General features: G+C 32.5%; 1 protein-coding gene and 1 pseudogene across 1 annotated transcript; both read left to right on the top strand.

Annotated features, from left to right (window-relative positions):
- The first annotated feature begins 20,002 nt into the window (after positions 1-20,002).
- Positions 20,003-25,572, top strand: LOC120123664 (cation/H(+) antiporter 18-like). Its single transcript, XM_039142505.1, has 4 exons — positions 20,003-20,089; positions 22,129-22,346; positions 23,088-24,089; positions 24,266-25,572. Exons 2-4 carry the CDS (start codon positions 22,155-22,157, stop codon positions 25,460-25,462), a joined length of 2,391 nt encoding a protein of 796 aa, XP_038998436.1. The 5' UTR covers positions 20,003-20,089; positions 22,129-22,154; the 3' UTR covers positions 25,463-25,572.
- Positions 25,573-29,005: 3,433 nt separating this feature from the next.
- On the top strand, positions 29,006-55,819 carry LOC120123725 (annotated as a pseudogene).
- The last annotated feature ends 16,270 nt before the right edge of the window (positions 55,820-72,089 follow it).

The following is a 72,089-nucleotide window of genomic DNA, read 5'->3' as shown; positions in this document are numbered from 1 at the left end:
GCAACAACAGTAAATGTGAGATTTTTCACAATTTTAAGATGGGTTATAAAAGAACCCCGAAGAGATTGTAACAAGGGGGCTCTCCAGATTCGAAAGAAAAAAAAGAAAGAAAGGAGGACTCCCCCTCTCTCTGGCCAATTCCTCTAAGAAAAATGAGAGCATTGTAACATTTTTTCTCCCCATATTCGAATACAAGCGTACTAAAGGTTTCTTTCTTCATTTCTATATTTTTTTGCAGCATCTTCTTGCCATATTCGAAATAAAACTAAGTAGAAAGGAAAGGAGGGGTTGGTTACCTTGGGTGTTCGAGCTCCTCGTCGGAGTTTCTTCCATCACCGGGGTTGGTTCAGATTTGTAGGAGAGAGAGGTAAACGGTTTATGGCCATGGGAGGGGGCCTTGAGCTCTCGGTCGAGAAAGGAAAGGGAGAGGGGAGAAGAAGAGAGTTTAATGGCTTGGGGGAGTTTGGTTCTGAAAAAAATGAAAGAAAAAGTGGAATTTGTTTTTTTGGATTTTCACAGGCTTAGGAAGGAATAAAAGGAGAGGGTTTTGTTTTTAAACTTTTGGGTAAATTAGGCACTAGTTCCCCTATTTCTAGCGTATTTCATGATTTTGTCCCCAAAGATAAAGGTTAATTAGGATTAGGTCCTCATACTTTAGGCGTATATTTACGTTTTGGTCACCCTTCTTAGGAATAAATCAAGCTAGGGTCCCTGGACCTTTAGCTTGTTTTTACATTTAGGTCATTATTTCATTGGTTAATCACCCATAGATCCTCAGAACTTTGCCTTGTTTTTATATTTTAGTCATTAAGTGCCTATTTTGTTTATTTATTGCGATTTTAACATCCTATTGCATTTTATTTTAATTGTCATTAATCTATGTTTTTTCTTTATTTTAAATTAATTGTTGCCTTTTATTTTCTTCCATTTTTAATTTCAGCACCTTAGTTCTGTTTATTTACATTTGAGTAACTTTTATTTATTGTAATTTACTTTTATCTCTTTATTATTTAAATTTTATTATGTAGCACTTTAATTTTTGTAATGTTCATTTTAGTATTTATATTTTGTTTGCCTATTTAATGTATATTTATATTTTAAGTATTCACTTGTTAATTATTCAGTTTTACTTCCAGCATTGAATTGCATTTAATTTCCATTTATTTGTTCCTAATTGGTATTTTATTTTTTTAGCCTTTTCTATGTAAATTTGTTTGTGCACATATATCCAAACATTTAGAATGTATATGAAAGTCTCATAAACATAACTCAACTAATTTCATAATTGGATTAAAGGTATTATTTATTTATTTATTTTAAAATATTAAGAAAGGAATGTCTTAAAGTAACTAGATGTCCTATTTTGATATTTTAAAATAAATAAATACCCTACTATAAGAACTTAAAAAATTGAGTATGTTTAAATTAATCAAGATTAAAGGGAAAAGGAAATGTTCTTTTATTTAAACTTGTCGAGATAATTTGTCTAATTTTTATTAGGGATTTGGTCTTGATATTTTTAAATAATTGAACATCCCTTATCTTTTCTAATTAAATATATAATTTGGATAAATTGACTTAATTTCTTTCTTTGGTTGAATAAAATTATTTTAATCTTGAATTCTTGGGAGAAATTATTGTATTCCTTTTATTTCAGTTGGAAAGAGAAATATTTGTCCTAAAGTATTTTAAGGATTATTTTCTCTTCGATTGAAAATATTATAATATTTTCTATTTCTCCTTAGAATTTTCGTTAAATAAAAATTGTATAGTTGAATTTGGAATAATAGGATCGTAACTTAAATTTATATTCGAATTTTTAGATTTCTACTATTAAAGACAATTTATAATCGATGGGGTACCAATTTTGGGCGTTGTGGGAGTATTTATCCTTCCCACACGTAATCAACCCCCAAACCCTTTTTTATTACAAAAAAGAATTAATTTATGGTTACACATAGATCGATACATCTTTTAAAATGATATTTTCTTAAAAAATATTTTAAAAGGTGGTTTATGGGTATTCGACCTACCTAACCCAAAAGGTCGATGGTGACTCCAAAACATTTCAAAACATTTTCAAAGAAAAACCCCCAAGTCATACTAAGTTATCCCCGCCTGGACGAAAAACGGTGTTGATAGCTTGGCGACTCTGTGGGGACCTAGTGGATCAAGCCCTAAATCGATTATATATTATCTTTATAGTTGGAAATTGAGAACTCGGTTTTATTTAATTCACGATTCTTTTTATTTCTTTCAATTTTTTATTTTTATTTTATATCCTTGTATACTAATGTGTGTATTTGATTGATTTTCTGATATTGAAATTTTAGATTCGTTTTAGCTCGATTTTAGTATGGTTATTTTTCAAAGGTTTGAGAATTTCTCCTCACACATGACATTTGTTTTTCATAACATAAGCTCTATACTCAAGCTCTTTTCCCTTGAAGTGGAGTGAAAGTGACGACTTCGTGAGAATTTATTCTCCGTGTCAGACCTATCAAGTAGCTTTCGGGGTTCATATGACCTATATCTTCGTGAGGATTTATTCTCCATGTCAGTCATAGGGAAATATGCCCTCTAAAATTGAACTCGATCCACTTAAGCCTATAATGGGTGAGGATTGAGGGTCTGGCTCACCCAAGGGGGTACCGACAAGGATAATTCGAGTACCTTTACTCCTAGAACCAAAACTATGCATATAGTAAACTGTAGAAACCCACTCGATCTAAGACCATGCTGAAACTCTGTCCATAGGTACCCAAATTAGTGTACATAAAGGAGAAATGAATTCTAACATTCATCTTTTAATATATATTATTTTTTTGAATAAATGCATGTGAACTAGAAATTATGCGGTTAGGGTTTTAATTTCATTTGTGTGTTTTATTCACAATATTTTATGGTTCATTTACCAGTTGAATTGTCTTTTCATATTTTACTAACATACATTTCCTCTCTTTGATTATTTTTGCTAACATTTTTTCCTTGTCCTGTTGCTTTATTTTGTGCATAAACATGTTGTTAATACCCGATTTATTTACCAAAATTAGAAGGCTTTTAAAACGACAACTCCACACGAAGCATAAATATTTTATCTGCTTTGACATGTTGGGACATTGTGAGTTCTTTGAAAGTTGTTCTAGGATAATTACCTTGGAATTAACACAAGTTTCATACATGTCATGTCATAGAAGGTAATGATTCCCGAGTTAATAGTTATATTAGAAGGCTTTCAATACGACAATGTCACTAGAAGAGGTAGAATAAAAATGAAAAAAATGCATCAATGGTTCATAAGGGTGCTCCAGGAAACAACTGAAGAGGTACATCAAGTTGGAACACATGAAGCTCAAATGATGTAGTAAAACAAGCTTTTCAAGGGTGCTACGACGATGTTAATACAACTAGCCGAAAAGAAATAATATGTTTTGAAGTCATTAAGCAACAATGATAGCCAACACGAGACAATGGATGATGTCAGTCGTATATGGTCACTCAGCAAATGTATTTTTGAGACATTGTCCATCTAGCCGAGAAATAGAAGAATGATGTTTCCTTGCACATTCGATGAAAATGTATGAAATCGAGTAATATGAAGTGATTTGTAATTTCCATCTACCTCGGTGTATTGAGACAATGTGTGTTCTTTGGAAGTTGTTTTATGACAATTACTTTGGGATCAATTCCTTTGTTACATTTACATTTTGCTTTTTGCATTCCCATTTTTGCATCTTTGCATTTGTATGTGCATCTTTGCATGAGAACCTATACATCATACATTTCATGATATACATTGCATCTCAATATGCATTAGTAACTCTCAGAATCTTTTGAGGTAAATTGAAATCACCGCTTCGTACTTAGAAAAGAATTGAGAGGTAAAGACATGATGTTAGCATCGTCTGAAGTTTGAGGCACATCATTGAGATCTGTTGGGCACAGAAGAGCAAGGTCCAGAATCATTTGACCCAAAGATATTGACCTTTAATGTGTCATGAGACATTTTGGTGCTGATCTGGAAAAAGTTCTTCCATTCACCGTGAAACCATATTGCACTGGCATTGTTCTATTTGAACGTGTTTTTGTTCTTTCTTTGTATACTCAATAAATATATTTTATTGATTGAACTTATGTCATTTTCCAAGGTTATGAGCAATAAATCAAATTTTAATCTCGTAATTCTTTAAATATCGAATGAATTAAAGATTTTTTTACTACTCTATTAATTATATACTTTTTACAAGTGGCAAGAGTGGACCTCCCATACCCCATCCAAAGCCGAAATAATCATTACTTGGTTTATTACCTGAAATAGCATAGATAGAAACTTGACATCATTTCTCTCTGAAACAATAAATTCATGCCCTTATCCTCCTCGAGATACCAAAATCTGTACTTTTACCTTCCCAGAAAGAGTTGATCCCTCTTTAACACTACATTTTCCAAGATAGATGGCTTCAGATTCACTTATTTCCCTTCCTAGACAAAAAACCATCATTCATTTCCCAATCTCAATAAAACCTGGAGGCATAAAGTACAAGATGTATGCGTGTACGAGGACTAGGCCTATAAAGGAACTGAACGTTCGGTGAACCGTACAACAAGAAGTTCGTTTATTTATTAAATGAACGAACATGAACAAGATTTTGCGTTCGTTTAATTAAATGAACAAACACGAACAAAGGGCTTGTTCATTCATTTACGTTTGTGAACGTTCGATTATATGTTCGTTCATTTATGTTCATTTATGATCATTTATGTTCGAACAGAGGGAAAGTTGAATATGTTACGAAGATTATTGAAGTTGTTTGGATTTCAAGAAGATTGTTTTGTTGAACAATTAACTTTAAGACTTCATTATGTTCATATAGCTTATTTATGATTTATGTATGTTTTTGTCGTATTCGAACAAATTAACTCTAAAGTTGTAGGTTATATTAATGAATTTTAAGTTCTTATTCTTATTGTTTACTTTTTTTTACATTCATTTGTTGTGTTCGAATAAGTTTTTTTTGTGTTTGTGTTATTCATTTATGTTCATTTATTGTGTTTGTTTATGTTTGTTTATGTTCATTTATTATGTTCGTTTGTTTGTGTTTGTTTACATTCGTTTATGTTTATTTATCATTTAAATGAACGAAGATGAATGAACATGAACAAGCTATATTCCTTAACGAACGAACATGAACAAAAAAAATTTGTTCATTTATGTTCGTTTATTTATTAAATGAATGAACATGAACATACCTCCGTTTGTGTGTGTTCGGTTCGTTTATAGGCCTAACAAGGAGCATTCTATCAAGAAAGACAAGATGGAGTGTTACATATCAAGTTTTTGAAGAGAATTTGAATAATTGGGGCATACTGGGAGCAGAGTGAAGTATAAATAAAGGAAATCATTGAAATAATTCTACCATGCATTAATTACATTGTTTTCATGGAAATAAGGTTAATCCTAAACATTCATCCCCCTGGGGATACCTCTTTTACAAGAACTTCCGTGTATGAGATGATGAACGACTTTGTTTCATTTATCCCTTCAAAAAGAAAAAATATCCCTTGTTGTCCCTGTTTGAGCATATAGTATTTTTCTTCTAATTCAACCTTAATCAAGGATCACCCTCCACATTGGGAGGCAAGGTAAAGGAAATCTGCCTGCAAGGATGAAAGCCATCAATCCATATTTCGTTACAGAGGCAAGTCATGGCAAGATAAAGTAATAAATAAAAAGATACCGCAAGGTGGGCCAAATATGAAGCGCTCGAAGATCAAATAGAGTTGACAACACATAGAGAAAAAAGAACAGATATAGAAAAAATAAGAAAAACATAAAATAAAATAGAGATAAGAAAGAAGGAAGAAAAGAAAAAAGTAAAAAAAAAAGAGAAAAAAATAAACAGATCAAACACTTCAAAACGAGTGATAAGGTTGATCAAGTACAACTGGTTCAAAGATCTAGAATCAATTCGCCAGAAGAACATGGAACACCAAAGGAAAATAAAAGAAAATATAAGACAGACAAGTAGATTCAAATCGAGCAAGACAAGACTGAAGACATCAGAACAAATTGATCATTGGTTCGATAACCCTTAAACACTTATTTGGGCCTATTTATCCTTTTCTTTCATAACCGTGAACCCTAGCCTACATTACGTGCCTGAAAAGTTCCTTCTAATCATAGATGAATTTCTAAGTGGAGACACTATCTTCATATTTCATTTCGCCCTTCAGGGTTACTTTTATTTGCAAAAAAATAGTTTTATAAAATATTTAATGCATGATAGGGAAAAATAATAAAAGGAAGGTTAAGATGTAAACTTTTAGATTACGTCTTGAAACCAAAGGAAAATTCGAGTTGAAAACCTAAAAAGGTGGCTCGAATATGAAAATTGTTAACTACTACAAAAAGACGGTCTTATACATCTCTTGATGAAGAACTGCACAACCCAAAGGTGCTCACGAGGGATTGGAACCAATTAACATTTCTGAAAGATAAGCATAAAGGCTACCGCATCATATCAATAAACACCAGAATCAAGGACACAAGATGTCAGCCTGAAACACATTACCTCCCCAAATTAGCCTGAAACACATTACCTCCCCAAATTAACCTGAAACACATTACTTCCCCAAATTAACCTGAAACACATTACCTTCCCTAGTCAACCTAAGCCTTATATCAGCATTAATCTTTACATTGGTCAAATATTTCTGATTTTTGAAGGATTAAAAGAGAAGTTGATTTATTTGATATTCAATGAAATCTTGTTTTACAACTTGTTTTGATTGTGAGCCTGAAGAAAATTGCAGCATTTTTTAAATTTATTCATCAATTTTTTCACATTTCTAAAATTGAAAGAAGAATAAAAACATTTTCAAATAGGATAATCTCAAGTGAAAAAGGTCCTTGAAGCTGGTGAGGCTCATTTTGCCTCAATCATAGAAAATAACAAACGATACCAGAGTAATGAATACATTTCACATAGTCTGAGAGATCAAAAAGACTGGAGGATAGAACTTCTAACACTTCTTTGTGACGTTGTCAGTAACCCGTCAAGAAATGGATGATCGCATTCGTTGAAAAGGGGCACATATCTCAGTGCATAGCAAAGATTCAAGAGTGAGACCATTCGAGATTAAGATCTTGGTACGAAGAGATCCATGAGTACACACATTGAGGCATTACCAAAACCAGATCTCGCTGAGATAACAAGATTCAAATCAAACAGACATGGTGAATGAGCTTCGCCGTTTGGGAGTGCCAAGGGAAGAAGAAGGACAATAAGAGTTTACCTCACTGTTTCTGATAGAACCATTGAATTAGAGCTAGAAAAAGGCATCAAGACCATATGCATGACCGCATGAGATCACTTCTTCTAAGGCTATAACAAAAAACCAAAGATAGAAGATAAAAAAGACACGATTGCACAAGATAATCAGATTACTACCAAAAGATTGCAAGCTTATGTTGATAAGTTGCCATTGTGGCAGAATCCATTCAAAGATGATCAAGTGAAGGAAGATTGAGTTCTCCACTTTGATCCAGAAGAAGAATTAATGATCTATATTTTTGTATTCAAGAGCCTCATGCAGTACATATAGATACATATTGCATTCATTTCATACATCAAGGCATATTTTATAGAATTTTTCAGGGAAATAAAAGAAATAAAAGAAAAGTAAAAATTCAAGCCTCAAATGGAGGGAATTGCATTAACAGTGGAAGAAACTCAAGAATCGAGGAACTCAATATACAGAACAATAATCATTTTTTGGTCATGTTGCTCGATTAACACGATTTTTTTAGAAAGTAAGTATAATTTTCAGAAGTTTCTTGATGATTTTCAACAACAACAACAAAACCCTATTCCCATATATAATGGGGTAAAGGGGATATAGGGTAGTAGGTTGTCCCCAACTCCAGATTGAGAGCAACTTCCGTGGAAGACCTCCGGCAGTTAGAAAATTAAAATAAAGATAAAATGCAATGCATGTATAAATAAATAAATAAATAAATACACAGTTGAACAGTCTTCATAATGCGCGTCTGTAATGGGAAGTAATCCCTGCAAATAAATCCTTGCGTAAAAATCTCTGCATATAGACAGAAACGTAAGACCCGACTAAATTTAAAAAGAGGAAACATGAAGAGAAGAATACACATAAGTCAATGATAGTAAGCTACGAGAAGGAATAAATTCAAATGGGTTAAAACCTAAAATAAGGCAACACTACTCCGCTTCCCTAGTTCTAAGCCTTCATAAATTCCAATAACAAAAATTTATAAAAAGTAAAAGTCATGGAAATTACTACAAAGGCATTAAAATAAGACAGAGATGATATACCCTATAGATGTATCATAGACCCTAGGTACTTGAAACAATCCTTTGAGGGGAGAACATGTCCTTCTATGCATACTTCTACATCTTCATCGTTTTGGTTTCCACTGAAGTTTGAACATAAATACTCTGTCTTTTTAATATTGATCCTTAGACATTTTTCTTCCAGAGCAGTCTTCTAGGTAGCCAGTCTACTATTCAACTCAGTTTTTGTTTCAACAACTAGGACAATGTCGTCAGTAAAAAGAATACACCATGGAACACCGTATGGTGTCGCACAATAGATGTCGTCCATAATCAAGGCGAAGATGTAAGGGCTAAGAGTTGACCCCTGGTGGAGTCTGATTTCCACCAGGAATGCCTCAGTGTCGCCAACTATAGTCTTGACGTATGTAGTAGATCTATAGTACATATCACGAATCGCCCGGATATAAGCAGTTGGGATCCGTCTTGTTTCCAAGGTCTTCCAGATCGTATTGCGGGGAACGCTATCATACGCCTTCCCAAGGTCAATGAACACCATGTGAAGATCTCTATTTTTTCCCTATATTTCTCCATAAGCCGTCGAAGTAGATGAATCACCTCTGTAGTAGACCTTCCTGGCATAAAGCCAAATTGGTTTTTTGAAACCCTAGTAACATGTCTAAACCTAGCCTCTATCATCTTTTTCCATAGCTTCATGGTATGGTTGAGTAGTTTAATACCTCTGTAGTTGCCACAACATTGTGGATCTCCTTTATTCTTATAGATTAGTAGCACCGTAGACTCTCTCCACTCCTCTGGCATCTTGGTAGTCTTTAGAATAATATTAAAGATGTTGATCAACCACTTAACTCCCTCTTCTCCTAGGGCCAACCACACAGTGATAGGAATTTGATATGGACCGACAGCTTTGTCCTTCCCCATCTTTTTAAGAGCCATTTTGACTTCCTCAAATCCAATTCTGCTTGTAGGGCAGTCATTTGTTGTAGTATGATGGTCGGCTAACCCATCACCGATACTATCTCTATAGGGAGAGGCACCTTCATTAAATAAGCTAAAGAAGTAACTACCCTAAACCCTCTTAATATCATGATCTTTCACTAAAAGAACATCATTATTGTCCTTAATAAATCTAATGCTATTGGGATCCTTTTTCCTATTCTCCCTGGATTTTGCTAGCCTAAAGATGTCGTTTTGTCCTTCCTTGGTGTCTAATCTCTTGTACATTTCCTCATATACCTTATCATTTGCTTTAGCAACCATTTTTTGGCTTCCCGTTTTGCCTCATTGTATCTTTGTTTAGCTCTCGATCTTTTTTCATCGTCATTGCATTGTAGATACTCCTTGAAGCAAGTTTGCTTTGTCTTCACCTTAGTTTGGACTTCGTCGTTCCACCACCACGATTCTTTATGCTCCCTAACATTCCCTGTCGACAACCCAAGGGTTTTTTTGCCTACATCTCTGATAGAATTTTCAATATTTTTTTATAACATATCTGCATTATTTGAGTTTGTAGTTCCAAAATATGTATTAGACAAAACCTTAAACCTAAAGTCATCAGCTGTCACTCCATGTAAGTTATTCCAAAGGATCCTAGGTTTACCAAGTTTAGACATCCTATGAGTGCTCCGCCTGCGACGTACGTGGAACACCAAAACCAACAATCTGTGTTGTGATGAGTATTCCTCTTCAGGGAACACCTTACAGTCAATGCAAGCCCATCGATCCCGATTTCAAACCAGGATGTAGTCGATTTGGGAACAATGTCCCCCTCTATGGAACATAATCAAGTTCACATCTCTCTTATTAAAGAAGGATTTAGTGACCACCATATCATGTGCAGTAGAAAATTCAAGCAACGTACGCCCCTCCTCATTCCTACTACCAAAATCGAAACCCCCATGAACAATGTCATACCCGTCGGTTGCACTACCTATATGGCCATTGAAGTCTCCCCTTATGAAAACTCTTTGGTCCTCCGGAATGCTCCTAAGTACATCATCTAACTAATCCCAGAAGCAACATTTCTCCCCCTCCCCTAGGCCAACGTGTAGGGTGTACACTGAAAGGACATTAACCATTTTCACTTCTATAATAACCTTAATCATCATGATCCTATCCCGGTATCTATAAACTTCAACTATATTTTCCTTGAGCCTAGAGGATAACAAGATACCCACCCCATTTCTAGCGTTATCTACGCATAACTTATACCCATTACACTCTCTGGCGTGATCCCTTTTCCACCTAGTCTCCTGAATACATGCAAAATCTATTTTCCTATTACTAAGTACGTCAGTCAGCTCCAGCAGCCTAGCATTTAATGTTCCTACATTCAACTAACAAACTCTAAGTCTAGTCTCCTTGACACCACTCTGTTGAGCCCTTCCCCTATACGCCCTATGGGATCTAAAAGAAGGACATGACCTCAAGTAATCATCTATAACCGAAGCTATGAGGAACTATGAAAAAGGAATCCAAATAAGACAGAAGATGCTCCAATAAAACACTAGAGAATTGAGGGGTACTAAGAAGCCTAGTTGGTTACTTAATAGGATTTTAAAACAAATTAACACTGTCTTAGTTAACTTAAGGCCAACAGCTATAAACCAATGATTGGATTTATAACTTACTTAAATATCGATAATGATATAATAAACTAGAAGTCTAGGACAATGTAAAAAATACAGATCCAGTAAATCCTACTCAAAGAAAAGTAAAAAAAAATATAGATCCAGTAAATCCTACTCAAAGCAAAACTGCTTTTCAAGTAAATAACAAATTCTATGGAAGTTTAATTTCTTCAAGGTTCCAACTTCCTTACCTCAAAGAAGATGTGAAATCTTCGAAATTTCAAAAAATAAATCAATGGAGCTCGCCTAATTTAACGACTAACGATATAAAAATATGAGAAAAAAAGGGTAAATCGAAATGGGGAATGGAAGGCAGAGAGATCTGTTTCTGATTTATTAATAAGTTTATTTAATGATTAGTAATACTAAGGAAAATCAGAGGAAATATTTACAGCCTTACAGGGAGATGCAAATCGAGTGTAAATCTGGGGAAATTTGGCAGATCAGATTCAGATTCAATTTTAAACAACGCAAGCATAAAATACATCTACAAATTACTATTACAAAAATACTAAAACTTAAATAATAAGTAATATGATGTAAAGTAATAAACATAAAAAATAGCAAACTCAATTTTAAAAGCTCAAGAATCATTCAAATCTACGGATAAATAATAAATAAATTAAACAAACTAACTATTGAGAACTCAAATCGAAACAAGACATAAGAAATCTAATGAATAAAATAAGCCTACGGTGAAATTTCAGACGGGGCGAAGAAGACGAATGAGAGAAGCTGAGTAGAACTATAAACCCTGATACAATCGGTGAATCTATACAAAAATAAATAATTAACAAAAGCATAAATTGAAAAAGGGGACAGATTTTGGATATGAAATAAGGGGTGTTAAAGAACCCAGAGATTTGTCTTAATCGGGGTGTACGGACGGATGAAAAATGGCAGATCCGCCGGCGGATGGTGGAGGTAGAAAAAATTATGAACATTAGAAGAGAGATCGAATTTCAAAATAAAAATAAAAAATAAAATAGGTATAGAATTGGCTACAACTACAATTCGAACACTTGAAGATGAACCAGAAGTTATTATAGAGTTCGCAAGGTTAGATGGTTATTGTATTATGGGGTTTCTTGATATTAGAAAAACTAAGTCTGATTTTTGGAAGTTTCTTGATTATTTTTAAATGAATTTTGAAAGAAGCTAAGTCTGATTTTCGGAGGTTTCTTGATATTTTTAAATGAATTTTTAAAGAAACTAACAAAATGTTAGAATCATGCACATGTTGTTTTGTGCATTTGGTCCCGATATCTATGAAGGTGTTTCTTCTTGTTCAAATGCCAAGGAGCTTTGGAATAAGCTCGAAGAACTTCATGGTGACAAGAAAGAAGAAACACCAAAGGTAGTGTGCTTAATGGCTCTTGAAGAGCCCAAGGTATCTTCTAACTCTAGCGAATTCAATTCATAATGAGCTACAAGATGCATACGATGAATTGTTTTTGGAGTTTGAGACCATGAACTCCAAATACAAGAAAATGATTTCAAAATTTAAAGTTGAAAATGATTTTCTTTTGAAAGAAAATTTGAATTTTGAAAAATGATTTAGAGCTTTCAAAGTAAAAATTGAAAATTTGAAAAGAATGCTTTGATTTAAAAGTTAAGCTTGAATGCTTAACAAAAGAAAAGGAAATCATTTTAAGTAATTCATCTAATTTCATAATGACAAAATAGTCACATTTTCATTATCATGGTCATTTGGAACATATTTGTCCTTTAAAGAAAGGAAAACTGTAATAACCCCGACCCGTACCCGACCTAGATACGAATTTGAGGTGTCACCTTGACTTTTCAATGCTTTGAATGTTTGGAAATCTGATTTAAAATTTGACTTTTTAATTTTAATTTTAGTGGCGAAGCCCTCATTAACACTAGTTAAAATCAAAATTTATATTAAATAATGAAAACAAATATTTAATATATTTACATAAACCTTAATTAGTATAGTTACAAAACAGATCAAAGTATCTGTTATTTAAACATTTGTAGTACATGCCAACAAAATTTCAAAATAACAAAATCACCTACTGTTTAAATTGATCTGATCTTCTCCAAATGTATGTTGTTTCAACGTAGCTTTACACTTCTGGCTTCTTTGAACCTACGTGTGAAAACGCTCACACGCTAAGTCTTTGACTTAGTGAGGCATAAATGAGTAAAATAAAACATTAAAACAGTTGCTTAAACAGTTCATGAGAAAGATTGAATACGGAAAATAATATTAATTTCATATAAATTACATATTCTATTATGAACTGTTCAATCCATATTAACTTGTTTAAATAGCCCAAATCATCTCACTGAGAACTCAGGGTATGTGAGTACTTTGAGGTTGTGCACTATAATTGCAGTCGAAACTACCGCGTGGAATTTTCACCGAAGTGCCACGTATAATATGCATCGAAGTGCCTCGTACATTTATCCTGAAGGACCGTGTAGAATTGTCCCGAAAGACATATAGAATTGTCCCGAAGGACCACATAGAACCCTTGACTCTTGGCATGCCAATTATACCTCTAATTCTCATAGTACATACTTTGGGCTTTAACCATATCAATATTCACATAGCATTATTCAAATAATCCTTTATTCACATAAAACAGATATACTCATAGTAACAAAGTCAAAATAGTGCATTTGCAATACAATTTAAGTAAAACATTATAAAAATATTGCATAAGATAATTCAAATTGTTTTTGAACGAAAAACTTTGAGGTTGGCTCATCGCAAGCCATCCTCATATCAAATATAAAATAAATAAGTTACACTCACCTTTTCCTCACTTAAGCCCTAAGCAAAATCGTTTTCTCTTTAGCTCGAACTCTTTACTACTTCAAGTCGTTCAATATTTGCTTTCGATCAAAATCTACACGTTAACATGACCGAAATGAATACCGAAGCTCAAATAATTATTAACCAATAAGAATTTACATAAACTAAATAAAACACCTAATTCACAATTTCAGGTTGAACAATATCGGTACTCTACACCCAGTACCGATACTTCCCTTCTATGGTACCAATACCTAACTTAGTATCGATACCCAAAATGCATTCTGGAATTTCCTTTTCAATTATAGTGTCGATACCTTACTATTTGTATCAATACCCCAATATCGATATTACCCCTTCAGTATCAATTCTGTTCATCTGATTCATGCAATATCGATATTGTTCTTCCAGTACCGATACCCTTGCCCAGAATTCAATTATTTCATTTTGAATTTAACCCAAAACTCACCTACATCTCATACTTCTAACTTCATTCATACCCTTAAACTCAATAACACTTATCACAACCAACTTATATCAATTAAATCCCCTTTAGTATCCAAACTTTTCACTAGAATACTTAAAACTAAAAATCACACCCATTTTTTCAAACATGTTTCCAATCCTTTCTAATACCTCAATCACCTTATTCAGACCTATTCCAAGTCAAATATATCTTTAAAATCCAAATACTAATCATTTTTCATTAACTCCCTTAAAAACTCATTTTACCAAATCACCATTAACTTATCAATTCCATAACCTGTAATCATATTTAAGCTTTTTTAAGCTTCTATACCACCCAAAGATTCAAAACCAATTCAAAAATGAAATGAACAACTAACTTAAAAATCACTCACCTTAGCATGGAAGTTCACGGTGGAAGAGGAGAAAAGAAGATGAAGAGAGAGCTTCTAGGTTTTTCTTTTCCTTCATTCTTTTTCATCACATGTTATATAACCTTAAAAATTAAATTTAAATTCATTTCACGCCAAAAGACCTTTTTTCCCTTCCATCCTTCAATCTTTTTTAATAAATCCTAAACAAAATTTTTTATATCAATCCTTGAACTTTTAAATTTATCAAAATCAAACCACTAATTTTGAATTCTTATATTTTAGTCAGTGACCCGATGTTTGAGGTATTACAAAAACGTTTTAAAATTAGACAAGTATGGGTTCCTAAAGGAACAAGGGGAATTAAAACTAATGTTCAAAGATCCAAAGCAATTTGGATACCAAAATCCAAATAAATATCTCTTGTAGGTGTGTGGGAACAATGGTGATAAAATTGAAGATACTCAATTGCTCTAGCCACACTTGATATGGAATGGGTAACCTCTAAGCTTATTTTGATTATCTTGCATAATTGGTTGCTCATTTAGTTTAAGCATGCATGAGTTTTGATTTTAAATAATTTATGTTTTCTATCTCGTGTATGTTAAAAAGTGTTGTGATGAACATTTTCTAAAGTTTTAATGATTTTTCATAAATGTTTGTTCATCATAATGAATTTTGGTCAAAATTGGTTTTAATGCTTTGTTTTTACAAATTTTAATTTTTGACCATAATTTAAATGTTTATGCATGTATTTTTTTTTTTTTTGCAAATGATATCTCTCTAACAATTGATATCAATTTTTCAAATGCATAATATTATTGGATAGCTTTATGCGTATGCACTTAAATATAACAATTGGTATTGAATAAAATATATTAGATCTGGATATATTGAATTTCTTGTGCTACTAACTTGTTGGTTCGTCTTTGCTGAAATTCAATCTCTTTTAAGTATCAAGCTTTTAAAGTCAAATTTTTGTTTGGAATGCTTTTGTTGAGGGGGAGCTTTTGATTTTTCAAATAATTTTAATGCTAAGATTCTCTACTTACTCTCCATTGTTATTTTTGAACCTAAAGTTTGAATTATTTTTTATATAACAAAAAGGGGGAAAAGTATAGGTTTGAAAAATTCAATCTCAATAATGAAAAAGGAGGAGCTTTAATATTTTCTAAAATATTTCTCTTTTTCATTAAATGTTTTGATAAGTGGGAGCTTTTGCCAAAAAAATTCAAAGCTTTTGTTATATCAAAAAGGGGGAGATTGTAGAACTAATATTTTGATAAATAAAATAAGGGATAAATGTTTTTAGACTAAATTGAATTTATTCAAAGTTTTCATCAAAATAATTCAAAGTCCAATCAAAACCTCAAAATATGTATTCTTACAAGAAGTTTTGAAATTTCTACAAGAGTTTCGAAACTTTCCAAGACAGTTTCCCGAAAAGTTTGATACTTTCCAATAGTTTCGAAACTATCTTAAGAGTTTAGAAACTTTCATTAAAGTTTCAATACTTTGGGTCCAACGGTCATATTTTTCAAACAACGCTTTCGAAGAGTTTTGAAACTTTATATGCAAAAAGTCTTCCAACAGCTCCAAACCTTCCCAAACGGTTAGAAACGACTAGTAACTCATTCCAACATATAAAAACAAGTTGAGGACACTTGAAGAAGGTGAACAACACATATCCAAGCAATCAAACACAAGAGAAGAGTTCTTCAATCTTATTTTTCTTTCTCTTGTAAATATTAGTGTTTTAGTGAGCTTAAACTTTGTAAACACCTTTTATGGGTTTTCTTGTTTACATCTCTTATCCTTTGTAAAGGGGTTTTGGTTCTAGTTTAGCCAAGTGAAAAACTAGGGAGTAGTAAATGTTACTCTTGATCCTTGAAAAAGAAAGAACAAATTAGTGGATTTGTTGGAAAATCCTAAGTGAGGAGCTTAGGTAGTAGATGTAGAGTTGTTTGATAAATTGAATCACTATAAATCATTGTGAAAATTTTTCTATCTTTATACTCCTTACTCCCTAAACTTCAAAAAGCCAATTCACCCCCTCTTGGCATATTTCGATTGATTAATCGAGCTTCATCGAACCCAACAGTAATAATTAAAAAGTTCCAACTTACATAAAAAAAATTATGAATTTAATATTTAATAAATGTAAATGTTGAAAATCTAACTTTTGAATTTTTAATATTAAGTTTAATAAGTATTGAATTTATATTAGAAAGTTATTTACTAAATTAGTAAAAGTTAATTATCGGATATTTAATAAAGCTACATCTTTTTTTTAAATGATTCATTTCTTAATTTTAGTATTATTAGTTCAATATTTTATATTATTTTTAAATAGCTTTGCATAAGGGTTAGATACAATAATCTAAATTTTTAGTAAAATAAGTTCGTGACTTAAATAATCATGTAATTAATAGATGAAAAATTATAATATAATTGTTGTTTTAACTTGAGTCATATAATTCAAATGGTCTATTCCTTAACCAGCCCGTTTATGAGATTTTAGTATATGAAGGTGAACATAGAAATTAAGTCTTTAATAATATATATTAAAAGTATAAATTATAAGAATAAGTAAAAATTAATTAATTTGCTTGTAAATTATATTTTTTATTATGTTCAATAAACTATCAAATAAAATACACTAAATTTTAAATAGAAAACAACAAAAAATATATATATTAAAAACTCAATTACTCACACAAAATAAGTATGACCCTCTTAAAGTTTGATTTCAACCATCTTCATTTTGTCAAAAAACAATAAAATAATGATTATGTGAAGATTGAAAAAATATTTAAAAAAAATATCACATCAACTTCATCGTTAATATTTTAGTGATAGATGATCAAAATAACAACCAAAACAAAAAATAATAAGTGAATAATTAAATAAATAAATAGCCATTTTTATTATATATTGCTCATAATTATAGATCTTGGGCTGGTGCCCCTCCTGCCTAGATTCACCTGAGCCTTCTCACTAGCTCATTGTAAGTCATAAATGGTATGCATGTTAAAATAATAAACATAAGAGTAAATTATAAATGAAAAATAAAAATGACTGAAAATTACTTATTTAAGCAATATCATTTTCTCATTAAAAAAACTAATTTAATTATTTTGGATATTTTCTCAGAAATACATGTAATGTGTACAAGAAAAATCGTTTGATTTAACACGGCAGAGAAGGTGAGAAAAATATTTTTATTTAAAAAGTCATTCTATCATGGGCTCACTTGATGAAACAAGTAGCTTTTTATATTATATTTAGTATAATTAACGTTTGTTTTTTTATTAAATTTTAATTTAAAATATCTATAAAATGAATGAACACAATTAAAGGTATCTATATGTTGGATCGAATCAAAAGTTGACTCTATTTTTTTAATAATATATAATATTATAATGTAGTATCTGTTTAGAATTTTATTAACTAATTAAAATGAGTCGATTATCTTATCAGTTGAAATATAAAAGAATTAAAATGAACATTAAGGTGGTGTTTGTTTTTGAAGAGGTAAAATGTCTGCAGTCTGCGGACCACATCTGCAGGCATCTGCAGCAGAAGAGGTGGACCAAAAGTCTGCAGTCTGCAAGAAAAAGACTGTTTGTTTTTTAACGTCTGCAAACTGCTAAAATAAACTGAAATATAAATAAACTGATTTTTTAAACGTAAAAGAGTTTTGTAATACTGATATTTAAATAATTTTAGTTTTACAATACTAAAATTTAAATAATTTATACAACTACAATAATAATTTTTTTAAAAAAACAAACACTACCTTATTAATTCTATTATACGTCTCACATAATCACATGTATTATTAGTTTTATAAGTTTTATATAATAAAATTTATAAATGATCATTAAATTATATGATTTTTTAAATATGTAATTTTGTAATACTTTTAATTTTTTTAAATATATATTCATAATTTTTTTATAATTATATGATATTTTTAGAAAATATTTTTTAATTTATCAAATTATTTTATGATTATTTTTTATTTAATTGTGATTATATTTTAAAATTTTAAAAACATAATTTATAATTTTTTATATTTTAAAATCTTAATTATCAAACAATGAAATCATTTTTTATTAAGCAATGTGGTTTAAATACTTAAATTTTGTATAAAAAGTTTAAATATAATTTAAAAATAACAAATCTAAAAAATATTATATTTAAACTTAAATCAAAATAATTAAAATAAATATAAAATTTAATAATATATAAAATAATTTTATATATAAAATTAAATATCTATAATATAATATTAAAAAATTAATATTTAATTTATTTAAAAAATTAATATTAAAATTAATATCTATAATAATATTAAAATATTAATATTTAATTTATTTAAAAAATTAATATTAAAATTAAAATCAAATATAATATAAAATTAAATAAAACCTCTTTGAAGAGGTTAGAAGACGTCTGAAGACATAAGACCACGTCTGCGCCGCGCAGACCACGCGCAGACGTTAGAAGGGCTTATGTCTTCTAAAAAACAAACGGTCTGCGAAGCCCAATGTCTGCGCGTGGTCTGCGCGACGCAGACATAAGAGCTTTGCAGACCTTACACAGTAAAAACAAATACCACCTAAGTTATTTTTGTGAATAGTTCGTAGTATAGGCTTTTAATGAGTTGAGCTGTTCGTGAGTTGTTCGAACTCGATTCAAGACCTTAACAAGTTGAGTTGAGTCGAGTAAGATCCAACTCGACTCGATAACTTAACGAGCAATTTGTTATTTTTTATAATTCTTTAATAATTATCTTAAAAAAGTATTTCATTAAAAAATCTAAATAATAATTACTATTTTTTTAATAAATAGTAAGAAAGATGATAAATTACTAATTAATAATGATTACTAATTTATTAATTTACTAGTTTGATGTATTTGTAGATTATTATTTCACTGTTTAGACTTTGAATTTGCTTCGTACATTATGTAATATTAGTATATTTTTCTTTTAGTTAAAAAAAACAAGGTAAAATTTTGGTGAGTTTAACGAACAACGAGTTGAGCAACAAGTTTTTTTTAACGAGAACTAATCGAGTAAAATTTTAGCGAGCGATGAATCGAATAATGCAACAAATTTCTTTAATGAGCATGAGTCCAACAATACCCAATTTACGATCGACTCGCTCCATAAGCGTGCCTAATAAAAGGGTAAGGCCACTCGCTAAATTCTGAATATAATTTTAATACTTAATGATTATAAGCTGAAAAATTAGATTTTACCATCTGTTGATCAATAGATGTAGTTATACCAAAAAATAAAATATTAGTTGAATTATCACCTCTTGATCATGAAAGGGCAAAATCGTGATTTACAATATCACCAGAGGGTCTATATAAGGATGCTGGGTTTGCTAGTCAGCTCTCATAATTTCCTATCGTATTTTTCTCATCATAAATGAGGAGAAAATGAATCTGCATTGAGTGAGAGATTCTTGCAGTGACAGTGCTCTATCAAAGTTTCAGGTGATTAATTCTTTCTTTTTCTCTTTCCTTTTTGTTCTCATTTATCTGAAGCAAAGGTTTCTGTTTGGCTAATAAGAAAATCATCAAATAACAGAAAAACGAAAAGAAAGAAAGGAAAAAAAGTATCATTTTTCTAGGAGTTTTGAGAACGTAAGCTTTCATTTTCATTATGAGACTCAAACGGATCATTCATACTTTCAGTTTCTGCTTCCCTAAATAATTAATTTTAAGTTTTTTTTTCTTGAAGTGGTTGAGATCGTAAATTTGAAGCGAGTTTGAGGGCATAGTAGGAACTATGAAATTCTGAATTGCGTCCAGTTACCGCTTTAGGGAAACACATTAATACCAAATTCAGGCAATTTCTTAGACTAGGCTTCTCGGAAAACTCAAAATGTTTAGTTCAACGCTCAACCACGTTGAAAAGGTAGTATTTTGTTCCGAAAAGACCATAATGCCCCCAAATATATGCCTTGACTTCAATAATTCTAAAATAAATGTTTTTATTTCTATGAAAAAGTAGTATTTGATTTTCTTGTAATTTAAGTATGAACGGTGGCGGAACATAAGCAGGGATAGTAGGGGTTATTACTTATGACTGCCTTAAAATTAAAAAAGTTATAATTAGACCCTTTAAACTTTAAAAAAATTTAAATTGATCTCCTCAAAAATTTAAAAAATTCAAATTAAATTTTAAATTGTTTTTAATGTTCTTAATTAAATATCCTCTCATAATTTTAAAAAATTCTTATCAAGTCTCTCTAAATTTTAGTTATACCTTAATAGTTTTGGAAAAAATATAAATTAAATCTTTCAAAATTTTTAATAATTTTAATTTAAACTTTCAAATTTTTAAAAGTTTTACGTTGCACCTCAAACTTTACCTTCAAGTTCCGCCACGGTTATGAATCTCATCTTTCTATTTCTTCAACAAACTATGAAGTTTAGTTTATTAAAACATTCAGTAACCAATTATTTGTAAGCACATAAAATAGTGTTGGTTCTTGTTAATTTATTGTATACAAGTTGTTAAATAACTAATTTTTACTAATTCATTGCTTATGAATTATTAAATTATTGATTTACAAATCAACGATTTTACCGTAAAGTTTGTATGATTTAGGCTTGTTAATATTATCTAATTACACTATTTTTTTTCTATTTTTCGTACAAGATTAAATTTCAATGAATTGAAATTGAAGATCAACTTCTTAATTTTCATACTGTAAGGATAGGATTCATAATTATAAATTTATACGGTATCGTTTACTAATACCGTTAGAATGATTTTAATAATATTTTCCCTTTTTAGTTAATTAACAATTATTATTATTCATGTATTTTAAGTAAATTTCATTATTATTGATATATCTGAAACGGATAATTTGATAAATAAGGAAAATATATACAAATTATCCAAAGTGATGTAATTGTTTTGTATTGCACCTGAATAAGATTGAGTAAATAATTTTTTAAATTTCTAGATTAATTTATAGTTTTTTTATTGTAATCCATACATATAGTTTTCATGCATGGGAAAGGAGGAAATCAGGGTCACGCAGATCATGGTTGAATTTAATGGATTTTTATGGTTTCTTGCTTTGACCAAGTTATCTTATTGCCCGTTTACCTTATTATTAGCCCTCACAAGCTTGATGCGTTAAATTATTATTATTATTATTATTAATGTCGATATTAGTTAGGCTTTAATTTAATCATGTTTAGTGAATACTAATAGAATTAGGGGAATTGTACTGATACTGTTAGATTAAAATTAGGACTTAGAAGTAACCCAAAAACAAAATAAATTGCCCCCATCTTATGTACCCGGAGAACTTGAAAAACTAGAGATTTTAGAGAGTAGATAACTTTTTTAATAGTTATCTTGTATAGTTATTGACAACGCACGTACTTAACTTTTTTAATTCAAGAGTTTTAAAAAAACGGTGAATATCAACATCACACTATGTGAAATTTTGCTTGGTACTAGTTTAATTTTACCTTGCTGAATGAATTGTTTTGTGCTGTGTACTGAATTTTAGAAATAGTAGCAATTAGGTTGGTGCAAATGGCTACGAATTCAAGCCACTGTCCTTCTCCGATGAAGGCGACGTCGAACGGGGTGTTCCAGGGAGATAACCCTCTTGATTTTGCACTGCCTCTCGCCATCCTTCAGATATGCATGGTGGTTGTACTGACTCGTATCCTCGCTTTTCTTCTTAAGCCTCTCCGGCAGCCTCGTGTCATCGCCGAGATCGTTGTAAGTTTCTCGCTTCTTCATTTATGCTTCGTAGATAGACGAGTATAAAATTTTATGTCAGGTATGTAAGTTTTAAATACTATATTATAAATTTAGTTTAAAGTAAAAAAAAAAATTAGTCTTCAAACTATGTCTCTTTTGCTTTAAGCCCTTAAACGATTTTTTATCAAAATAAATTCTTAAATTATTATATTTTATCACTTTAAATTCTAACATTTTTCTTGAGTTAGATACTTATTTTGATTAAAATATAAAATTTAGAGGTTTAAAGTAAACACAACACAGCTTAATGATTTATTTTAATTTGCAAATAATTTAGAGACTTAAATAAAACAGGGGTAGAGTAAGGGAATTTAGGCTTTTAGTTCTCTTTTGGTCAAAATAAGTTGAATTATTATATGCATCATTTTTCAGTTAAAATTCTTTTTATCAATAAGATGTTAGCATGTCACACAGTTATATAGTTATGTGATAAATAAATACTTAAAAAATCATAATTTAGTGGATAATGAAGGAACTAAAAAAACATAATTTATATATTCTTTTAGTTTAAGCCTAGAAATTTAACAGTAGAAAATCTTAAAATACGTAACTGAATCTTTACTAAAAAAATACAAAAAATTATAAACATCATATAAAAATTTAAAATTTTTAAATATAGAACCACATTACGGCATCCTCGGTTCATCTCTTCTTGGGATTATTACATAAGAATTAATGATATAAAATATGGTTTTGCAGGGAGGAATAATACTGGGTCCATCAGTTCTAGGCAGAAACGAAAAGTATCTGAACGCAATCTTCCCACATAGGAGTCTAACGGTGCTGGACACCTTAGCCAATCTCGGTCTCCTTTTCTTTCTATTCCTCGTCGGCCTAGAGTTGGATCCCAAATCACTCCGCCGCACCGGGAAGAAAGCTCTTTGCATAGCACTTGCCGGAATTAGTCTCCCTTTCATGCTAGGAATAGGAACATCGTTCGCCCTTCGAGCGACCATCTCAAAGGGCGTAAAAGAAGCCCCATTTCTCGTCTTCATGGGCGTTGCTCTTTCCATCACTGCCTTCCCCGTGTTAGCCCGTATTTTGGCTGAGCTCAAGCTTTTAACGACGGATATAGGCCGAATGGCTATGTCGGCTGCTGCAGTCAACGATGTCGCCGCGTGGATTCTGCTAGCTCTCGCCATTGCCTTATCAGGAACCGCCAGTTCTCCACTTGTAGCGTTGTGGGTTTTCTTATGTGGCTCTGCTTTTGTCATCGGATGTGCGCTCGTTTTCCCTCCTGTATTCAGATGGATGGTTCACCGTTGCCCCGAGGGTGAACCGGTGAAAGAGTTGTACGTATGTGCAACTTTGACGGCGGTTTTGGCGGCGGGTTTCGTTACTGATCTTATTGGAATCCATGCGCTCTTTGGTGCGTTTGTAGTAGGAGTTCTCGTACCCAAAGAAGGTCCATTTGCTGGTGCATTGGTGGAAAAGGTTGAAGACCTTGTTTCTGGCCTCTTTCTACCTTTATACTTTGTGTCAAGTGGATTGAAAACAAATGTTGCCACCATTCAAGGGCCTCAGTCTTGGGGCCTCCTCGTTCTAGTCATCGTCACCGCGTGTTTCGGCAAGATCGCCGGCACTGTCTCCGTTTCCCTTCTATGCAAGGTGCCTTTCGGGGAGGCTTTGGCACTAGGGTTCCTTATGAATACCAAAGGCTTGGTGGAGCTCATTGTTCTCAACATCGGTAAAGATAAAAAGGTAAATACTCTTAATCACTTGACAATAAACGCTCGTACCCTTATATACGTAGTGCTCGAGTCTAAAATCTTAAGAGATAATAACAAATCCTTAACTACTGAGGTTGCTTGCTTTGTGCACTAGTTAAATTTATATTTGCTTTACTGATGAATGTTTTTACAATGGACAATTTGCAGGTTTTGAACGACCAAACATTTGCAATCATGGTTTTAATGGCCATATTTACAACTTTTATAACTACCCCCCTTGTGATGGCAGTGTATAAGCCAGCTAAACGGAAGGGTAAAGGAGAACACAAGTACAAGACAATTGAGAGAAAAGACGCTAATTCTCAGCTTCGGATATTGGCTTGCTTCCACAGTTTGAGAAACATTCCCACTATGCTTAATCTTATTGAGGCTTCACGTGGAACTGAGAAAAAGGAAGGAGTTTGCGTGTATGCATTGCACCTCATGGAGCTCTCCGAAAGGTCATCCGCCATTCTTATGGTCCACAAGGCAAAAAAGAATGGGCTGCCCTTTTGGAATAAAGGGACGAACTCCGAGGGTGATCAATTTGTGGTCGCTTTCAAGACTTTTCGACAACTAAGCCAAGTGTTGGTCCGCCCGATGACGGCCATCTCGTCGTTGTTTAACATGAACGAGGACATCTGCAATAGCGCGGAAAGAAAAAGGGTGGCCATGATTATCCTCCCCTTCCACAAACACCAAACGGTGGACGGAATGTTCGAGACGACCCAAACCGAATATCAATTGGTCAATAAGCGAGTTCTAGAACAAGCGCCATGCTCCGTGGGCATCTTGGTCGATCGTGGTCTAGGTGGAACCACGCATATATCGTCAAGCAACGTTGATTCCGTCATAACGGTATTATTCTTCGGCGGACATGACGATCACGAAGCACTTGCTTACGGAGCTCGAATGGCAGAGCACCCTGGCATCAGTCTAACCATCGTTCGCTTCTTACCCGGACCTGAAGTGTCTGGCGAGATCGTCGCGGCTGAGACAAACACAAGCGACGAACGATTTCTGACGGAATTCAAGAACAAAATCTCGAACGACGGCTCAGTAAGTTATGAAGAAAGAGTGGTGAGGAACTCGATGGAAACCATCGAAGCAATCGGAGAATTCAGCTGGTGCAACCTTTTCGTGGTGGGGCGAACGCCGGAGTCTCGAACGACGGCAAAAATGAATGCAAAGACCGAGTGCCCTGAATTAGGACCAATAGGAAGTTTGTTGATTTCACCTGAATTGTCAACATCAGCATCAGTTTTGGTGGTGCAACAGTATAAAACCACGAAGCAATCACCTCCTCCTTCAGTTTCCTCTACAAAGGTTGCAGAGTTACCCGAAGGGCATGTGGGAAGTCCATGATCGTTGACTAAAATTTGGTTTGACTTGTAAATATTGTTGGAACTATTCATCATGTTGATAATACATGACCATGAATGTTAAATAGAATAATAGTAGTGTTTTATTTTTTTTACTATATTATCAGATTGCAACCAAGTTAATACCCTTTGTTATATAAAGAGTTGACCTGTAATTTTGGTGGAACCTTAAAAATTGAGTCTATCCATTTGAATTTAAATCCCTCTAACCTCCCTAATTATCATATTTTTTAATATATATATACCTCAATTAATGTATTAGTCTTATCTTAAATCACTTAATATATTGAAAGGATATATTTAAATATTTGAAAAAATCTCATACAATGTGGGATTTGAGAAGTTCATGTTTAAAAATATTAATTTTTGAGTTGTTAAAAATACGTTATGAACTTAATTAGACTCACGTCAATACAAGAGTAGAAGTAAATTTTTTATACTTGAAACCCAAACATTTTAGAAGACAACAACTAATAAAGTTTAAGACATGATCTAATTAAGTTCAAGACATGTTTTTAATAGCTCAAAGTACGAATGTTTGGTTATGAGCTTCTCAAACCCCTTATTATTTAGATATGAAGTTTTTTTAGTGTTAATTACATCATTTTAAACACATTCATTTAGTGATTGAAAATAACGTTAATACATGTGTGACACCGTCCCACATTCAATTAGTGCAAATACATGGTTTTAACATATACGTTGCACGTTTTTTTTATATTTTTGGCCCTATTTTTCTCTCTTTATTACATTTTAGTTCAATTTGCGCGGCATTTTTATCAAAATATCACACTCAGACCCATTAATTATCTGTCAGACACATTCTCTCCTAATATTACTGATCTAGCATCATTTCTAACAAAGTGACAATAAAATGCAAATCAACATCAATGACTTCGCGGGGTTTTGTCCGAGTTGACGCCACGTAAGGGAAGGAATGAATTGTCATACGCGCCTTCCATGAGAAATGTTGACATGGCACAACGTGAGAAAACACGTTTCAAGGGGTATGTCTTCCAAGGTCCACATCATCTCTCAAAGCATTTTAAAAAAATAAGCTTTAAAAAATTTTAAAAATAAAACTATAGGGACCAACATCATAATTTAAAACATATTAGTTCCATGAGTTGAAGAGCTTAATGGGGTTAGCTTATATAGGCATATTAGAGTGTTTAGGTTATGTTTTTTTGAATGTGAGATAAAGGTTAAAATGTGTATTCCTTAACTTTTTTATCTCTATATCTAATGAATCTACTTATACACTATTGTTAACTCCTTCAGGATCTCCCCTTTAAAATTGTTGAAGCTCATATGCCTAATCAATTTTTTGGTTAGTAGAAAGCAACAATCTTGATTATAATAACGTGAAAAAAATACTTCCAGGTGCTTCTTACATATGTGTTAGACTCTTAAGCTCGCCAATTTCAGAAGGAAGAACATCTTGTAGCTTATTCCATCTCAAATTACTACATAAAAAATATATAATTCAATAAATTACATGAGAATTACCCATTATCTCATAATCTAGATTTAAAACAAAAGAAAATACAATATTTTAAGGCGTTTGAACCGCCCAAATATAATTAATCTTATATTCGATCTTACATGAGTATATTGTTTCCCCTTTGATATATATCAGCTTCAAAATTTAATTTAGTATAACACTTAATAATAAATATGAACCTAATGTAATTATTTAAATATCTTAACATATAAGAAATATATAATCTTAATTAATATAAGCCTTAATAATAACAATAGTGTATAAGTAGATTCATTATATATAAAGATAAAAAAGTTAAGGAATACATCTTTTAGCTTTTATCCCACATTGTCAAGAAACATAACCTAAACACTCCAATATGCATATATAAGCTAACCTCATTAAGTTCTTCAACTCATAGAACTAATATGTATTAAATTATAATGTTAGTCCCTATAGTTTTATTTTTTAAAAATTTTTAAATCATATTTTTTAAATTCTTTGAGGGATAATGTAGACCTTCTGCTCCTTGAGATGCACCTTTGTTGAGTTAATTGATCGGATGAATCGGCCAAGAGGTGGTGAATTTGCAATAAAAAATCGGTGGAGGCTTTTGCAGAAAATTGAAAATATTTGCACAACGATTTAGAGTGGTTCGACTTTCTCAAACAAAGTCTACGTCTACTACATTAGCTATCCACACTAAGGATTTTTCATAATTCACTAATTTGTCTTTCTTTTGAGGACAATTCCAGAACAAAGAAAGAACACTCAAGAATAAATACAATTGAGAACAAATGGTGTTCTTGAAAGCAAAATGAATATTGAATGGAAAATAGACTTGAATTTCTCAAACTCGAGGTTTTATGCTTTCTATTTGATTCTATCTCAATTCTTGTTTCTTATTATTGATCAATAGCTCCTGAGCTTGTTTAAATACACCTTGGATTGATTCTGAACGTTGGGAGCGTAGGTGTATCGGTACACTATCAAGGTGTATCGGTACACTATCAAGGTGTACCGGTACACTCAGTGTAAAATTCAAATATTTCGACCGTTAGTTGACCTAGTGTATCGGTACATCCCAGGTGTATCTGTACACTAATTACATTCGAAATATGGGGTGTATCAGTACATACAGGAGTGTATCGGTACATACAGGAGTGTATCGGTACATCCCTTTTGTAAAAATTATTTTTGGCCTGATTAAGGTTCGAAATACTTTGTAAAAATTGTTTCAAAAATATTTTAAGATTAAAACATAATTTTACAGTTAAGTAAGGATTAAAATTGACATTTAAAAACTTGGAGTAATATTTTTTATATTCGAATAATTTAATCGAATATATAATTTTAAATCAAATATAAATTCTTAAAATTCAATATTACATTATTTGTTATATCAAAACATTAAAATATTTTCAACAATCTCCCGCTTTTTTGATATAACAAAACATTTTAGTAATTTTAAGATTTTCTTTGAAATTCATTTTTGAAATCAATTTTGAAAATTACTCCCTTTTACTTTATTCTCCCCCTTTTTGTTAAATCAAAAAGACCCTATAAAACGTTTAAACAAGGTTTTTAAGAAAATAGCCAATTGATTTAAATAGTTATAGCTTAAGCTGCTAAGATAACAATCAAGAGAAAGGCTCATAATTTAACAAAGACGTAAATGATGCAAAAATTAATAAAACCAATATAAACATGAAGTTCAAATTAACCATTCAAACCATTCAAATATATCCAAACATCCAAAGCACACAAATCCAAAACCTATCAAAATGTTTTAACAATAAGTTCTAATTCAACCTAAGAAAACTAAGCAAGAATAGGTTTAATCATCCATTGGTGGATCGGGATGAGGAACATGTGCTCGTAGAGCAGCCATTTCTAGTGTGAGCGCAATGATTCTTTCGTTCGCTATATCATTATTATCTCGTATATCCCATAGAATCTCCAATTGTTGAGCCCACATAGTGGTTAAGTGGGACTCTATGGATGCAAGTCTCAAATCGAATGTCTCCATAAGCGATCGAAAGTATGGAGGCATTGGACTTTCTTACTGGACCGGCTCATCCTCAGGTACGTGATCATCGATATCTCGCATATGTTCTTCAAGCTTTGGATTATCATCAGCAGTCGGTGCCGGTACCGGTGCCGGAGGTGCTCGTGAAGAGCTAGCACCTGGTGTTTTCTAGGTTGATCGAACCCACTGATCCTTATCCCCGGACCATCCCGATTTATGCAAGGTTGTGAAATTTATTTGGCTCTTAAGAGGGATGGCTACATCAAGATGGACCCTAATCCTGGATTTGATAAACAGATTACTAAGAAGACAATGTAAACTATGGTTTATATGTATTTAGAAGGAACGTTGTTTACGGTTTCTACTAGCTCAACAAAAATGATTTGTGGCAAATTTATTTTCTTATTATATTGGATACATTGTATCCACCATAAATATAAAGCTCTAAGGGTGGAGTATCTACTTCTGGATGGTCTAAACCACCAATAGATCATCAAGTGAAGAAAACGATCGTGGTGATCGACTAATGTACTCGCACTAGCCTTAGCTCTATAATTGGTAGCCACAATTTCTTTCTCGTTATCTAAACCTTCGTTATCAAAACCAAAAGTCCTAGCATTTGAGTTGGAGTCTATATGTATGTATTGGACTAAAAGGTAAGACCGAATACTAATGGTGGCAGTATGAGACTCGTTTTGGACACAAACTACATTGGAATAGAAAATGCGAACGAGTTGGTGATAAACGACAGGTTTAAGCTGAAAGAGTTTATCAAATTTCCAAGTTTTGAGGGTAGGAAGATATTTATATTTCATATCAATCATGTCTTGGAGTGAGGGGATACGCACTTCCCGTATTCTATATGACTCAAATAGATTAGTGAACCTATGGTAGAGATTTTCACGACGACTAGGTTCATTAAAACAAAAATTTAGAATAGTCATTTTTGGTTCATTTTGGTTTGGATTTGGAGGTGAAATAAGAGGTCGGTTTTGTGGTTGGTTTGACCAACTAGACGAAGACCTAGGGTGTTTGAACATGATATTAAATCGGAATGGAATTAAGGAATACCTGCAATTTTAAAAACACATATATGCAACAAATCAATCCCAAAACTCAATATGAGTCCGCAATATTCAAAGTTCTCTAAAATTAATCATAATGGGCAAATTTTGAAAAATTATTTTGAAAACAATGTTTGAAAATCATAATATGTATAGTTTTTATGAAAACAACATAATCAAAAACAACAATTTTATAATTAAATCATTTTTTATATTTTCGAAAATTTAAAAATTTAAAAAAAAATATTGTGTTTTTGATGAAATTAATTGTAGATTATAGTTCTAGACTACAATCTAACAAATGCTCGGTCACTAATTCGAACTAGAACTAACTAAAACTAGTCATATGTTCAAAAATTAATAAAATAGTTTTTATAAAAGTTTACCTTGAAAAAGTCAGATTTGAGTGGAGTGTGATGTTGTTTGCACGATTTTGATGATTGTAGCAGGATTATATGTTGAAAACTGAGTGGATTCTGACTTAAATCGTTGAAAATGAGCAAAATGGAGATTTTGGGTGATTTGAGAGCAAACGGCGGAGTGTTTTGGAATTTTGTTATTTTGGCAAAAATGTGATATTTAGGGAAAAGCCAAAAACCCGACGGGTGTATAGATACACATTCAAAGAATGTATCGGTAAACATTCATTGTGTATCTATACATAGCGAGGAGGTATCGATACCAAGGTATCGAAACACTTTGCACAAAAATGTCAAAACCTTTTTTTAAACACTTAGAATGCTAAATTAATCATTTCTAGTGGTATTGGCAACTCAAAATTCAAAAATTAATAATGTTCAATTAATCAAATCTATTCCTAAATTTTATTTGAACATATTATTAATTTTCACTAAAGATCATAAACTCCCCCTAACTATTAGCAAAGAATGTAATCAAAAGTTTTATTTTTATAAGCATTTTTCAATTTTAATTAAAAATGCTAAAATCATTTTAAACACTAAATCCAGATAGGTTAGTTAAACCTAATTCTCTCCTAAGTGTCCAAAATCTTTCTTTATCTAAAGGTTTTGTAAAAATGTCAGCTATTTGATGCAAAGTATCAACAAATTCTAGAACTACATCTCCTTTAGTGACATGATCTCTAATAAAATGATGTCTTATTTCAATGTGTTTAGTTCTAGAGTGTTGGATGAGATTTTTAGCGAGACAAATAGCACTAGTATTGTCACACTTGATAGGTATGGTACCAAATTCAATTTCATAATCTAAAAGTTGTTGTTTTATCCATAAAACTTGTGTACAACAACTACCCGCTAAAATGTATTCCGCTTCAGTGGTAGATAATACAACACTATTTTGTTTCTTTGAAAACCAAGAAATCAGCATATTTCCTAGGAATTGACAAGTACCGGAGGTGCTTTTCCTATATATTTTTCATCCTCCATAATCCGCATCAGAGAAGGCATTCAAGCTAAAGCTAGAGTCTCTATGATACCAAAGTCCTAAACTAGGAGTGTCCTTAAGGATCTAAAGATTCTTTTAATGGCTTTTAGATGAGATTCTTTAAGGCATCAACGAAAACAACATGTATAGACTTTTCTACCACTAAAGTTCTTTTATTAAATACTCGATAAGCTTTAGAATTTAAGGAATAACCAAGAAAAATTCCTTCATCACTTTTAGCATCAAATTTGTTGTCTTTACCGTTGTTTAAAACAAAACATTTACATTCAAATGGATGAAAATAGCTAATGTTAGGCTTTTTATTTTTGAAAAGTTCATATGGAGTTTTTTTTTAAATAGGCCTAATCATTACTCGATTTATAACATAAAAAGCGGTATTGTGGCTTCTGCCCACAAATATTTTGGCAAATTATTTTCACAAAGCATGGTTCTAGCCATTTCTTCTAAAGTTCGATTTTCCTCTCAACAACTCCATTTTGTTGAGAGGTTCTAGGTGCTGAAAAATTATGGCTAATCCCATTTGAATTACAAAACTCAATAAATCCAAGATTTTCAAATTCAGTACCATGATCACTCATAACACTAGAAATAGAGTAACCTTTTTCGTTTTAGATTACTTTTGAAAACGTGATGAAATTTTCTAATGATTCATCTTTAGTACTTAAGAATAGAACCCAAGTATATCTAGAATAGTCATCTACCAAGACAAATGCATATTGTTTTCCACCCAAGCTAGTAGTCCTAATTGGCCCAAAAAGATCTATATGGATCAATTGTAATACTCTACTGGTTGATACATCATTCATGGATTTAAATGAGGCTCTTTTGTGTTTTCCTTTAGCACATGCATCACAGATTTTATTGTTATCAAATTTTAGCTTTGGCAATCCTCTTACTAAATTTCCTTGAATTAATCTTTGTAAAACACTTATGCTAGTATGTCCTAGTCTCCTATGCCATAACCAACTATCATGTTCATCCTTAGCAACTAGGCACAAGTAGTCATATTAAAAGAATCTAAATGCACCATGTATATGTTTCTTATTCTGTGACCAACAAGCATAATCCGATTAGATGCAATGTCAACAATTTTACAACCATTTAATTTAAATAAGACATTGTATCCTTTATCGCATAATTGACTAATACTCAATAGATTATGCTTTAACCCATTCACATAGAATACTTTTTCTATTTGTATGGAAGAGGTATTACCTGTAGTACCTATACCTTCAACGTCTTTTGAGTTGTCACCAACAACCATTTAATTTAAATAAGACATGTATCCTTATCGCATAATTGACTAATACTCAATAGATTATGCTTTAACCCATTCACATAGAATACTTTTTCTATTTGTATGGAAGAGGTATTACCTGTAGTACCTATACCTTCAACGTAATCTTTTGAGTTGTCACCAAAGGATACCACTCCTTCATTTTTGTCGTTAAGCTCAATAATCTGACTCTTGTCTCCGATCATGTGTCTTGAGCATCCACTATCAAGGAACCATGAATTTGAACTTGTATTTTGTGCCTTGTAGCAATGCTCCTTTTCCTACAAACATAGATTAATTTCTAATTTTGGTACCCAATTCTTTTGGGTCCATTTAATTTAAATAAGACATGTATCCTTTATCGCATAATTGACTAATACTCAATAGATTATGCTTTAACCCATTCACATAGAATACTTTTTCTATTTGTATGGAAGAGGTATTACCTGTAGTACCTATACCTTCAACGTAATCTTTTGAGTTGTCACCAAAGGATACCACTCCTTCATTTTTGTCGTTAAGCTCAATAATCTGACTCTTGTCTCCGATCATGTGTCTTGAGCATCCACTATCAAGGAACCATGAATTTGAACTTGTATTTTGTGCCTTGTAGCAATGCTCCTTTTCCTACAAACATAGATTAATTTCTAATTTTTGGTACCCAAATTCTTTTGGGTCCATATTCATTAGTCTCTAAAATCCTAGTCCCCTTGGGTATCCATTTATATAGGATATTCTTATCTTTAGTAGTATTGAGTCCTTTAGGGACTCATATACTTCTAACGATTTTTCTATTAGAGGTTCTTTGGGGACCTCTATGATTCTAGTTTTTAAAAATATTTCTAACAAAGTTGGATTTTTAACTTTCTCAATTTTCAAAATGTTTTGTTCGAACTTTATTGAAAGAAGCTTTAAGATCATCTATTTCTTTTTGATGATTGTCATGGACTCTTGAAAGTAAATTATGCAAATTAGAATTTTTCTTTTCAAAATCTTTGATTTTGATTTGCAATTCTTTAATTTTACTTTCAAGATCATTGTTGGTCTTGGATATGAGATTATTTTCATTTTTCAATTTTGAAATATCTTTCTTGTATTTTGAAAATAATTTCTCATAATCCGAAGCCAACCAGTATATTCCTCTACTAACTCATCATAAGAATAATATTCTAAATCAAATGAGTTAGAGGTTACCTAAGAATCTTCCCCGGTGGCTATCAAGCACAAGTTTACTACTTCTTGTTACTCTTCATTTGATGATTCATCATCATCACTCCAAGTAGCTACGTGTGCCTTGTGCTTGTTCTTTGATTGAAACTTATTCTTTAATTGCAGGAAATCGTATTTGACATGCTCGGGCTTTTTGCATTCATAGCAAATGATCAGGTCCTTATCCTTTGGTTCATTTTTGAAGCCTTTATTTCTTTTGAATTTTCTTCCTTTGTTGGACATCATTAATTTTCTGAACTGTTTGGAAAATAATGTCATCTCTTCATCATCGTCGTCATCATCAGAATCACTCTCAACTTTTATGGATTTGAGAGCAACTCGAACATTCTTATTTTTTTCCGTCTCCTTCTTTGTCTCGTCCTTCTTCTCGAGGTCTACCTCATCTTGAATCATCATTTCATGAGTGAGGAAAGAACCAATTAACTCATCGAGAGTTAAAGACTTTAAGTTTTTAGCCTCGATGATCACCGTCTTCTTTGATTTTCAAGCTTTTGGAAGAGAATAAACTATCTTTCTCACAAGCTTCTCGTTTAGAATGATCTCTCCATATGCCTTGAGACCATTGACAATCACGAAAAATCTATCTATCATAGCTTCGATGTCTTCATCCGGTTTCATCCTGAAATTTTCATAGCTATGAGTTAGAAGACTTATTTTGGATTCTTTTTCCTCGTTGGTGCCTTCATGAGTGACTTGTAATTTATCCTATATCTCCTTGGCGATTGTACAAGATGAAACTCTCCCGTATTCATCTGGTCCAAGAGCACAAAATAGAATATGGATGACTTTTGAGTTGAGCTGGAACATTCTCATCTCTTCTTCACTCCACATATTTGGGTCTATGGATGGTTCGGAGTATCCATTCACCACGATTTTCCATGCTCCCATGTCACTACCTTGAATGAAGTATCTCATCCTATTCTTCCAATAGGCATAATTAGCTACATTGAAGAAATGAGGCTTATTGACGGGCTGAGAATTAAGAACAAAGTCGAAGTTTGAAGTAGACGCCATTGATGATTTGATTATCGATATATCTCTTCCCCTCAAGAAGTGGTTAAACCTTCAAATGAGTGTTGCTCTGATACCAATTTTTGAGTTAATGGATCAGATGAATCGGGCAAGAGGGGGTAAATCGGTAATAAAAATTTCAGTGGAGGTTTTTGTAGAAAATTGAAAATATTTGCACAACCATTTAGAGTGGTTTGACTTTCTCAAACAAAGTCTACGTCTACTACCTTAGCTATCCACACTAAGGATTTTCTACAAATTCACTAATTTGTCTTTCTTTTGACGACAAAGAGTAACCTTATAAATCCCTCAAGAATTATACCCCAAATTCTTAAGAACACTATCTCCCAAAGAGAAAATTACAAATTTCGCAAACTTACAGAAAAACCTCTCAAGGCAAGATGTTTGCACAATTCTAGAACAAAGAAAGAACACTCAAGAATAAATAAAATTGAGCACAAATGGTGTTCTTGAAATCAAAATGAATATTGAATGGAAAATAGGCTTGAATTTCTCAAACTTGAGGTTTGATTCTTTCTATTTGATTATCTCTCAATTCTTGTTTCTTATTATTGATCAATAGCTTTTGAGCTTGTTTAGGTATACCTTGGATTGATTCTGAACGTTGGAGATCATTGGTGAAGTCAATAGAGCCATTGTAGTATGTTTTTCATTCAAAAAATCTGTTGGGAGCGTAGGTGTATTGGTACACTATCAAGGTGTATTGGTACACTCCATGTAAAATTCAAATATTTCGACCGTTAGTTGATCTAGTGTATCGGTACACTAATTACATTCGATGTTTCTCAGAGCTAGGACTGTATCGATACATCGACTGTGTATCGGTACACTAATTACATTCGAAATATGGGGTGTATCAGTACATACAGGAGTGTATCGGTACATCCCTTTTGAAAATATTATTTTTGGCCTGATTAATGCTCGAAATACTTTGTAAAAATTGTTTCAAAAATATTTTAAGATTAAAACATAATTTTACAGTTAAGTGAGGATTAAAATTGACATTTAAAAACTTGGAGTAATATTTTTTTATATTCGAATAATTTAATCGAATATATAATTTTAAATCAAATATAAATTCTTAAAATTCAATATTACATTATTTTTTATAATGAAACATCAAAATGTTTTCAACAGCCTTCTCACGTGGTGCCATGTCAACATTTTCCATGGAATGCATGCTTCATGATTCGCGTCTTCCACACATATATATATATATATATTAGAGGTTCAGCGAATGCGCATATGACGATCTGTGCCTTCCCTTAAGTGACGCCAGCTCTGACATAACTCCGCAAAGACACATATGTTGATCCGCGCTTTATCAAAAAGAGTGTTAGATCAGTAAATTTAGGAGAGAGAATGTCTGATAGATAATTAAGTAATGTTAGGTGGCTCGTGCTCATATACCAGCACGAAGACATCACTGACGATGCTTGGCTCACTTAGCTAACTCACTTGATTTTCATGCACAAATGCATACTGACAGAATCAAAGGGTTCTATGTACTTCAAGAAACGCACCTCTAGATTCGTATCTCGATATCTTACCTATATTATCCTTAGTACTTGGGGTGAAATTATTGAACTACTACAATGGAACAAACACCCAGCTAACTTACTCCTCACAAGTACTTAGGGCATATGTGCCCAGTTAGTAAGTGCCTTGGCACTAAATGCGATACATTATGATATTTATGGCTAGGCGACTTACGTACTCTTAATGCTTTAATGAAGATCCTTATTTCCAATGTTGAGATTGGGATTACTAGCTCGTTGTAGGTCAATCACACGAACCATCTCAATTGATAACACGAAAGTCCTTATAGTCTCATACTTAGCCTGACAACCCACAAGGATACTCCCCTAGGAAACAAACAAGGGTGGAGAATTTTATGGTTTGATGTTCTCTTAGATATGACCCTCAACTCAATAAGGGACAATCATTTATTCTCTCATCTCCAAACTTAGAATCTCAAGGTTAAGCAATACTTGCGCTAATAACATCCCTTAGATCGACTACTAAATCAGAATCGAGTCCTCAAAATATATCAGAGATCATTCTAGTGTATCCCACTAAGGCCTACCAACTAGCTACTTGCATTCCTCGCTCACGGGTTCTCTATACGAATATATTTCCTACCTAATTCAATTGGTTCCACCAAAGAATCCATGTACTAATGTCTGATGAAACCACATGAAAAGATGAGATAACTGAAAACATACCTAAGATGTCAACATCCTGACTCTACCCTTCTACAAACTGACAGGCGGGATACTGTACCATCGAACCGAGAACAAGTCAATCCGCTCCTCTATCCTCTTATCAGGGCATGAAACTAACACTTCTCTCAAAAAGTTCTCTTCCTTGACGAGCTACTGGGATTGTTCCCCTTGGTCGAGCTTACACATCGCCATCTAAACTAATTTTATCTCTCACCAAATGTGCTAAGGATCCACATCTATAACACTTCCTAGAAAGTTTGTAGCACCTTCCTCGATGATTTTACCAAAATGCTTGCACTCTAGATATATTAAAACTTTATCAGAGTCTTCAAAGCTCGTCGTAGATGATGAAACTGGTGGTCTCCTATGAAACCGTACATCTGACCTTTGACCCAACTAGAGTGACAAATTTGATGTCACTCTTCTCTGCTCGCTCAAAACTCTGGTTCTCTCTATGGATAACTGCGTTTGGTTTACTGGAACACATTTCTTCCAACTTGGGGCGCTACACTCATTCAACAAATTATTCCTCATACTTTACATTCTCTCTACGGTCTTGGTTTTTCATGCCAACCCTAAAACTCCTCTAGACAGGTCTACCACTAACTACTCAAGGATCTTAATACGAAGTCCCTTATGAAATCTCTTGCACCTCAAGTACTCAGTCGTAACTAACTCTGGAGCATAGCAACTCAACCAAAGAAATTATCTCTCGCACTCGTACATTGAACGGTCTCCCTGAACTAGCTGAGAAAATTATGTCCTCATACCTTATTCGAAGCTATTAGCCATCGCAAAAACTCTATAACACATATTAAGGAAGAAAACACCATCAGACTCTAGACTTATACAAGTACTTTCAGTACCTAAGGGCATGTATTCAATGACACCTTACTAAAACTGACTACTGGGTCCTAGGATCGATTCAACTTGATGCTCTGATACTACTAAATGTAACACTCTAAACTAGATTGGGCCTAAATTACCACATTTAGCTACCGATACAACCCATAAATTTCAAAACATGTTTGTTTTCTTTTAAAACATACTCAATGGTACCATACGACATATAAAATAGTTATTAAAACATTTCAAAAACCAGAGGTTCGTGAAACATAATTTAAAACCAAAATAATACACCTAACTATTTGATAAAATAAATACACAGGTAAGGTTCTCTGAATACATATGCCCACTAAAGCTACAGTACAATACCAAGGAGGAGATACTGGAAGTCCTGCTGTGACAGTGCTCCACGAAATACTCAAGCTATTAACTTGCCTACGGAAAACATATGAAGGATGAGCATACAAAGCTCAGTAATATAATCAATAATCTAGAGTAGTATTAACAGTTTCATAAACATAAGCTTGCTAAAAATATGATTCTAAGCAGTAGGCACATGCATGATGTTGATTAAATGCTACCTACTTAAGGCTTTACTACTCTATCACTGAAGCAGAAGTCTCACGCTTCCCTTAGTCCTCTGCTAAGGCCTCTTCATGAGCACACCCTTATCGAGTCTCAACTCAGGCTGACTACTACTACTTTCCATTATCTGAATGCAACTCTAACTCGACTCGGCATTATCCAAATGCGACTCTAACTTAGTTGTGTACTATATATATGCAATGTTGACTAGTATCTAGTCTCACAAAGAAATCAGACACTAACAATTGCGAATATCACATCCGGCTAACCCACCCTAGTGAGTGTTAGACATCGTGCCCAAATTAGTCATCAAAGTGCCTCGTACACTTGTTGTGTTGTATACGGGTAAGGAAATCACACCTACCAACCCACCCTTCACGAGTGCTATGGCCTCGGCCATAGTTAGTAGCAAAAGTGCCTCGCGTACTTGCTTAAAGTGTTCTCGGATATCCTACACCACTAGACGATCATCACCGCCTGAACTGGAAAAATAAGACAATAAATACATACCTAAGGCCCAGAGCCCACACGAAACTGATATCGCTAACTGACTCCTCGTTTTTTGTTCGGGCCTTGCGCCCTCACTAGCTCTTGAACTGCCTCGCACACTAATAATGCCTCACTAGGGAAACTAAGGTAACCTAGGTATACTCTAGGATAATTGGACTCATTAAGGTTAGTTCATCCTCTCTCTAGATGCTATCTCGCTCATTCTCTCACTTAGAAAGTTATGCGAGGGATTATTATTCTGTTACTGTTGTTATTTAATATGATGATCTATTCTGGTTACTCACTACTTAAGGGTATATTAATCATTATGTGCCTCTAGCAAAGTCTCTGCGCATTCTCAGGGTTTTACGATGATTTTTATATCTGTTGTACTATTATCTAGCCCGATACCTTACTCGGGTTCAACTCTGAGTAGTGATGTAACCCCCTCAGACCGATGCGGGACTCGATCTAATATGGGGTGTCACATTAGGGCCACCAGAGCGACCCATCATAAAAATATCAAAAAAATTAAACTTTTTGTTAAAATACTTAAAATCATTAAAATAATTTATAAATACAAAAGTAATTTAACATTATTCAGAAATAAAGAAGATATATGACTCGGATATAAAAATAAAATACAAGCTATATGCCCCTAATCACACGCACCGTACTCTGCAAGCAACGTCGGTGAAACTCCCCTACTAACATTGATAGTTACACTGGTTCAATCCTTTCAACCTCAAATAGTGAGTAACAGGATGAGCTTTGGAAAACTCAGCAATATAGTACTACCAGATTATGCTAAAGAACATGCATATAATAGATAAGTAAATGTTTCCTTATTGATTCAGACATCTACACACTTTTAGGTAAAGTTGGGGCCCTACTGATATCTCAGGTAGTAACAGACAGTAAGTTTTCAGTTCAGAGGGAATTATTTCGGATGACTGGGTTTAGGAGATCAGAGATTGTCTAGTGTGTTCAAAACTAGTGAAATTATATAGATAATTTTTAAAACAGTAGCAGTTTAAAATGTATCTTTAAAAACCATAGTAAAAGCCTCTAACCGGACGCCACTATACAGTTCCCCAGAACTGCATCCATAAGAATTTACCCTAGGCCCAAAGGAGTAGGTGCCAACCTAAGGGAACACCTTGGGTCCATAATGTCTTACCCTAGCCGAAGCGTAGGTTTCCACCTGAGGGGGGTACCCTTAGGTCCATAAGGTCTTACCCAAAAGCACATAGTAGTGGTGTCATCCATAAGGAAGTGCCTTAGGGTCCATAAGGTCTTACCACTAGGACCATTAGGCCTAGGAGCCTACCCAAGAGTCTCCTTAGGTCCATAAGGAATTCCCAGTCGGTGTTAAACCTATACAAGGAATTACCAATAGTTATTGAACCTGTCAGAGATAGAAATTATCAGTCGGTGCTGAACCTATACAAGAAATTACCAACATGGATTGAACTTGCCATAATCTTTATACCAGATCCCAGAGTACCCCAAATAAAACATTTCCGGTTAATAACCAGAGATATCAGAAATCAGAGCTGAGATCAGAACATAAATCAGAGAAAATATCCATGTGATCAGGGAGCACACTAGAGGTTCCATATATTATTCGGAGGTACTAGATAATCTTATTGGGAAAGGAAAACATGGATATTAATATACCGATTGATTACCAGAATTTAGGATCATTATCGAAAGCATTTATTAGCTGACAGAATCATCAGTTATTCAGAACGTGATTTATCAGGATCATATAGTATTCGGAAAATTTTCGGAGATGTTAGGAGATCAGAAAGGTATTCATAATCCTTTGCATATGAGTTACTCGTGTTTTCAGATATAACAAGAGTGGTTCCATTATTCAGGAAATCAGAGATATTTTGGGAATTAGGTTCTTGGAGAATTCTAAGTGATTTGAGCTGATAAGGGAGAAATAAAGATTCAGGGCATTTACGATTTGTGTCGATCTATCGGAATATCGAGTTAACTCGGGTTGAACAACTCCCACAACTAATGCATATGAACAAGTCAATTCTTTGCACTTCCAGGGTAGTCACTCTTTAATACTAACAACTCTTGTCCATAAATCATCTTTAAAATCGTTGTTGAATATCTTAGGGACGATACATCATGCAAGTTCATCAGTGTTTCCAGAGTAATTCTATCATTTTCAAAATTTGAATACGTACTAGACTTCCATTCTGTTTTACTTAGGTATATAATATAATCAAATTGGTATACGAGGTTGATTTGTTCATTTCAGAGCTGAGGGTATTTGTTATTCCAAGGCTTGGACGTGCTTCGAATCATATTACACTTTAAGGGTATTGTCGTTATTTCATCCAATTATGTCAGTGGAATTACTTCGGATAACATAGGCTTGAAAGTATTCTAGTTCCTTTAGAGTTCCGAGTACTTTATTCATTTCCTCACTGAAGGTTAATTTCACCTCTAGGGGAAATCTTGTCCTTTTTTATTATAAGGGCATTTTTTTAATTTTACCACATAGAGCTATTATTGGTAATTTCTTATCCAAATATTTCCATAATTTAATCTTTAACGAGATTAATCAGAATTTACGCGTTCTGAGCTTAATTGATTTACTGATTTATTCATTGAACTAAAATTTTTTTTTTCGATCAGTTTACCAAGTTCTTTTTCGAGATGTCTGAGGCTTTTACAATGTTTCGTCTTTATTCCAAATTTAATTTGAGTAATAATAATTAACTACATTTTATGGACCAATTTTATCCATTCATGCATGTACAAATTATCAATGGTTTCTAAAAAGCATACAAATGGTAGTAGAGTATTATCTCGATTTCTGTACCATATCGATCGACCCTTTAAACTCCATTCAATCACTCTCGAACTTGAATTCAACGTCCAATAATTCCTCGAATACAAAGCAACCGAATTTACATTAGAAACTGAACTTAATTGAGAAACCATATTGAATCAGAATATAAATCACTGAAAAATGGCTTACCGGGTGCGAATTTGGCAAAATAGACTTCGGAATCGAACTTATGATGTAGAAAAACATAAAATAAGGCTTTTCGAAAAATGTGATTTTTTCGATCAAAGTCAAAGTAAACGGTCAACGGGTTGACTCAGTCAAAGTCAACGATCAACAATCAAAGGTAAACTCGGTTAAAATCAACGAATTGACCTAGTGAGTTGACTCAGTCGAGTTGACTTAGTGTGGTTTGACTCGTTCGGGTCAAGCGGGTCGGGCAGGCGGATCGGGTCGACCTGGTTCTAGAAATTTCCTGGACCGTTTGGAGACCACCACAATCACAGTCGACACATACGGCGGTAGAGGAGGTTCGGTTGGCCGACCATTTCATCCCAAAGTATCCACGATCGCAGCAAGAACGATGACGGAGCAGTGACCCACATGTTCATTTTGATCAGAACTGGAAAGGGAATGCATTGGTAACAGCAATGAGGCACGACGATGGTCGAGGCAACTAGAATTGAAGCAAAAATGAGCAGCGACGGTGGGGTTTTGACAAACGTTTAACCTTTCATTCCCAGTGAACGGTGAATTCTTTCGATGATCGGTCAAAGGGGTTTTGGTCAGAGTGATGCGACAGTTATTTTGGGGGTAACGACGTCGGCTAAGGTGGCTGGACGACGACATAATCAGGGGAAAGAAAGTCGGTGAGGGGAAATGGGTTAGGGATTTGGGGGAAAATCAGGGATTTTGGTTCTTACTGATCGAAGGAAATATTTTTAACCGGGTTTATTTTTCACCATTAACATAAAATAGGCAAATTCAGGACTAGATCCCTGAATTTCTTGTACTTCCTAAATTTGTCTATAGGTTTCAGAAACTCATAAATTGACCCCTAATCTGGGGTGTGACAAGTGACCCTCTAATCGCTCTTATTGAACTTCCTTTCAAACCCTTCGAATTAAAAGAATGACTTACACCTCTAAGGTTCACAGACATTCTCGAAGCCCATACTTTTCGTTATTTCTGAATCTGACTTGCTCATTGTGTCGTTGGTTGGTACATCCCCCTACAATGATCCTCGTTCTCCATCGACTGAAGAAACTTGAACGCGCTATGCCTACTATGAGTACTTCAGTTGTAACCCACTTCTACGAGTGCATTCGGGCCCCTTTGGCCTTTTTCATCCATCGCGGACTAAGTCTTACTAATTTAGATCATCCTTAGCTATTTTAAGCCTTAACTAGGTCAAAAGTAACCATCCAAAGTGAGTAGTATCGATTTTCTTCCTATAGTATCAATAGCATAGGGTTAAGTATCGATACACTTATGAGTATCTGTACCAAAAATGCATTTTGTTTCTGAAAATTTAGATGGTCTCAAGACTAATAGTATCGTTACTTAAACCCTAAAATGGTTATTTAAACTCGATAAATCACCAGAAATCATCCTAAAGGTCATAGTTTGGTTCTTAATCAATTGTTAAATCTTTAGGGAGTTAACTAGGGTCTTCAAATAGTATAAAAATATCTTCTAAACCCCTAAAACATCATTTGATCTTGATATCAAATATAAACCCTAAAATGGTTAAATAGTCAAATCATATCAAATCTTCATACTTATGGTAATATTAACACCCCAAAAGATTATAAATACATTACCTTGGTGTTAGAAACCCGAAATGAAACCCCTTGCTTAGCCAAACTCCTTTCCTTAGTGATTTTGACGTAAACTCCTATTTTTCTCTAACTAGAAATAAACCAAGACTTTGATTCATTAAAACAACGTTGCTAGTGAGATTATGAACGAAAATAAAGCATGAAAAGGGATCAAGACCTTACCCTTAGCTTGACCTTTGAAGAGGAAGAGAATAAGAAAAATTAAAGAAATAAGGAAAAGAAAATGAAAGAAATATATAGGCTTCATCTTTAGAAAATGACGAAATAACTCTTTTGGTCCTTTCTCTTTTTCCTACTAATTAAAATCTTATTTTCATAATTATTTGAGTCCTACCCCAACCTAATTAAATCCAACAACTTAAATTATGAAATTCACGGGTCCAATTACCTTTCACATAAATCTGAAACTACTAACCTATAATTTGGGGTGTTAGTCACAGATCTTGCTTGCATGGTCGTTTTGAGGGCCAAGAACATCTTTTAACAAAATATACCTCCTTTACTTTTTGTTTGCTCTTAGCATGTGAAATGATGAAAGAAATGAGGCTCTTTTTGCCTTAGATTCTGGCTTGGGACTCGATCGAAGGGCTAAGAGGTGCTCTGTTTTTCCTTTTGGTATTTTTTGATATAACGTCCTCTTCCATTTTGCCTCTGTCATTGCAGAGGAAGGTGTGAATGCCCACACAAACGGCTAGGGGACCATTCTAGGCGCATAGAAGCTTGATTGTCACCTCGACACATATGACAGTTTGAGTGACCCCTTATGAACCCCACACACTCGTTTGGGTCGTTAGATGGTTCTGGGTATCGAATCAGCACAACACCCCAACCGTTGACCTTCAATTGGCAGTAGTTTTCAACTTTCGGAGTATTCAAAAGACATCTAAACCGTTTGATCTTGAGGTCAGATCTGAGGGCCAGAAATCAGCTGCATAAATTAAATAGGGTGTGAAAACCTAGCATTTTGACTTAATGTGATTTGAACCGTTGAACTTTTTTTGGATCGATAGCTGACGCTCCAAGTAGCGCAGGGCTGAACATAGGAACTAGGGTTTCTTCCAATGTTTATCACTTGGGTCGTTCTATTTTTGGGATTGGATATTTTGTATTGTATTGTATTGTATTGTATTGTATTGTATTGTATTGTATTGTATTGTATTGTATTGTATTGTATTGTATTGTATTGTATTGTATTGTATTGTATTGTATTGTATTGTATTGTATTGTATTGTATTGTATTGTATTGTATTGTATTGTATTGTATTGTATTGTATTGTATTGTATTGTATTGTATTGTATTGTATTGTATTGTATTGTATTGTATTGTATTGTATTGTATTGTATTGTATTGTATTGTATTGTATTGTATTGTATTGTATTGTATTGTATTGTATTGTATTGTATTGTATTGTATTGTATTGTATTGTATTGTATTGTATTGTATTGTATTGTATTGTATTGTATTGTATTGTATTGTATTGTATTGTATTGTATTGTATTGTATTGTATTGTATTGTATTGTATTGTTGTATTGTATTGTATTGTATTGTATTGTATTGTATTGTATTGTATTGTATTGTATTGTATTGTATTGTATTGTATTGTATTGTATTGTGTATTGTATTGTATTGTATTGTATTGTATTGTATTGTATTGTATTGTATTGTATTGTATTGTATTGTATTGTATTGTATTGTATTGTATTGTATTGTATTGTATTGTATTGTATTGTATTGTATTGTTGTATTGTATTGTATTGTATTGTATGTATTGTATTGTATTGTATTGTATGTATTGTATTGTATTGTATTGTATTGTATTGTATTGTATTGTATTGTATTGTATTGTATTGTATTGTATTGTATTGTATTGTATTGTATTGTATTGTATTGTATTGTATTGTATTGTATTGTATTGTATTGTTGTATTGTATTGTATTGTATTGTATTGTATTGTATTGTATTGTATGTATTGTATTGTATTGTATTGTATTGTATTGTATTGTATGTATTGTATTGTATTGTATTGTATTGTTGTATTGTATTGTATTGTATTTGTATTGTATTGTATTGTATTGTATTGTATTGTATTGTATTGTATTGTATTGTATTGTATTGTATTGTATTGTATTGTATTGTATTGTATTGTATTGTATTGTATTGTATTGTATTGTATTGTATTGTATTGTATTGTATTGTATTGTATTGTATTGTTGTATTGTATTGTATTGTATTGTATTGTATTGTATTGTATTGTATTGTATTGTATTGTATTGTATTGTATTGTATTGTATTGTATTGTATTGTATTGTATTGTATTGTATTGTATTGTATTGTATTGTATTGTATTGTATTGTATTGTATTGTATTGTATTGTATTGTATTGTATTGTATTGTATTGTATTGTATTGTATTGTATTGTATTGTATTGTATTGTATTGTATTGTATTGTATTGTATTGTATTGTATGTATTGTATTGTATGTATTGTATTGTATTGTATTGTATTGTATTGTATTGTATTGTATTGTATTGTATTGTATTGTATTGTATTGTATTGTATTGTATTGTATTGTATTGTATTGTATTGTATTGTATTGTATTGTATTGTATTGTATTGTTTTTAGAAAACCATTTAACTCAATCTGTGTATATGTATATCTTACATCACAAGACTAAAGAGAGATATATATAAAAGAAACTCAATCCAAAATTTTCGGATGAAAATGAGTATTTATATGGACAAAAATAAAACGAAAGTGATCAATCATGTAACTAACCCTTTATATATATATCTTCATTTACCCAAAAGGACATGTACATTTATAGTAATTAGGCAAAAATAGTTGAATAAGTCTATGATTAGGGATGTAAAATCAAGTAATCGTTTAGGCTTCAGTCAGATCCTGTCAGGTCAGGTATAACCGGATATAGGTCATGTCAGGTCAATTTGATGGTTCGACTCAGATCAGGACGGGTCCATGTCAAATCAGTTTGGGTCAATTTCAGGTTGATTTGACATTAGATTTAGTTCAGGTTCAGGTTGGGTTAATTTCAGTTCGGATCAATATCAGTTCAGGTAAAAACGGTTCAGGTTCGAAGCAGGTAAATACCAGGTTAATACAGGTTCGGATGGACTTCACTCGGATCTCATTTAGATTATATCACATTATTGACAGACAAAATTCAGGTTAAATCTTACTGGATACGAATTGACTTCAGGTCGTGTCATTTTTTATCTTTGGATTAATTATTTTTCGCCTTTCATAAACGCTAAATTGCAATTTGTAATTGTATATAATTTAGAGTCAATTACAAAATATATAAATAATTATGGATCAATTTTTTATAAAAATATAATTTGAAGGACTAAATTGAACAAACATGAAATTACAAACAAAAATTTAAATAAATTAAACAACACACATTGATGGGGATCAAATTGAAATAATTTTAAAATGTGAAGTTGAAATTAATATAAAATTGGACTAAATTGTATCCATTTAAAAAGTTGGTGAACAAAATTTTTTAGGGTTAGAGACTATAATATAATTTATAAAATTTGAAATAATGTTTATTATGTGATTTATAGGGTATGAAGTAAATTAAAAAATATATAAATAAGTATGAGCCAATTTCATATACAAATATAATTTTAAGGACTAAATTGAACAAATATAAAATTAAAAAATTTAAATTTAAATAAAGAAAACAACACAAAGGGATCAAATTGAAATAATTGTAAAATATAAAGAACATTTGTAAAATAAACTGAATTGCATTTATTTCAAAAGTTGAGAAAAAAATTAGAACAATTATACTTATGTGTGTATATATAATATGTATGATAAATGTTATGATAATATAATACATGCATATAGATATTATAGTGTATATTATACTTATGCGTATAATACGAGTATACATTATACTTATAATATATGTATACATATATATATGTAATATAAGTATATATATATATATATATATATATAGTATATATATATATATATATATATAAAGTATATATATATATATATATATAAAGTATAAATATATATATATATAAGTATATATATAATATAAGAATATATATAATATATAAGTATATATATATTATACAATTATATATATAAGTATACAATTATATAAATTATATAGTATAAGTATATACATAAGTATATATATATGCATGCATGTACATATATATGATGCATGTATATACTTATGTATATACATATTATATGTAACACCCTAATCCATTCCGACCTGAAGATCAATGAATTACAATGTCACAAGGGACTACCAAAATAGTGACCTAAAAATTTTCTTTAAAACTATTTATAATCACTGAAAATAATTCATCATATAAATAAAAAATGAAACGTGATAACATGGGTTTACAAATAATGGGGAGCTCCCAAAATATATCTCAAAATAATACAGTACCAATAAATTTCAAGAATACGACTGAATACATATAAGGGATCATAATAGTACATGCCCTCTAAAGATGACTCAAGACTTACTCTAATAGTCTCTGGAAATTTGGTCTGCAACACTGGAATATCTGGCGGCGATAACTCCCATCGATCTGCCTCTAAGAACCTGCGCACGGAAACACATTCCGAACACTGAACTTACGAGCTCTGTGTCTCACTAATAATTGTATTATACTACATGCATTCACTAAATGAGATTACTGGTGGCACAGGTCTGGAAATACAAGCTACTAATTTAACTACCGAGTAAGCATCATGGTACAGCTGAGGGTTCTGCATCTTGGAGCTCACACACCCCTCTAGCCATTCTGAGATACCCTCGAGTATCTAGGGTGAGATGCGGAGCTGCATCGAAAACGTACACCCACTAACTCACTCAGTCGAGTCTTGGGGTTTCTGCTCCCAGTCGACTGTTGAAGGGCCTTGGCACTGACTTGGATATACATTGATTGTCATAATTCTTCTAAGAGAAACTCAGTGTCCTAGCTATTTTCCGAGTGTCAAACAAGGCTAGTTTTATGTGGTCCTAGCTATTACTATTTATACTATTATACCATTATAATATTGTTATCTTTTAAATACTTATTTGATGTTATTTTGAAGTATTTAGAGTACCTTGGGTCTGGTCTAATACACCTTAGTCTTGGGGCCTCCTCATTTTAGTCATCATCACCGCATATTTTGGCAAGATCTCTGGCCCCATATTCTTTTCCCTTCTATGCAAGGTGCCTTTCGGGGAGGCATTGGCACTAGGGCTCCTTATGAATACTAAAGGCTTGGTGGAGCTCATTTTTCTCAACATTGGCAAATATAGAAAGGTATAATTTGATTTTCTTTTAAAACACTAATTAAACTTGGGTAAACTATACAAATAATCCCTACTATAAGTATCTTTGTTGAGTTCCTCAACTATTAAAAGTTATAAAATAGTCCATCAACTATAAAATATTACTTCTTTAGGTCCGTTGACTATTAAAAGCTACAAAATGGTTGTAACCCCTAGACCCAGCCTATGTGTTTAGACTAAGTAAGTTTAACGAATTATATTAAAAATTCTTAAAACATTTTTCAAAAATGTTATTCGATAATTTGAAATCATATTACAAATAACAATTATAAAAGTATAATAAATAACAATAAAAGTTGAACTCGTAAATATAGACTAAAAGTGATTACATAAAACAAAACAAGTCATAAATCTAAACCACGATAAATCAAGTGTTAGTAACAAAAACAGTAAATATCATAAAAAGATAAATACTTCAAAAATAAGGAACATGTCACCATAATTGAAAGCAATTCGAAAGAAAGAAACATTACAACAAAAAGTTCTTCAAGAATGTGTCGATCCTTCGAGTGCCTGATTCAGATGCCTATCCACAAGTATCTGAAAGGGGGTAAAACAGTTTGAAAAGTGAATTGGGGGCTCGGTGTGTCCCAATAGTGTAATAAAAACATAATATGTAAATAAATCAACTAATAGTTCAGTAGAATATCATGGAAATCCTGATAAAGCATAAATTTTTAAAACTCGTAGTTTACCCTCCTCCAGTACACCATATGCAGTTCCCCAGAAATGCATCCATAGGGCTTACCTTATACCCATTGGATATAAGGATCCAACCTAAGGGAACATCTTAGGGCCTGATAGCCTACCCAAGAAAGTTCTCGGGACCACGGGGCCTACCCAAGAAATATCTCAGGGTCACAGAGCCTACCTAAGGGTCGCTTTAGGTCCGTAAGGATTTATCAACTTGATCAGAGTTGAACCTCCATTCTCCATCCTGCCCAAAACAAATATTTCAGTAAAATAGTTCATATAATAAGCAGTAATTTTGATTCGTATACGGCATAATCATATTTTCTAATGAAAACAAATATTCAAATATCACATGTCTTGCAGTCATAGTCCATATATCATCAACCAGTAAACCATATAGTTCATTGAACCATATTTTCAAAAAAAGATAAAACAATCATATTGCACATAGAGAACACACCTCGTAAAATAGGGCACACAGTAAAACTACTAAGCACCGACCTCGTCATACTATACTACAGTGTTCGAACCTAATTCATAGCAAACTGAGTTAATATCCAAGTAATATTTCAATCGGAGTATTCATAAAGTTCATGGTTCATACGAGTGACTATCGACTCACGTGGTCTAACGGATCTAGAACAGCTGGGTCGAGCTAGCGAGCGATCTGATAAGTCTCGAATACCTTCAAATAATAACAATTAATCAGTGTCGAGTCTTACTTTATTTATTCTGAAATTAAAACACTAAATTACATATGCATGTTTGGGTTTGACGGTCAATTTGGAGGCTTTCAAGTTTGAATTTGATAAAACGGACTTCAAAATCATACTCAGGACATCCAAAGACATAAAATAGGACTTTTCAAAAATTTTGACTTTATCGATCAAAGTTAAAGTCAACGGTCTGGCCGGTCAACGGTTTGGGTCATGTCAATGGTTCGGGTCAACCCGATTTGGTTTTGCCTGGACCGGTTCCATAATTTTCTTGGATTGACCAGAGACGACCCCGCGCACTGTCGAAGCGTGCGGCTGCGTCCGAAATCATTTTCACCAGTCGAATTTCCCCAATTCAATAATGATCTCATATACATCTAAAACCAATCCAATATCACCAATAAACCAATCCAAATATCACCATCAACCAATTGTTAACTTACCCAATGATGGTCAGCGACGGCGCATCAACGACGAACAAAACTGGTCGGATTTTGATCGTACGACACCGGTGAGTGCAGTGGAGGCAGCTGTGAGACGAAACAATGCCAGTGGCGAAAATGAACGACGGTTGAGGGTTTTTCGACTATTTTTCGTTGGCTGATCCACAGCGAACGACGTCATTTCTCGAAAAATTAGGGGTTGGGTTTTGATCACCATTCGACGGTGAATATTTTGGTGGTGGTGGTGGCTTGAGCTGGGATGGTCGGACGGTGGTGGATTTGGTCGGTAAAGGTGATTGACTGGGGAGGATGAATTTGGGGTTTAGGTATCAGAAATTTAGGGGAAATGAGATAGCTCGATTGGGGGGAAAATAAATTTTCACCATGTATTAAAAATGGGCAATATCAGGTTATAGTCCTGGAATTCCTGCAACTTTAAAAATCGGGCTGCCAGCTTCTAAAGCTTACGATTTAGCCCCTAAATTTCATTAAATCAATCCTTTTTAATTTTAATTATTATTTTACTTATTTAGGGTTGTGACAATGGTTATTAGACTATTGATATATTTCAAACTCATCATTTATTGTAAAACAATTGGCGGCAGTCTAAGGTAGACGGTAACATACTGCCTGAGATATGATAACATTTAATTCCAGAATCTCAAATATAGTCTCAAGTAATTCTTGAATTAGATTTTATCTCAATGTCAACATGTTAATGTCTAGCTTAGACAACAATGAATTTTGTAACTTCTAATAATTGACTCAATAAAGCAACGTCCTATGATAAAAGGACAATTTGTGTAATTTACCCTTAAACCAATATTTGCTTTACTAATGAATGTTTTCCAATTTGTATTTTTTTTCAGGTTTTGAATGACCAAAAATTTGCAATCATGGTTTTGATGGCCATTTTTACAACTTTTATAACTACTTCAGTTGTGATGGCAATGTATAAGCCAACCAAACGAAAGGGGAAAGGAGAACACAAGCACAAAATAATCGAGAGAAAAAACACTAATTCTCAGCTTCGGATATTAGCTTGCTTCCATATTTTGAGAAACATTCCTACTATGCTTAATCTTATTGAGGCTTCACGTGGATCTGAGAAAAAAGAAGGAGTTTGTGTACATGCATCATAGTATCAAATTGCGGTTGCGGATTTTATTGCGGTTGCGGATGCTACGGACGTTACATAATGTTTTGTGGCTGTCGCGGGCATGATTTCTTCCTCAAAAATCACAATACGTCTAAAATATTATATTTATACATTTTACAATTATATTTTAATATACTAATATTAATATACTATTTTAATATTTTATTTTGCAAATAAAAATTTAATTTCATAGATAAAAATTTATTAAAAATAAATATAAACCATAGAAGTGATATCATACTGGATAATGGTTAATAACAATTATAATGTTAATGAATAACATATAAACAATATCACTAAAATCATATTAATTTTTTTATATTGTAACATAAAAATGTTCATTTTACATAACTTAGAAAGAAAAAAAATACATAACTACAAATATACAAATTCTATATCTTACAGTTCACCACCAAAATGAATGGAGTGGTAGATCTAAAGAATTTTCATCTTCGTCATTGTCTTGGTTTTGATTCCTTCCTATGATGTATGAAGAATACATCACATTATGTGCATCATAAGATGCATCATTGGTAGGAAACATGTTGTATGATAAATGATGACAAAAAAAATCCATAACTTGGATTTTGTTCAAGGTAAGGTGGATAACATGAATTTGGTTGGTAGGAATGAGAACCATGAGATGATTCACTAATTTCATTATCATTTGTAGCTGAACTATATGATGATGAATCTGCAAATGAATCATAAAAGGGTTCTCCCATCCTCCTATGAGTTCTATCATCATCATCTCTTCTATTTTGTGATGCATTTGTTCTATACAAACCTGAATTATCATCGTAAGGATATATGGACGTACCTTGATGTCCATAAAAAGCAATAGAATAAATGTGTCCATATTCTGATTGGTACGTACCTTCATTATCACCACCATGATCATCACAACCACTATCATCGTCATCGTCATCATCATCATCATAACTTGACGTCGATAGTTGAACATTTTCCTCATTAAATAGAGTATGTGATCTATTCATATCTTCACCTTGAATTTCATCATCAGTTTCATTAAGTAATTCCTCAGGCAACCATGAGAAATTTTGTTCACTATCATGTGTAGCATTCTCTCTTTATTCAATGCATGCATTTAGTTGGTCATCTTCTTCAAAAATATTTTCAATATCAATCAGATTAAAACCCATTTCTAATTTTTGTACATTTTTTCTTTGCATGTGTCTCAGTTTCAACCTCATATTATAATGGATATAAACCAATTTTTGAAGCTTTTTATGCTTGAGTTTATTTCTCTTCTTTGTATGAATCAAACTAAAAGTACTCTAATTACGATCACAATTTGAAGATGAAGTTGTTTGACTCAAAACTATGACAACGATGCATTGAAGTTGCAGTGCATAATTTCCATAATTAATCCACCATTCAACTACAAAAAACATAAATATTAAGATATAATTCATAAAGTATTTATACAAATATCTTTATTATTTTCAAAACTTAAATTGTCTGAAAAAACTCATAAATGATCATGTTAAAACTACTAATTCATTCATTTTTTAGTTGTTGCTATATCGAGACAAAATGGATTCAAAACTTAAACCGTTACATAACACCGCAACACGCTACAAATTGCGCAGCAACGCCGCAACAAACTTTAAATTATCTGAAATATAAAATTACATAGTTGAATTATTCTAATTTAATTCTTAAAACTGGATTATAAATATATATCATTAATAATATCGTAATAGTTATGTTTAAAATTAATTACTTAAATTTGAATTAATTAAATTATTTATTAATGTTATTTTAAACTTAAATTAATTTAAATTTAAATTGAATTTTTCTCAAATCTAAAACTAACGTGATTAATTTTAAATTAATTTTTATATTAACATTAAGTATCATAATTATATGTTTATTTATTATTATATTGGGAAATAATTGATAAACGATGGAGTAAACAACTTCATAATAATTTACATTCTGCTGGTACATTATAAAACTTTTAAATTTAAATTGTGATATATTGTTTAGATATTTATTATGCTATTTTTTATGTAGGATATTTTCTAAATCCACAATTTCTATACAGAAGCAATTTCACAAGTGAAATGATTCGTGAAACTATGAATAGAGTTAGAAATGTCATACAGAGGATATAACTCAACTTGAATGATCAAATTCTTGCAATGAACCATGTAATTATAATGTACCAGCAGAATGTAAATTATTATGAAGTTGTTTACTCTATCGTTTATCAATTATTTCCCAATATAATAATAAATAAACATATAATTATGATACTTAATGTTAATATAAAAATTAATTTAAAATTAATCACGTTAATTTTAGATTTGAGAAAAATTCAATTTAAATTTAAATTAATTTAAGTTTAAAATAACATTAATAAATAATTTAATTAATTCAAATTTAAGTAATTAATTTTAAACATAACTATTACGATATTATTAATGATATATATTTATAATCCAGTTTTAAGAATTAAATTAGAACAATTCAACTATGTAATTTTATATTTTAGATAATTTAAAGTTTGTTGCAGCGTTGTTGCGCAATTTGTAGCGTGTTGCGGTGTTATGTAACGGTTTTTTACCGCAACAATTGTGGAGTGGTTCCCTTATCGCATTGTGCTGATATTATGTCGCGGTAACCTTAAAAAATGTCACGCTTCTATCATTACGCTACGTTGTTGCCACAATTTAGTACTATGGTATGCATTGCACCTCATGGAGCTCTCCGAAAGGTCATCTGCTATTCTTTCGGAATAAAGGGACGAACTCCGACGGTGATCAATTTGTGATTGCTTTCAAGACTTTTCAGCAACAGAGCCGAGTGTCGGTCCTCCCGATGACGGCCATCTCGTCATTGTTTAGCATGCATGAGGACATCTGCAATAGCTCGAAAAGAAAAATGGTTGCCATGATTATTCTCCCCTTCCATAAACACCAGAGGGTGGACGGAATGTCTGAGACGATTCAAACCGAATATCAATTGGTTAATAAGCGTGTTCTCGGACAAGCGCCGTGCTCCGTGGGCATCTTGGTCGATTGTGGTCTAGGCGGAGCCACGCATATATCGTCAAGCAACGTTGATTCCGTCGTAACGGTATTATTCTTCGGTGGACATGACGATCACGAAGCACTTGCTTATGGAGCTCGAATGGCAGAGCACACTGGCGTTAGTCTAACTGCCGTTCGCTTCTTACTCGGACCCGAAGTTTCTAGCGAGATTGTCGCGGCCGAGATGAACACAAACGACGAACACTTTCTGACGGAATTCAAGAACAAAATCTCGAACAACAGCTCTATAAGTTATGAAGAAAGAGTGGTGAGAAACTCAACGGAAACCATCGAAGCAATCGGAGAATTCAGCCGGTGCAACCTTTTTGTGGTGGGGCAAATGCCGAAGTCTCAAACGACGGCCAAAATGAATGCGAAGACCGAGTGCCCTGAATTAGGACCAACAGGAAGTTTGTTGATTTCACCTGAATTGTCAACATCAGCATCAGTTTTGGTGGTGCAACAGTTTAAAACCACGAAGCAATCACCTTCTGCTTCAGTTTCCTCTACAAAGGTTGCAGAGTTAGCTGAAGAGTACGTGGAAAGTCCAAATACTTTTACGTCAATCATTTCTCATATTTAACCATGGTTATCAAAACCGGACCGGACAGGCCGATTCAACCGGTTGAACTGTGAACCGGTGGCCTGTCCGATCCGGTTACCTCACAAAACCGGACTGGTAATGAATTAGCTGAAAATCGGTAAAATTGGGGTGAACCGATTGAAAACCGGCCAAATCAATTTGAACCGCCGGTTTACTTTTTTTCTTTAAAAAAAAAATTAAATCAAACGACGTCGTTTGTTCAACGAGCCAAGTCAAATTCGAGTATTGCTGAGCTCGACTCGAACTCGAAAACTTTAAAAGTAAGTTCAACTCGACTCAAAAACTCACGAGCTAAAAATTATCAAGTTCAACTCGAACTCGAAATATAATATTAAAACTTGAACTCGAAAAGGCTCGAACTCAAAAAAAAATTAGAAATTCGATTGAAACATAAAATTTGAGCTCAATTGAAGCGAAAGAATAGTTCGTTCTGTGCTCACCAAAATGCTCCATGATTTTGAATGTCAAATTACCTCTATTATTTATAGAAGTAAGTTGAGATGCTCTTCTATGTTTCTTAGCCATGTGAGATTATTTTGTTCTCATACTTTTACTTTTTAAACTTTTGGGATGCTCTTCTATGTTTTTTAGCCATGTGGGATTGTCTTTTTTTTAAAAAAATTAAACCAAATGACATCATTTGTTATGCTTTTTTTAATCCCAATTTTATTTTTTTTGATTATAATTATATAATTATATTTATTATTTAATATGTTTTACCTTAAATATTATGTTGTAGTTGATTTGAATCATTTTGTTTCACTTGATTTTATGTTTTTAATTTATATATGTTATGACTTGTGATATTTTTATACCTTTTAATATTGTAAACTTAAAAAAGTGTTACATATATATTAATATTACTTTGAATATTATGTAAAATTAAAAAAAATTATTTTATATAAAATCGGGTTCAACCGCGATAAACCCGATTAAACCAGTAAACCAATATCTTCACCGGTTTAATGTCCGATCCGATTTTAAAAACATTATATTTAACATCCGTTTAGAATTACTTTTCAAATTGAGACCTTTTTGTCACATCGAAAAAAGGAGCATTTTACGGAAAGTATTTTCGAAAGTGTTTTTGTTTTATAAGAAGATGTACTATATATGTTAAAGAAACATATTTATAAAAGCATTAACCAAGCAACGGCGGTAACAACACAATTGCATCAGTCTTAGCTTAAAACATTCAATTAATATATATATATATATATATTAAAGACACATATTTATAAAAGCATGACCCAAGCAACGGCGGTAACAATACAATTGCATTAATCTTAGCTTAAAACATTCAATTAATAAATATTTAAATAAATATATTTAGATATTTGAAAAATTACATATATACAATATGAGATTTAAGAACTCGTCTTTAAAATATAAATATTGATGTTTGAACTGTTAAAATTAGGTTTTGAACTCAACGAAGTTTATGTTAATACGAGAGTCAGAGAAAAATTTTTATACTAAGAACCGAGTATTTTAAAAGACAACAATTGATAAAGTTTAGGACATGATTTGATCATGTTCAAGATGTGACAACAATTGATAAGTTTAGGACATGATTTGATCATGTTCAAGATGCGTCTTTAATAGCCCAAAGTAAGCATGTTTGACCATAAGTTTCTTAAATATCATATTGTGTAAATATAATTTTTTTTCAAGTGTTAATTATAACATTTTACACATGCATTGATTTAGTGATTGAAAATATAATTAATATATGTGCGCCGTTCGGTCCAACGCGTGTAAATACGTGTCTTCAAGACACACATTATACATTTATTTTTCTGGATAAATATAATTTTTTATATTTTTAACCCATTTTTTCTCTTTATTTTATTTTAGTTCAATTTGTGCACGCACTCCCATTATGTATGTAGAAAACACTTATCGTAAAAATTGTTTTCGAGAGTACTTCTCGCATAAAAGTGTTTTTATTCTATGTAAGTTGTCAGCCTAAAAAGCAATTTCAAACTAGTGTTATTTTTTTATATTACAAAATTTCAAACTATTGTTACATTTTATATTAAATTTTAGGGTAAAATATATAAATATTCTTCAAATTTTTACGATGCTTGTATTTTGGTAACCTAACTTTTGAAACTTACAATACAGTCATCAAACTTTTAATTCGTTTTCAGTAAAATCCCATCGTTACCTACCGTTAGTTTTTGTTGATGTGACAGTTAACTCCCGTTTAACTCTCCCCCTTCTCCTCCTTCTTCTCCTCCTCCTCCTCCTCCTCTGAATCCCGAACGCTTTCACTTGTGAGCCACAATTTCTTTTAGATGATAACCCCTTCATGTTCTGAATCCGAACCAGAATCAGCCGTTGCTACTACCTCCGAGTGCAAAGCCGATAAATACTGCCCTATGAAATCTATCACTGGTCGTTTGTCCCGGGTGAATATGAAACCGCTGGGCTAGAGAATACGATCATCTTGAGTAACAAATCCTCATCACTGCATACTTTCTTCTCAATATCAGAAAAGACAGTGTAGACACCCGTTTTTGTCCGGGTCTTTTTTATTTTATTTTATTTATTTTATATTTTATTAATTATTATTATTATTTTATATTTTATTTACAATTTACACTCATTTTTGTGCAGGCCAAGTTCAAGCCTGGACCCGAGGCCCAGTACCTAGCAACCCAGAAACCCACTCAACTGACCAGCCCAACAGAAGCAACCAGCACTCAACCCGACCTAGGATCTGGACCCGATCCAGACCCGAACTGACCCGGAGCTGACCCAAGACCTGAGCCCAACTTGATACCTTAGGGTTTCTTCTCTCCAACAATAGCCGCCGCCGACCAAGAGGTACCAGCTCACTCTCGTGTGTAACTCACGCGCCGGTCTTTTCGGCTTCCCGTCACGTGAGCTGTCGCCGAAGACTCACACTGCCACCGCTGACATCAATAGTTAACAAAACACACCAAATCGTCAGAATATCGAACCAAATCAAAACCCCAAAATTAAATAATACCTAAATCCTAATTCTTTTTGGGATTTAATCATGCAAAATCAGAAATACTCATTCCCCTATTCCTAGACCTCATCATCTCAACCAAAAGGCAACATTAAAACACATACAACGACTATTCGAGAAGAAGAAAAAAAGACAGAGAAGAGAGGACAACGAGCATTCGGTGAAAAAAACCGATATGAAAAAAATAAAGAATAAAAAAGAAAAAAGCAAACAAACAAGGAATCAAAAAGATCTTACCTTTCGGAGCCACTACTGCGGTTGCTTCCTCGTCTCAGAGGTCTCTCAGTTTTCGAAGGTAAAGGTCTATTTTTTATCTTGTTTATGAGGGGAAAGCTCAGTTTTTAGGATCGTTTTATAGGGAAGTAGAGTATAAATAGAGAAAAGAAAGGCTTTTTTGGTGTAGAGTCCCCGTGGCCACCGATTCACGGTGGTCGGGGTTGGAGTTCTCCTCTTCGGCAGTGGGGGAAGAGGGAAAACAGAGAGAGAAATGAAAGGGAGACCGAGGAAGGGGGCTAATAAATGATTTTAGGGTTTTAAAATAACCCTTAAGTGGGTTATATCTTATACATCGAACGACGTCGTTCTAAAGCAAAGGGGAGACTGAACGCTAGGTTAAAAGGGATAATAGCAATATATGTCCTCGTAACTTCTTCCGTGTTTCTTTTTTTTGGGACAATCACAATTGAGGTCCCTCAATCTTTTTTAAGGGTTGTAATCTGATTACTTTAATGAAATTTCTTCATTCTATTTTTAGCTTCTATTTTATTTTTGTTGTAATTTCGTCATTATTTACTTTTAAATATTTTTGTGTTTATATTTGTGTTTGAACAATCAAACTTTAATTTATTTATACAGATGCAATATATTTTCTTGTTGGCTCATTTTAGTCATTATTTACTGTGTAAAGGAAATGCATGTTCTTTTTATGATTGTAATCCATGTACTTTGGTTTTAAATGCATTTTGATCACTGTTTTTATATATTGGGTTAAATACTAAATATGGCTTGCTTGTTTTACTTTCATTTTATTTCAGTCCTTCATTTGCTATAAGAAAATGGAAATTTACATATTTAGTACATAAGATATTTCTGATGTATTTTTAGTCATTTTTAGTATAGTTTGGGTTATTTACATTTCCCGTGCCTTCAGTATTTAATATTTTTAATCTAGGCTCTGGTTTGTTTATATTTTTAGTTTAGTCCTTTAAATTTCTGTTTTAGCTATTTTAGCCCTTTAAGTTTCTGTTTTGTTATTTTGGTCTTTTAACTTTCTTTTTTTGCAATTTAGTCCTTTAAGTTTCTTTCATTTTTATTTTGGTCCCTTAAATTTTTGAATATGTTTATTTGGATATTTACATTTTTATGTGTAAATTTTTATTGTTTTGTTTTAGTCCCTTTTGAATTTATACCTTTAGCATATTATGTATTTATTTGAATAACATTAAACAAATGTAATTTTTTTATTATTTGTTGTAATTATTTTTTTTTACATTTACGATTGTATTTATTTCCATATTATTTCCTTATTTAGTGATACAATATTTGAGTAATTTCAAGAACTTGTATTTGTAGAACGAGCGTAGAAAGTCTCACTTGATCGAAGTGGTACAATCTAATACGACGTTCGAACTAAATGGAACTTGAAATAAATCAATTTTTAGTTTGTTAATTGTTAATTCATTTTTATTTTACACTGATCAATGCAAGTTATGTATTTTATTTTTCGCAACTGTCAATTTGTAATTTATATTCGATATGCATCTTTTACATATTCGACGATAGAATATTCTTTAACAATGAAAAATAGTTGAAATAGCTTTCCCGACAGAGGAATGCTAATTTCAAGATTTTTTATCGAGTTAAAGGATTTTCTTTAAATAGTTAATTCGAAGCAAATTAATCAATATTCTATAAATGGATCATATTTTAATTTTATATTCGATTCATAATTTTCACCATTACGACAACGTGTAAGCAACACAACACCAGTTTTTAGGCGTTGTAGGGGTGCTAATACTTCCCCACTCGTAACCGACTCCCGAACCCATTTTAATCGATTCTTTGCTGACGTAGACCAAATTTTGTCTTATGAAAGGATTTTTCTTAAAATTGTTTTAGAAGACGTTTTTAGGTATTCGACCACCTAACCCAAAGGTTGATGGCGACTCCTTATCCTATTTAATTTAAATTAATTCAAAACCGACCAGTTTTTCAAAATAAAAATCATAATCGTTTTAAAAATAATAAATAATTATTTTTTCTAAAAAATGGTTATGACAGCTTGGCGACTCTGCTGGGGACGTTTTTTAGAGGGTCAGCCTATAGGTCGCTTACACATTGTCGTTGTGGTCGAAATTATGAGTTCAAGTTTTTAGTTGATTTATGATCTGTTTATTGAAGTTTTTAATTGATTCATTTTCAATTATCGTATTAACATTTCAATTTTTTATTTCAGCTTTGTCCAAGTTTTGTTGAGTTTTTTCCTTTTCCGTTTTGAGTCAAAGGTAGGTATGATCCTCCTCACACACATCACTTGCATTTGCATAACATAAGCTCTAGACACATGCTTCGATCCAAATTAGTCGGGGTGAATGCTCTACTCTCGTAAGAATTTATTCTTCATATGAGTTTTAGCAAATAACCCATGGGATACATTCCTTATAACTTCGTAGGGATTTATTCCTCGTATGGATATAAGGCAATGAATCCCCTCGAATTGAACTCGTTCCATTTGAAACCTGTAATGGGTGAGTATCGAGGGTTTGACAGCCCAAGGGGGCACCGACATCAAGGACAATTCGAGTCCCCTTTTCCTGATAAAGCCAAAACCATGCATATAGTGAACTGTAGAACGGTCACCCTAGGTATAGATATACCGAACCTCTGTCCGTTAATAGGTATCCAACTTAAGTGTACAAAAAGGAGAAGCGTTAGCTTTCCTTTTCGTTTTAAATTCTGTTAAATAAAAGCATGCGAACTAGATACCATGTGGTTAGGATTAATTTCTTAATTAATCATTGTGGGTAGATAGCATGTCCGAGTAGGAATGTTATTTAATTAAAGCATGTTCGGGTAGATATCATGACGGGGTAGGTGTTATATTTATCTTTTAATAACATTTTTACCTGTATCGATTGTCTTACCTGTATTAACTAATTTCTTTTCTTTTGTTTGTGTATACTAACTTATTTCGTTTCTTTTGTTTGTGTTATTTTATCATCATTCTTTGCATTGCATTGCATCATGACATAATACGAAAATTTTGATTCACAAGGGAATATTCGATAGAAAATTTGAACAAGAAGAGATAAAATTTTTCAATCAAACAGTCGCATATACAGACATGCACCGAGGGCTAAAAAAGAAGCCAGAGTACCAGAATGAGACTTTCTCGAGGATCGTGTAGTATTCGAGACTGATATGATGATCCATTGATCCGAGGCGTAATCCAGTAGTAGATTCTTATCTACGATCCTACTAATACAAAACATCAAAGAGTGACGCATCGCCAAGGCAGTAGCAGAGATATGTTACAGAGCATTGAGGGGCATCATTTTTAAGGACGAAGATCCGAGATGAAACAGTGATCCACTTCAGACTCAACCATCTAAGCGAAGGCATGTCTGTAAAGTGGATTGTCTTGTAATGTGAAGGCTTTTATCTCTGGTGGAAATTATTCAACGATTTTCATCGTTGGGATCAACATTTTTGCATTTGCATTTGCATTTTCATCTTTACATTGTGCATAACATTCATTTAAATATTTTTAAATGCATTAAATCATGGGGAACTAGCAGGGTATATGTTAGGAGCAGACAAAATGGGGCAACTAGCACATAAAATTGAAAAGTTAATTGGTTCTGTTTCTGTTAATGACATTCAATGATGATCATGATCTTCTCAGATGGAATGGTCAAATATGTGAACCTAGTTTAGGTCAGTTGCTTGGAAATTGAATTCTAATGATGAGATTTTCTGATCTTCAACAAACATCTGGGCTATAACAGGTTTTCCTCAGTGAGAATAAGAAATTGAATTTGTTTACCAAATATATATATATATATATATATATATATATATATATATATATATATATACAATAAAGCTGAGCTATTCCTATAAAGCAATTGGTTATAGAGGAAACTCAAAAGCCTTGGCTTTATGAATAGATTACATTCAAACCACGATATTGATCGGGTTCATGGAAATCCGGTGTATGCTCCACTGTGGTTGTCAAGTCGAAGACTTTGTGACGACATGAATCCTTCAACTAGCCTAATAAAGGCAATTATAAAAATATATGTACAATAAAGCTGAATTCAGCTAGCCAAACATTGGCAAATTAAATCAAATTTACTAAATGAGGAGTTTCGGTGAATATGGACTAAGGGATTTGAGGAACACTCGTTATAGTTAACTTTACACGAGCACTCAGAAATCTCATTTTTAGACCGATAGTTCTGCAATGCCTTAACTAGAATAGTCTACTAAGCTTGAACACATGGGAGATTTCAGAGATCTAAAAAGAGTGTTTTAAAGAGTCTAGAAATTAACTATACTAGTTGTGACATTTTGTCCGCCTCCAATTAAAATGCCAAACCAAGAAAGAAGGGCATACCATGATCTTCACGATCACCAAATGGAGGAAACAAACCCTAGAGTTTAGGTAGCTAACCTCAAAACCAACCTTTCGATCTTGATATTTGTCAAAGATTTGCATCTATCAAAGATTAAAAGAGCAGTTGATTTTTTATATTCAATGAATTCATATTTTGTGATTTGCTCTAATTGTGAGGCCGAAGAATGGGCATTATTTTAGTTCATTTGACAATGAAAATTCACATTTTTTTCTTCATCAAGTTGTTTTCAAAAGAAGAAAAACATTTTCAAACAAGATAAGTTCTCTGGAAATATCTTGGAATTCAATGAGTACCTTTCTGAAGCTCAAGATCGAAGCTGGGTCAAAGGAAGCTAATTTTTGGGTCAAAATTTACTGGGGCAAGGAAACAGATTGTCTCAGGTCGAGGTTTGCAAGAGTACACCTTGGTGGAAATGAAGAAAACTGAGTCAGGGATAGAATGAAGATTGGTAAAGCAACCGTTTCTCCTACAAATCAACACATACATACATTAACGCATACATACATGATATATGAAATTTTCATCTTTGCATTCATCATCAGGTGCAATAAAGGCATTTTATCCTCTCTTGAGGAAAACTTCAATAAAAAAATTAAATAAATTTCATCTTGACATCCATCATAACATCCAAGATAGTCAGTAAAAAATGCATTATTTTTATCTCTCAAGAAATCAAAGCTCAGAAATGACCAGATGTCTCTAACTTGAAGAAGCAATGATTTGACTTCCTGAAGTCAACAATCAAGACATTTCCTCAACATGCAGGAGCAAGCAGACTTTCTATTTCCTTTGAGGGTGTTTTTCTTGAAACAAAATTTTTTCTCACTTGAGACATTTTTCCACAAATTTTGAGAATTTTAAAACAAATTTTTCTTGCTTGAGATAATTTCTCTCAAAACAAATTTTGTCTCGCTTGAGACATTTTTTTTCTCTGAGATACAAATTTAAATTTGTTGTACTTGAAACAATATTAATCTCACTTGAGATTTTCAAAATCGATTCGTCTTGCGTGAGACAGTTTCCCCTTTAAACACAAATCCTGAAATTGTTTCCTTTGAAACAAAACAAACAACTTTGAGATTGTTTCTCTAAAAACAAAATCGACAATCTTTGAACCTTTTTTCTCTTAAAATGAATTTTGTCTCTCTTGAGCCAGTTTCTCTTGAAACAAAACTGTGAGTCTGTTCATTTTGAAAAAAATCTTTGAGTTTGTTTCTCTTAACAAAATTATTTTTGAGTCTATTTATTTAAAAATAAATTGTGTCTCTCTTGAGACAGTTTATAATGAAAAACCAACCTTGGAGATTATTTTATATTTTATTTACAATTTACACTTATTTTTGTGCATGCCAAATTCAAGCCCGGACTCGAGGCCCGGTACCTAGCAACCAAGAAACCCACTCAACTGACCAGCCCAACAGATACAACCAGCGCTCAACCTGACCCAAGATCTGGACCCGATCCAGACCCGAACTGACCCAGAGCTGACCCGAACTGACCCAAGATCTGAGCCCAACTTGACACCTTAGGGTTTCTTCTCTCTAGCAGCAGTCATCGCCGATCAAGAGGTACCAGCTCACTCGCGCGTGTGATTCACGCATCAGTCTTTTCGACTTCCCGTCGTGTGAGCTGTCGTCAAAGACTCACGCCGCCACCAACGACATCAATAGTTAACAAAACACACTAAATCGTTAGAATATCGAACCAAATCAAAACCCCAAAATTAAATAATACCTAAATCACGATTTTGTTTGGGGATTTAATCATGCAAAATCAGAAATTCATTCCCCTATTCCTATACCTCATCATCTCAACCAAAAGGCAACATTAAAACACATACAACGACCATTCGGGAAGAAAAAAAAGACAGAGAAGAGAGGACAACGAGCATTCAGTGAGAAAAACCAATTCAAAAAAAATAGAGAATAAAAAAGAAAAAAGCAAACAAACAAGGAATCAAAAAGATCTTACCTTTCGGAGCCACCACTGCGGTTGCTTCCTCGTATCAGAGGTCTCTTGGTTTTCGAAGGTAAAAGGTTCATTTTTTTATCTTGTTTATGAGGGGAAGGCTACGTTTTTAGGATCGTTTTATAAGGAAGTAGATTAGAAAGAGATAAAAGAAAGGTTTTTGTGGTGTTGAGTCTCCGTGGCCACAGATTCACGGTGGCCGGGGTTGGAGTTCTCCTCTTCGACAGTGGGGGAAGAGGGAAAATAGAGAGAGAAATGAAAGGCAGGTTGAGGAAGGGGGCTAATAAATGATTTTAGGGTTTCAAAATAACCCTTAAATAGGTTATATCTTAGACGTCGTTCTAAAGCAAAGGAGAGGCCGAACGTTGGGTTAAAGAGGATAATAGCAATATAGGTCCTCGTAACTTCTTTCGTGTTTCTTTTTTTAGGGACAATCACAGTTGAGGTCCCTCAATCTTTTATAAGGGTTGTAATCTTGCCACTTTAATGAAATTTCTTCATTCTATTTTTAACTCCTATTTTATTTTTGTTGTAATTTCGTTATTATTTGCTTTTAAATATTTTTGTGTTTATATTTGTGTTTGAGCCATCAAACTTTAATTTATTTATACACATGCAGTATATTTTCTTGTTGGTTCATTTTAGTCACTATTTATTGTGTAAAGGAAAAACATGTTCTATTTATGATTGTAATCCCTGTACTTTGGTTTTGAATGCATTTTGATCACTACTTTTATATATTGGGTTATATACTGAATATGGCTTGATTGTTTTATTTTCATTTTATTTTAGTCCTGTATTTTCTATAAGAAAATGGAAATTTACATATTTAGTACAAAAGATCTTTCTGATATATTTTTAGTCATTTTTTAGTATAGTTTGGGTTATTTACATTTCAAGTGCCTTCAATATTTAATATTTTTAATCTTGGCTCTGGTTTTTTTATATTTTTAGTTTAGTCCTTTAACTTTCTGTTTTAGCTATTTTAGCCTTTTAAGTTTCTATTTTGTTATTTTGGTCTTTTAACTTTCTATTTTTGCAATTTAGTCCTTTAAGTTTCTTTTATTTTTATTTTGGTCCCTTAAATTTTTGAATATGTTTATTTGGCTATTTACATTTTGATGTGTAAATTTTTATTATTTTGTTTTAGTCCCTTTTGAATTTATACCTTTAACATATTATGTATTTATTTGAATAACATTAAACAAATGTAATTTTTTATTATTTGTTGTAATTATTTTATATTTACATTTACGATTGTATTTATTTTCATATTATTTCCTTATTTAGTGATACGGTATTTGAGTAATTTCAAGAACTCGTATTTGTAGAGCGGGCGTAGAAAGTATCACTTGATCGAAGTGGTACAATCTAATACGACGTTCGAACTAAATGGAACTTGAAATAAATCAATTTTTAGTTTGTTAATTGTTAATTCATTTTTATTTTACACTGAACAATGTAAGTTATGTATTTTATTTTTCGCAATTATCAATTTGCAATTTATATTCGATATGCATCTTTTGCATAATCGACGATAGAATATTCTTTAACAATTAAAAATAGTTGAAATAACTTTCCCGATGGAGGAATGCTAATTTCAAGAGTTTTTATTGAGTTAAAGGATTTTCTTTAAATAGTTAATTGAAGCAAATTAATCAATATTCGATAAATGAATCATATTTTAATTTTATATTCGATTCATAATTTTCACCATCACGACAACGTGTAAGCAACACAATACCAGTTTTTGGGCATTGTGGGGATGCTAACCCTTCCCCACACGTAACCGACTCCCGAACCCATTTTAATCGAATCTTTGGTGACACATACCAAATTTTGTCTTATGAAATGATTTTTCTTAAAATTGTTTTAAAAGACGTTTTTAGGTATTCGACCTACCTATCATATTTAATTCAAATCAATTCAAAACCGACCATTTTTTTTTAAAAAAAGTCATAATCGTTTTTAAAATAATAAATAATTTTTTTTTTTTTAAAAATGGTTATGACAGATAATCCAGGCATATAGTAAATCATACGTTCGATGGTATGTGGAAAAGGCTTCACACCTGACAAGATGATCAAATTCAGTTAATACAATTTTTTTTGGAACTATAATTGGACTTTGGGATGGATCGAGAGGGGTCGAGTGGGGCAGTCGCCCATAAAAATTTAAAATTACCATATATTTTAAATTTTTCTATGTATTTCTCATTGAAAATTTATTCCCTCCTGGAATTTTAGTTCATCTCTCTTGAGTTTAAGTTCTCCCCTTAACATATAATCTTAAGTCTGTCACTGGAAGTAACTCTCTGCCCGTAAGCACCAAATTTCCTTTGGATTTGAAAAGCCTATATTAGCCTTCACACCCTTTTTTTCACGGCAGCATAAATTAAGATATAAGCACAAGGAAGTAATCACAAATAAAGGCATACATGAAACAAAGCTGTTACCTTCATTACCGTGTCTTGTACGAACATTTCGTTCGAATAACCAAAATTAGCAAGCCTTGGAGGAGGAGATGTCAATCTGACCGACCAAGGAGCCAAACCACTTCCCTTGTGTCGTAACCGATTTTCGTCCGGGCACGAAATTTTTACTTGGCGGGAAAAATAATGTGAATAAATGATTTTTAATTTTAAAAATGTTTTGCGAGTCTCCATCTGTCTTTTGGGTTAGGTAGCCCGAATACCTAAAAATTATCTTTTAAAAGAGTTTTTAAGAAAACATCACTTAAAAGATAAATTGATCTGCGTTTAACCAAAAATTCATTCTTTTTAGAAATAAAAAGGGATTCGTGGTCGGTTACGTTTAGGGAAGGATTAGCACCCCTATAACGCCCAAATTCGGTACTTATTAATTATAAATTGTCTCTATTATTGGAAATTTAAAAATTCAAAAATATGTTTAATTCATAATCATGTTATTTCAAACTTATTAATATAATATATTAATATCTATATTTTTAAATAAGATATTTATTTAGAAATATCAGAAAAGGGCTTCTAGGTGCTTTAAGACAGCTCTTTTCTTTGATATAAAAAAATAAATAAATATTAATAAAATATTTATTAAAAATATAATTTATAAAAGTAAACTATTTATTTATTTAAAAATATCAGAAAATGGACATCCAGTTGCTTTAAGACTGCCATTTCTTAATATTGAAAAATAAATATATTTTTAAAATATGATTATTTTTCTTAAAAGTAATTTATAAAATTAAATTTATAAATAGGATTTTAATAAATAAATAAATATTATTTATTATACATATATTTATAATAATAATAATAAGGATAATAATAATAAATGTATTAAAAATAAACATATAAAATTGAAATACAACTAAATAATGACCAAAATAAATAAAATTAAAACTATATAGTTTAAAATATAAAGCAATAAAGCTTGTAATTGAAAATATTAAAGTAAATGACTAAATTAAAATATATTAAAATTTAATATCTTAAATCATAATTAATTATTTAAAAATATAGTGGCTAAACATGCTATATTACCTATTTAATAATATTGTGACTAAAATAAATATATATTGAATTAAAATATTAAATTAAAACAAATTAAAATATGCTGTTTGTGATTAAAATAATAATTACTAAACTATAAGGTACTAAATTCAATATTCACCCTAAATATATAATTATACTAGACATGACTGAAATAAAATAAACTTCGAAGACTAAATTATAATAATCAAAAATCAATTTCAGTGACTAAATTGCAATGATTACAAACTGGGATGACTGCAAAAAGGATTTTTCACGCTCGAAATTACACATGTACCCCTCATCAAAACGGCGTCGTTTTGATGAGGGTATTAATACCCAAACGGCCGGCCCCCCTTGGGCTATTGTTTCATTTTTCTGGTTTTGCTTCTCTCTCTAAAGAGAGAGAAGCTCTCATTTTCCTTCACCGGAGAAGAAAACCGGTCTCCGTTTCCGGCGACGATTCACCGCCGCCGGCCACCGTGAACGGTGGCCAAAAATTACAAAACGCACCCCAAATTGAAGCCCCTATTTTTCTATACCCAAATCTAAGGTTTTTTTAGCATAAAACCTTACCAATTGTCGTAGATCTAGGATAGTTTCGTTCGACGCTTCGGTTCTCCGGTGACTCGTGGAGGCTCTCACGACGGCGATTTCCTCGGTAAGTCTCCTTTTCTCTTCTCCTCTTTTCTTTAGATACGTAGTTGTCTGGGATCGTTGGTATAGTTCTTGCTCTCGTGGTCTCTCCTCTCTGTTTGCAGGGGAACTGAGGCTTTATAGCCTCGGTGTGGCTCTCGTCGGACCGGTCCAAAGGATGAAAGGCTCGGTGAGTCACCAAAGCTATGCTGGTGACTCACCATAGAGGCGACATGGACGGTCGATGTCATGGCATCCAAGCTTCTGGAGTGTTCGTCAGAGGCGTCGTGGCAGTACTGAAGTGTCGGCAGCTAGACGTTCAACCACCTGGCAGAGGCGGTGGCTGGCCTTCTGGAATCATCAGAGGTGGCTGGAGTGCTAGGGTTTAGAAACCCTAGCTAAAACCCCAAAATGATTTGGGCTTCTCGGGCCTGGTTCAAGTTGGTTGTAAAACGAGCCAGAGTTGGGCTTGTAATTATAATAATAATATATATATAATACATAATAATAATGATAATTTTAATAATAATAATAAAATGAAAAAAGTGATGTTTACAGCTGCCCCTCTTTGCTCATTCTTGTGTTAACAAGAATAGAGCAAAGACGAAAAAAACAATAATTTTTTCATTTGGCTTTTTTTGAATAGGATGGAAATGTTGAAAACATCATGCACTGAAGGGCTTACAGATGGCCCTAAGGCTTTGAAAACATCAAAAAGATCCCGAAGGCTTTTTGAAAACATCATGCACTGTAGGACTTACAGATGGCCTTGAGGTTTTGAAAACATCAAAGAGCTCCTGAAGGCTTTTTGGAAACATCATGCACTGTAAGACTTACAGATATGGGAAATAGTTTACTAAGTAAGAAACTATGGAAATTGTTTTCTTACTATTCAACAATTTCATTTTCAGAAAAGATTGAATGAGAAACTATGGAAAATCGTTTTCTCATTCTCTTTCAAAATAACTTGTTGATTGGGTAACATGCCCCATTTCAAAATAACTCGAAATAACTGTCTTAAGCGAGACAAATCTTTGTTTTAAGAAAAACAATCTCAAGTGAGATAAATTTTTGTTTCAAGTGAAACTGTCTCAAGCGAGACAAAATTTGTTTTAAGAAAAACAATCTCAAGTGAGATAAAGTTCTATTTCAAGTGAAACTGTCTCAAGCGAGACAAATTTTGTTTTAAGAAAAATAATCTCAAGTGAGATAAAGTTCTGTTTCGAGTGAAACTGTCTCAAGCGAGACAAATTTTGTTTTAAGAAAAACAATCTCAAGTGAGAAAAAGTTCTGTTTCGAGTGAAACTGTCTCAAGCGAGACAAATTTTGTTTTAAGAAAAACAATCTCAAGTGAGATAAAGTTCTGTTTCGAGTGAAACTGTCTCAAGCGAGACAAATTTGTTTTAAGAAAAACAATCTCAAGTGAGATAAATTTCTGTGAAAACATCCTGCACTGTAGGTCTTATGGATGTGGGAAATAGTTTACTAAGTAAGATACTATGGAAATCGTTTTCTTACTTTTCAACAATTTCATTTTTAGAAAAGATTGAATGGGAAACTATGAAAATTGTTTTCTCATTATTTTTCAAAATAACATGTTGATTGGGTAACATGCCCCAATCTCAAGATAATGCTGTTGGAAATAGTTTACTAAGTAAAAAAACTAAGAAAATCGTTTTCTTACTTTTCAACAATTTCATTTTCGAAAAGATAAAATGAGAAACTATGGAAATCGTTTTCTCATTATTTTTCAAAATATCATGTTTATTGGGTAACATGACCCAATCTCAAGATAATGCTCATTCTTGTGGATTACGTCCATATATTCTTCAGATGTTTGTGTGATTCCTGTATTTGCGGTTTTAAATTCTACTTTCTTCTTGTAAGGTATTTTCATCATGAATCTTCTTGTTCTTACGAAGATCTGTAAAACTTTATGTTTGAATGCACTCAGATGTATCAATGTAATGCATTATCTATTATGCAAATGATGTTCTTATGAATGCATGAATGTTGATGCAATCTTCATTTGACTTCAAAGTGGTTAACTTGGTCTTCCTTCACTTCATTATTTATTACCAAGGTTAACTCTGGATATCAGTGTAGCAACTTATGCTATCAAGCTTGCATTTCTGCAGAATCATCTGATCAACTTGTATCTTTGCGTCTTCTTTGCTTCATGAAAGTCTCAGAGGAAATGTTTCATTTATGGAACTTTTGCCGTAGTCCAAACTATGATCTTGATGCACCATTCTGTCTTTGATAAAACCAACTTTCTTTGCTTGGACTTGTGTAGAAATCCAATAAAGCTTTCATCTTTGAAAAGAGAATCTATCATATTTAAAAAGAGAATATATCATCTTTGAAGAGTGTAGATGTAGATATGTCTGACTCAACAGGGATTAATTAGGAGAGTAGAGTCTGTTCTGATTTGACTCTTGAAACAGATCATAAGGAAGATTTATCCTAATTCCTTTCATGTCTCCACATCTA

The sequence above is a fragment of the Hibiscus syriacus genome, unplaced genomic scaffold (genome assembly GCF_006381635.1).
Source record: "Hibiscus syriacus cultivar Baekdansim isolate YM2019G1 unplaced genomic scaffold, ASM638163v2 tig00110402_pilon, whole genome shotgun sequence".
Lineage (NCBI taxonomy): Eukaryota > Viridiplantae > Streptophyta > Magnoliopsida > Malvales > Malvaceae > Hibiscus > Hibiscus syriacus.
The sequence above is the reverse complement of the archived record's forward strand: the minus strand, read 5'-3'. Positions and strand labels throughout refer to the sequence as shown.

What these genes read in the sequence shown, in the direction of transcription:
- LOC120123664 (XM_039142505.1), top strand. Translation starts at nt 22,155, where the DNA reads ATGGCTACGAATTCAAGCCACTGTCCTTCTCCGATGAAGGCGACGTCG. An exon ending in GTGTCATCGCCGAGATCGTT is followed by an intron (nt 22,347 to 23,087) that starts GTAAGTTTCTCG and finishes ATGGTTTTGCAG; the next exon opens with GGAGGAATAATACTGGGTCC. An exon ending in ACATCGGTAAAGATAAAAAG is followed by an intron (nt 24,090 to 24,265) that starts GTAAATACTCTT and finishes GACAATTTGCAG; the next exon opens with GTTTTGAACGACCAAACATT.